Source organism: Populus trichocarpa, chromosome 6 (genome assembly GCF_000002775.5).
Source record: "Populus trichocarpa isolate Nisqually-1 chromosome 6, P.trichocarpa_v4.1, whole genome shotgun sequence".
Taxonomy (NCBI): Eukaryota; Viridiplantae; Streptophyta; class Magnoliopsida; order Malpighiales; family Salicaceae; genus Populus; species Populus trichocarpa.
Genome location: NC_037290.2, coordinates 10,154,490 through 10,226,578, shown reverse-complemented (window position 1 = coordinate 10,226,578; position 72,089 = coordinate 10,154,490). Strand labels below are relative to the sequence as shown.

Sequence of the window (72,089 nt, the reverse complement as noted above, 5' to 3'; positions counted from 1 at the left end):
CACCCTTAAAGGTGCAATGTTCTTATATTTTTTAATTAATTTATGCCAAAATTATTAAATTATTATTTTTATTAATTAATACTTGCTCTTATGATTATAATAAGATGTTGAAAAATGTTGATGGAAAATTGTAAAAATATAAATAAAGGATTGTGTTAATAAGATAAAAAGGATTTTATTTACAGACAGACCTTTTTTATCGTTGTTTCAAATCATCCATATGTTTTTTATATTTATTCTTATTTCTTTTGATTTTATTAGATAAAGAACGTTGAACAAAAAAGTTGTATTTTTTTTTTGTGGGAAATACATATTAAAAAGAAAAGGAGGAAATATATTATCAAATTATTTTGTTTCCATGAAATTTAACCTTTTAATATTCTTAACCATATGATTAAAAAACAAATTGGAGGGATCCTTGCTACATGAGATAATATATTTTAATTGAATCTATCTCTTAGCTTTTCAATTTAATTTTTAGTTACCCCGTAAGCATCGCAATTTTATTTTTTTTACAGCAGTAAGAGTTGCTTTAACTAACTTTTAAATATCAAGACTATACTCTCTTTTTTTAACTCAAGTTTAAACAAAATTATACTTAGTGTGTTTAAAAGAAATTATTTTTTACTATATTTCTTTTCTACAAATATAACTTTTATGTTCTTAAACCGAATGAGTTTTTCCTTTATAATATAGTAAACAACAAGATAGATAGCCTGTGGACTAGTCAAATTTTTCTTAACATAAAAAGATATTCAGATGATGATAACATTTTTAAAGGAACAAGAAAAATTTAAAAACAAAGTCATTGATTCAAATGGGCTTAATAAGCTTGATTATTTTAATAATATTGATTATAAAAAAAGATAATGATGCTAAAATAAGTAAAACAAAAAAAGACAATGACTAATTGAAAAAAATAAACATTTATCAATATTATGAAACGATACGCTTTAAATGCTCTAAATATTCTTAAAAGATCCCAATTAAATTATTTGATATCAAAACAAAAATTGAATGAGAACGAGATATTCTTATAAAGAGAAAAATAAAGAAAATTCAAAACTCAATTATCAACAAATCAAACGTTAAAAGATGTATTGAAAAAGCAAATAAAAAGGACAAAAACCCCCCAACTCATGTTAGCATGCTAAATTCATGGTCCAGTTGTGAGATAGGAATAACTCCATTCAAAAAAATTGAATAAAACAATGAAGGTCAACTCTACAACAAATTAAATAATGAAAGGTGAAACTAAAATATAATTAATTAAAAAAACAAAAAAACATGAGTCAACTCGAATTAACTCGATTAACCTGCGACCCGAGTTATGAGATTGGGATAACCCCGTAGAATAGATAGTAACAAAAATCACAAAGTTAAAGGTTCAATAACCTAATATCGAATGAAGAAATTAAAAAAAATAAAATAAAAATCAAGTCAAATCAAGCTAATCTTTAAAACTCGTGACCATATATGAGACCGGGTTACCCCATAAAAGGCAAACCCAAAAAATTCACCAAAGAAAAATTCTCAATCATCCAAAATTAAAAAAAAAATAGTAATTAAAAGTATAATGACCAAATCTGATATTAAAATCAAATGAAAATTTAAAAAATAAAATAAATTAAGAAAAAAAAATTAAAAATTAAAAAATAGCTGTCAAAAGAATGATGACCAATTAAATGAAATAAAATAACGAGGGATGAAGTTGAAAAATAAAATTAATTAGGAAATTGATAAAAAAAACAAAAACAAATAGTAATAAAAGGAATGAAAACCAAACATGATAGGTGAAAAAAATTAAAGGATGATGAAATTGAAAAATAATTTCAATTTTATAAATCATTTCAAATAAAATAAATAGTAAACAAAAGAACATAGATCAAAGTTGAAGGAAAAACAAATTGAAGAGGTTTCTTTGAAAAACTGGAGGGGCAGACGTGAAAATCGAGGGGAAGAAAGAAAAGAAAGAGGAAAAAAAAGTTTGCTGGCGCCAATCTTGAGGTTCAATGGCCACATGCGTTGTTTAAAGATGGAGGAGCCGCTAAGGTAATTCGAAAGACGCCTAAAAACCACTGTTCTTTTATTGAAAGACGTCGCATGCGCCCCCCAATCCACTAGTACGTGTGTTGCACACGCCAACCACTTTTATTTTAAAATAATATATATATATATATATATATATATATATATATATATATATATATATATATATATATCAAATTGCTCATCTTTAAACTTGATTATACAAAAACAACCCTGAACGCTAGCTTAATAATTTCTTATTATAAGGGTAATTATATCATTTTACAGTGCTTAAATAAATGAAAAGATGAAGAAGCTCCCGAGTGCGAGTTTAATATTACTTGCTTTTAAATGTAAATAAGTAATTATACTTTACTAAAAAACTATAAAAAGATCAATTTGTCCTAATTAATTTGGTATTAACTGAGGAGTCATGTAGAAAAGATGATATTACCACATCAGCAAGGCCATTGGTTTTTGTTGATAGAGGCAAAAATATAAATACATTATTCAAATCCGTAATATTTTGTGTATTGATATACACTGGCATCTTTTAGTTTTTTTAAAAAATTTAACCTTAATTTTTTTTTCTTTTTCTTTCTTGTTGTTGTTTGACATGAATCACAAAACATAGGATGGATAGATAGTAAAATATGAACCAAAGATTTTATTTTTAATGCACAATAAAAGAAGAAGGTATTTTTCCTTATACTAAGAGATTATTACTAAAAAAATATCATTTTGTCTCGAGAAATAATAAAAGTGATTCATGTTTAGAAACACACTAGATATGTTGCTCGTGTGTCCTCGCGGGTTGAATAATTTTTTTATATAAAAAAAGTGACAGGTTACAAAAAATTCAAGTCCCAAGTTATTGGTTAAAGTGACAATTTAAATAATATATAAAAAAACAACAACGAAAAACACGAACAAAAATAATAATAAAAAAAGCCACACCCTATCCTATTCGAATAATCAAACAATTAAATGCTAACCTAATTAAAGAAAAATCAGGAAAAAAGAGAGTAAAACTTCAAAAAAAAAAACATCATCTTAAAAAAACGGGGAAAATCCAAGCAAACCTAGACGAACCTTCTGAATTTAATCTAATCTAAAAAACTCACAACTTGTTAAATAATAAACCCGGGTTCAATCAAGAAATTTAAAAGTCATCCAAATTAATTTTGAATGATGGAATCGTTGAAAAAAATATTAATAAAAAAATTTGCAAAAGAAAAGGAACAGTAAAAATAAATAGGGCTAAAATCTGATAGGAAAAAACCCAATAAGGATGAAATCTAAAAATCAATTATCCAAAAACAAATTGCAATTAAAAGATTTAGGACCAAACTTGAAAGATTAAAAAAATCATAGGGGGTGAAATTGAAAATAATTTGTAATATGATATATTTTTTATAGATTAAAAATTGTTGAAAGCTAAACCAATAGAATCAAACTGAAAATAATAAGAAAACAAAAGTTCAAAAAAGAGAATTAAACTAAAGAAAATAACAAAACAAAATTTAAGGATAATGATAAAAAAAGAAGAAGAAAACATCAATTTAGAAAAAGGAAAAAAAAAAGGAGAAACTCGACAAATCTCTTAAACTTGGTGTAATCATCTTGTGAAAGTTTTTACCCAAATTCAATCAACAAACATAATTCTAAATCAATTTAATTTTGAAAGATGAAATCGGTATGAAAATATTAATAAAAAAACTGCAAAAGCTACAAAAAGAATGAGGAAACAATTTGATTGGAAAAAACCTAAGAAGGATGCTATTTAATAAAAAATAAAAAATAATTCAAAATAAAATAAATATCAATTAAAATAATAAGTACCAAATTTTAAAGATTAAAAAAATCATAGGGGGCGAAATTAAAAATATCTGTAAAAACCAAGCAAATCCGAACAAACATTATAAACATGGTCAAATCTTAAAAAGTTCGCAACTTATAAAACCCTATATCCGGGTCTTATCAAGAAATTTATTATAAACCAATTTAAAAATATAAATTTTTAAACTTGTCAAAATAAAAAGGGATAACAAAAAAAGCCTTAAGCGAACTTAACAACCAACCTGGGTCAACAAATCAAACACATGACAGATAATATGAAATTAGCATGACCCTATAAATAGGAAAACAAAAAAAAATATCAGCAAAAAAATATAAAAAAAATATTTTAAAAAAATATGAAAGTTGACTTGGGTTAATCCTTTAGGTCTATTACCCGGGTTATGAGATCAAGGTGACCCATTAAAAGAAAACCCGAAAAAAAGAAGAAGCAAGATTCTTAATCAAACAAATATTGATAGATGAAATTGAGAAAAAAATCAATTAAAAAAATACAAAACAAAAAAATAAAAATTAAAAGAACTAGTACTAAATTCAACATAAAAATCAAATAAAATTAAATTTTTAGGGATGGAATTGTAAAAAAATCCATTAAAAATGATTAAAAAATAGCAATTAAAGAATCAGGATCAAATTTGACATAAAAATTAAATGAAAATAAATGCATAGAGGTAAATTGAAAAAAAAAACAAATCAATTAAGAAAACGATTCAAAACAAAACAAATAACAATTAAAATAATAAGGACCAAATTTAAAATAAATTAAAAAAATCAAATGACTAGGGATGAAATCGAAATAAAATCCAATTAGAAATAATCAATGTAAATAAAACAATTGCAAATAAGAGAAGAGGGACTGAATCAAAAGAAAAAATAAATTGAAGGGCCAATATAATTTTTGTATGTCCAACACACAATCTAAGAAAGAAAAAGAATGAAAAGAAAAAAAGAAAAGAAAAGCAATTTTACGCCAAATTACGTCGAACCACCACACACACGTCATCTAGAGAGAAAGAGGATGCCAAGACGAATCAAATATGCGGTGGAATTACGATTACAACCATCGGAGCTAGCCATACGCGTCGCTAGAAGACAACAAAATGGTTGACGCACAATTTTTTTATTTGAACAAAATTGAAATGCTCATAGAACTAAATAATAATAACAAACAAATTATGATAAAATTACAACTAAGCTCCCAAAACTAAGATAAATTTTTTTGAATGATAAGGATAATATAGTAATTTTTTTAATCTATCAAATATAAAAATATCCTTATATAGAAAATATTTAATTATTTTATTTAAGGATTACATAAATAATTTTACCACATATTAAAAATAATTACTAAAATAATCCCGTATAATTTTCAAAAAATATTTATGTTACGAGAAAAAAACCATCTTATCTCTTAAGCAAATGCAAAAAGATAAAATGATTAAAGGTTAATATAGTAAATGCACTACAAGGGATATTAGTTTTTTTTTGGATAATACGTGTAAAGATGAAATGAAAGTACAAGTCTCTTTTATTTAACTCATAACCATCTCATCATCAATTAATTCAACAGATTATTCTCCATGTCCCTTCACTACACAAAGCATCTTCTCTTATCACCTTCTTAGGTTTGGGCCGTATTATATTAACGATATATATTTGGAAATATAGTAATAATTATTTTTTAAATTATATTTTACTTAAAATTATATTAAAATAATATTTTTTTTATATTTTAAAAATTAATTTTAACATTAGCACATTAAAATGATATAAAAATACAAAAATATATTAATTTTAAATAATAAAAAAATAAAAAATTATCAAACTTTTTATAAGTACTTTTAAAACGCAAAAATCAATCACTGAAATGTTAGAATTGTGGTTCAAAAAGGTTAGTTAATTGTTTTTTGTGTTATTTTAATGTATTATTATTAAAATAATTTTTAAAAATATTATTTAAATATATTTTTTAAATAAAAAATATTTTAAAATAAAATTATTACACTCTCAATACCTTCTAAAAATCCTACAACAGTAACTATGTATTAAAAAAAAGCAAAATATCAACAAAAATAAATTGTTTTTACTCTATCCAAACTCATCCTCTCTATCTCTGTCTCTTTGTAATTCACTCCATTTGTTTTTGATAGACTTAAAAAATTAAAAATTAATAAAAAAAGCCAATCCCAAACAGGTAAACAAACACCATTATATTTATTATATTATATAAAAACATATATCTTTTTTATCTCTTCACTTTCACTACCTGTATCTCTCTCTACAACTTTCCCGGAAAACTGAACTTTCTCTTTCTAGGAAAATAAAAAAATACCTTTGATAAGTTAATAACTGCGTGGCTTCTCTTGAAGACCCTCTTTTTTTCTTTTTTGAGATCTACTTGTGTACAGCTTCGGATAGAGATTGCAGAGAGAGAGAGAGAGAGAGAGGGGGAGGGGGAGGACAAGTAGAGATAGAAAGAAACTATCACTCCGAGAAAGAGAAAGGTAAAAAGAAAGAAGAAAAAGAGACAATCTTTTTTATTTATTTTCTCAAAAACCCAACTTGAAAAGATATAAACTTCGGTATCGTACGGATTTGTTCTTGTTGTTTTTGAGTTATTCACCTAGAAATCTGTACGAATGCTGGGTATTTTTTTTTTTCTGTGAATCGGATCTATGGAGGCGGGGGGTGGGGGTTGATTGAATAAGTTTTGTGGGTTCGTTTCATTTCTGGGTTTGAAGCTATAGGTGTTGAGTTTTTGGGTAACGGTGGATGTATGGTTATTTGTTGAATTGTTGTCATTTGAGCTGGTTTTGATACTGGTTTATGTTTTGGTGAGATCTGGGGTGGCTTTTTGCGTTTTAATAGTTACTAGGATTTGATTTTTGATGTTTTAGCTGTAGCTTTAACTGATCATGTTGATTGTTAAGAGTGAATGTTTTTGAAGTTAGTTTTGGAAATGGTGATTTTAGTATATTCTAAGGTAATGATACAAAACATATGCCTCTCTGATTTTGTGTATCTGTGCAATTGAGCTTGTTGCGGATGCTTTAATTAATGATTTTAGGAAGTTTTTCGTATTAGTGTGTCTTTGTTACTTTTGTGTTTTTTTTTGGTAATTTTTGAATCATTTGAAGACTGCATTTCTTAATACTAGGCAGACCTGATTGATGTCTACTATATCCCTATTGCCTGATGTCTATTTTTTATCCTGTGAAACTATTGGATTCTTCAAATCCTCCATTTAAATGATGATCTTGCAACTCCAGTGGCTTGCTTCATCCTGTTGCGCACCAAAGTCTTTTAAGTTATATAGTTTTTTGAGATTATTTTAGCCGTTGACTGATTTTGTTTATGGAATCAGGATTGAACATCAAAGGTGGGGATAAAACTCAAATAATTGCAGTAAGGTTTGCTTGAAACTGACTAGCTGCTAGTCATTGTCAGGAGATGAATAGCCTACTCAGTAGGCCATCACAGTCACTCCCGTGTAGCATGCAAGCTGATTTTGCAAGTGTTCGATTGGTATCCGACGATCACAGCTAGTATTGGTATTTCTGCTAGCGATCACCATGCAACTAACCTTTCCTCAAAGAGTTTCTATTGGGTATTGTCTGGTTAAGTGCATTTGATAGAGCCTTAAGTTGAATATTATCTTTGCTGTTGTTTGACACACTCTGTACTTTCTGTTGATTTGCTTCAAAAGGAAGTGTAATTGACTTTGGTTTTACTCATGCAAGCATTTTCAGGTGAAGAAGTAGTTAGTGTTCCTGTTGAGTGATTAGTGAAAAGAGGCATAAATTATAAGGAGGTGCAGCTTTAAGCAGCAATGTAATTTATTTATTTTGGCTTTCACTGGGAGGCTCCTCTGTTGCTTGGAAGTGATATTAAATATCATACTGATCAGTAACATGGAAACTGAGTTTGTAAATGCTAACCATCTACCGCATTTTCTTCGTCGGGCGCTTCCTGCTCTGGGACCTGGGCTTCTGATTGCAATTGGATATGTTGATCCTGGAAAGTGGGCAGCAACTGTCGAAGGAGGTGCACGTTTTGGGTTTGATCTGGTGCTGCCGATGCTTATTTTCAACTTTGTTGCCATTTTATGCCAGTATCTCTCTGCTCGAATTGGTGTGGTAACTGGAAAAGATCTTGCCCAGGTATCATCCTATTTCCTCAAGGATATTCTATGTTTCTTTCATTACTTTTCTCTACTTGTTAATACCATGATCACACATGTTCTATTCAAAGATGAAATAATTTTGTGTTGTTTTTGTGTTCCAACATGATTAGTTTCTCTTGAGCTCTTTCTCCCTCTTGCAAATGGGAGTAATGAAATATTAGAATTTGGAAATGGGAATTAGATTGGTTTAAGTCCACATGGTACTGCTCATGTCCCTTGCATTTTAATGGAACAGGTAGAGGTCTACTAAGGACCCTGCTATCTACCCTACTGAGAACCTGCTTTTGCATTATTTTTGTGTTCTGTGTCATGATCCTTGCATTTTAATGGTTGTGCTTTTCTTTAGCATGGCCTAGTTTTGCAATGAATGGAAAGATAATCTACTTTCATTAAGTGATTTATTAGATAATCGAAAACAGAGAATTTTGAATACTATTTGAAAGTCATAAGAACTCTGACTAGGAGTTGGGGGCTCTTATCTTTGTTTTACAAGTAGCTGTCGTAATAGCAATAGGAGTAGCAGGGGAAGCAGATGAGAACCTGCTTTTGTAGTATTTTTGTGTTCCGTGTCATGATCCTTGCATTCTAATGATTGTGCGTTTCTTTAGCATGACCTGAAGATAGCAGGGTTCTTCGTAGACCTCTACCTTTTCCATTAGATTAATGTCTGAGCAACACATCTGTTTCCATAAAGAAACTATTTATCCATTTGTATGTACATTCATACATGTATATGTGGAGATGTTTTTCCAGCTATTAATTGCATTTCGAAGAATATTGGCCATTTTCTGATTATTTGGTGTGTTCACTTTCTATTCTGCAGCCCACATGTCTAGTTATGATTTGAAGTCTAATTAATTCACCTCTTCTTTATGATGCCATTAGATTTGCAGTGATGAGTATGACAAGTGGACATGCATGTTTCTAGGAGTTCAAGCAGCACTTTCGGTGATTGCATTGGACCTCACTATGGTAGTTCCTCTCATTCTTAGTTATTTGGCATATCTGGTTGCCTTTTCCAAAGATATGGATTTAAGGCATCTGGTATGTGATGTGATTTATACTAGAGATCCCTTCTTGTGGTCCTAACTTGTGAATTGTTTTCAATAGATTCTCGGCATTGCACATGGTCTTAATCTTCTCTTTGGAATGGACTTATCCACCTGCGTTTTTTTAGCTGCTGTTGATGCTGTTTTATTTCCAGTTTTTGCTACCCTCCTGGTAAGTCCAGTTGCTCGCATTCTTTTATTTGCTCACCTTATAAATATCTATTGATTTTCTTACCTTTTTTTTTCTAGGAGAGATGCAAGGCAAGTTTCCTCAGCACATGCATTGCAGGCTTCTTATTACTTTTGTATTTCTTCGGAGTTCTCATCAGCCAACCAGAAATCCCTCTTCCCATGAACGGGATGCCAATAAAATTAAGTGAGGACAGTGCATTTGCTCTGATGAGTCTTCTTGGAGCAAGTATCATGCCTCACAATTTTTTCCTCCATTCTTCTATGGTGCTGGTAAGTTTCTTTCTCCTTTCATTTTTTTCTTCCAGCCCTTTTGTATGTCTCTGGCCTTGTGTGTTTTGGCAATACCATTCTGTATACTGTTCAGAGACTTTGCTGGCATGCCTTATTGGGCATGCTGTTAGTTTTATCTCAATATCTACCAGTTTTTTTTATTGCAGTTTGAGCTTTGAGGTGTCTATTTGACATTTGAGTTTTTAATTTTGGTGCAGAGAGGATTTATTTTGTATTTTCTGCTCTTCGCCACTTGAATGTTGGTGCTTATTTTATTTTACATGTCATTTTGTGTCAATTATGCCATGCATGGATGTTTGAGAGTTGAGTCCAAGTGTGCACTTTGCGATCTTTGTTGCCTTGCATGGTTTTCTTTTTCTAAAAGAATTTCTAAGTGTATGTTTGGTATTGTGGTGCAGGGTGCTTTTCGCTTGAAAATGCATCAAAATGATTTTTTTCCCCATTTTTGACATGAATACATTAAAATCATCGAAAAGCACTAAAAAGAAGCATCAATTTGATGCTTTTTTAAGTGAAATGCACTTTTGAAAAGCACCCAAAAGCATAAGCTACCTTACTCCCAAACACTCACGTAATGGCTCGTGACAATGATACTGGCAATTGGGTTAGTGAGGTATTTGATATGAGAAATCTGAGAATCTGTACCTGTCCTGGGCTGATGCTTTATGGTGTCGCTATCCCAACAACATCCAGCCTGCTTTTTTTTTTTTTTCGAGACAACTGAAAGGCCAAATAAGCGTATTCTGTTGATATAGCTTGGTGAATGGATATCAATTTTCCCCAATAATGCGATATTTCCCATGTCTGTATGTGTACATGTATCTTTTGCATTGTTAAGGATGTGGGTGTTTATAAAGCTAGTTAGGTGCGCGTAAATGTTTGGTGAAGGCTCCTATGGACAGGGTAAAAAAATAGACCCCATAGAGAGAATAGATTTCAAGACTCAGAGATACAACCAACAAGTTGTCCATGTTTTTGGCTAGTTGCTGAACACATCATTCATGGCATCACTAGTCTCCAGGTTGGGGAGAAAAGGCTTTTGGCCAGAGCGGTGTAACACACAACCTGTAGCAGAATCGTTATAACTTGGAATTTGATAAATAGGATTGTGGTACTGATTTCTTATAATTGTTGAATCTTTCAAAAAGTGCTTATTTTGATGTTTATATACTATACCTAAGAGGAGCCCTGGATTTTGATGACATTCAACTTTGGGGTTGCAATTATGATTGACATTGTTTTGAGATTGCCCATGGAGACCCTCCTTTGTTGGGAATACAGTATACCTTTGGTGGAAACAAGTTGCTGAAGTCCAAATTTAATTTTCGACCCAACTTTATTTCATTTGGGTGGTGGTAAAAGCCACAAACTATTTCAGAGGGAATTCTAGGCTGGTTTTCGCATCTCTTTCTTCTGCACTCAAACAATTTTTAAACAATTGCTGCTTTCATGCAAATGTGTCTGGATAATATGAGGCTTAAGCTAATCTTATCATTTTTTTGTTTGTGATGCATTGCATTTGAAAAATAATTCTCAACCTTTTCTTATTAATTTCTTGGTGTGCATTTGGAAGCCATGATCTCATTGTATATTTTTGTTTTGTTTTCAGAGACATTTGAGTTTGCTGGTTTCAATTGCTTAACAAGCATGAAAGCTTCTAACTCTTGCACATTGTTGGAAAATAGAAATGAATTTGACATGTGCACCTTGTTGATGCTTAATCACTGTTATTTAATTAAGCTCCACCAGTGTGTTCCAGTTATTTGGTTTCATATTCTTTTGAAATGAGTTTGATATTACTTGATAGCTTTTGTTGGATTACTTTCTGAAATCTGATATCTTTAATTTTCTTGCAGCAACATCAGGGGCCACCAAATATTTCCAAGGGTGCCTTGTGCCTTAACCATTTTTTTGCCATTTTATGCATCTTCAGTGGCATCTATCTGGTAAATTATGTGCTTATGAACTCCGCTGCAAATGTGTTCTACAGTACTGGCCTTGTTTTACTTACTTTTCCTGATGCGATGTCACTTATGGAGCCGGTACAATTCTTTTCTCATATTCATTAGTTGTGAAGATGTTTTTTTTGGCATGCAAGCATTATTCTGTATGAATTTGATGAATACTTATTACTTTGATTCCAAATAATGATTTTTTCAGGTGTTCAGAAGTCCAGTAGCACTCTGTGTCTTTTCACTCATTTTGTTTTTCGCGAATCACATCACTGCACTTACCTGGAATCTTGGTGGGCAAGTAGTGCTTCAGGGTTTTCTCAGACTGGATATTCCTAATTGGCTTCAACGTGCAACAATCAGAATTATTGCAGTAGTTCCAGCTCTTTATTGTGTGTGGACTTCAGGAGTTGAAGGAATATACCAGTTGCTTATATTTACACAGGTTATGGTAGCTTTACTACTTCCATCTTCAGTGATTCCCCTTTTCCGTATCGCTTCATCTAGACAAGTGATGGCTGCCTACAAAATTTCTGCATTCTTGGAGTTCTTAGCGCTGATTTCATTCATGGGGATGCTTGGCATAAAGATTATTTTTGTGGTGGAAATGGTTTTTGGGGATAGTGATTGGGCAGGCAATTTGAGATGGAGCACAAGTGGTGGTTCGTCAACCTCTTACACTGTTCTTCTCATTACTGCCTGTTCATCATTTTGTTTGATGCTCTGGCTAGCAGCCACCCCATTGAAATCTGCAACCCACTTAGATGCTCAGGTATGGAATTGGGATGTACAAAATACTGTATCTGAGCCATCCATGCAGATAGAGGAAGAAATTTTTAGTGAAACCAGATATACTGAAGAGGAATCCATAGGGGGTAAAGAACAATTATCAGGTCCAGGGAAATCTGCCGAGAGTTACTCGGATGTAACTGTTGCAAATGCTGATCCTGATTTGCCTGTGACAATTATGGAGTCGGATCAGGAACATCATTTGACTACTATAAAAGAAAATCATTCTGAAATTACATTCTCTAGTCCTGGAACATTCTATGAGGAGGAAACATCACCTATAATAGAGTCAGTATCTCTGTCAGCTGCTATGAATGTGGTCCCTGGCAGTGAATTGCTTGGTGCCAAGAAGATTGATATTGAATCAATGGACTCAGTTGAAAAGACTGTGGATATAGATGGTGATTTCCATGCTGAAAAGGAGGACGATGAAGGGGATAGCTGGGAGCCTGAAGAATCATCCAAAGGGGTTCCTGGAAGCACTTCATCTTTGACATCTGATGGTCCTGGATCATTTAGGAGTCTTAGTGGTAAAAGTGATGAGGGTGGGAATGGTGCTGGAAGTCTTTCAAGATTAGCAGGGTTGGGTCGTGCTGCAAGACGCCAATTAGCTTCAGTTCTTGATGAGTTTTGGGGACAATTGTATGATTTCCATGGGCAAACAACTCAAGAAGCAAAGACCAAGAAACTGGATGCCCTGGGGGTTGATTTGAAGCCTTCTTTGTTGAAAGTGGACACTGCTGGGAAAGAATTTAGCGGATATTTCTCATCTGTTGGTGGTAGAGCATCTGATTCTCAGATCCATTCAAGTTTGGGCGACTCTCCCAATCATTTGAGGGTTCCGAGCAATATCGACTCATCTTATGGAGGTCAGAGGGGACCATCCTCTTTGTGGTCCAACCACATGCAGTTGATGGATGCATATGCACAAGGTCCCAGCCGCAGTATAGCTGACTCAAGTGAGAGACGGTATTCTAGTGTACACACGCTACCATCTTCTGATGGCCGGTGTATTCAGCCAGCTACAGTGCATGGTTATCAGATTGCATCCATCATCAATCAAATTGCTAAGGAAAGAGGTTCCAGTAGCTTAAATGGTCAAATGGACTCACCAGCACCGATATCACCATCCTTGGGCCCTAGAAACTACAGGGACCCACTTACTGTTGCTATGGGGCAAAAATTGCAAAATGGACCAAGCTCTTCACAACCACCAGGATTTCAGAACCTTGCAGTATCTAGAAATAGCACGTTGCAATCTGAAAGACATTATCATGATGTTTACTCTTCTGGATCTGCTGATGATGCTGGCAAGTCAGCTAATACGAAGAAGTACCATAGTTTGCCTGACATCGCAGGGCTTGCTGGTCCTTACAGGGACCTATATATGTCTGAAAAGAATGCTCAGTGGGACAAGTCTGTAGGATTTGGTTCATCGGTTAGTAGAACAGGTTATGAACAATCTTATTATTCAAATACAAGATCAGGTGCAGGTGCAGGTGCAGGAGCAGGAGCCGGAGCAGGAGGCCCTTTGTCTTTTAATAGACTCCCAAAAGGACATGGGGATGCTTTCTCATTTCACATGACTCCAGACCCTGGATCCCTCTGGTCTAGGCAGCCATTTGAGCAGTTTGGTGTTGCTGACAAAAGTCGTGTTGTTGGGAGTGGATTAGGAAATCGGTCTAATTCTATCAATCGCGAAGTAATTTCTCCTGTGGATCCCGAGGCCCAACTTCTTCAGTCTTTCAGGCGTTGTATCGTGAAGCTTTTGAAATTGGAAGGATCTGACTGGTTGTTCAGGCAAAATGATGGAGCTGACGAGGATCTGATTGATCGCGTTGCTGCAAGGGAGAGATATTTGTATGAAGCTGAAACAAGAGAAATGAACTGTGTAGCTAACATGGGTGAATCTCCATATTTGTATTCTGATAGGAAGTCTGGTTCTGTTTTGAGGAATGATGATGCAGCTATCACCAACATTATGGTTTCCTCAGTTCCTAATTGTGGGGAGGGCTGTGTTTGGAGAGTGGATTTGATAATAAGCTTTGGGGTCTGGTGTATTCACCGCATTCTAGATTTGTCACTCATGGAAAGCCGGCCTGAGCTGTGGGGGAAATACACTTATGTGCTTAATCGTCTCCAGGTAAATTTCTCTGATCTTTTGCCATCTATTTATGCGATTTTGATCAAGGGATTTTGACCCCTGCATAAAATGCTCCTGCTTATAGATCGTCCAGGAAAAAAAAAACCTTGCTATGCTCTTGAATGGTTGGCAACGCATTAATTTCCTGCACATATTTGCATATTGTTGTTCATGTTGAGCCAAATAGTTGCTGGGCGTCTTGGTTTTTATTGTTGCAACTAAATCATCTGCAACATCCCTTAGGTAGCAATACATGTGCTTCATTTTTCTTGGCTCTTGAAATCCTATTCTGATGTGTTTTTTCAAGTAGTAGGTTTTGTTTTACCCGCCCTCTAAAACTGACAGCTATGCTTTCTGAATAACAGGGTATCATAGAATTGGCATTTTCAAAGCCCCGTAGTCCCATGTCCCCATGCTTCTGCCTTCAAATCCCTGCATCCCACCAGCACAGGTCAAGTCCACCTGTTTCGAATGGAATGTTGCCACCTGCTTCGAAACCAGGTAGGGGGAAATGCACAACTGCAGCAACGCTTCTGGACTTAATTAAGGATGTAGAGATTGCCATATCTTGCCGAAAGGGACGATCAGGAACTGCTGCTGGCGATGTTGCTTTCCCAAAGGGAAAAGAGAATCTGGCTTCTGTGCTTAAGCGCTACAAGCGCCGACTATCCAGCAAGGGAATTGCTAGTAAATGAGCAGTCTGGGTAGAGCAAGGTTCTGACATCAGCTCCTAAGAGCTCGTTGCTTTTGTTCCATCAGTTTGCCCAACTGGATGGTATCAAGCTGTTTAATTTTGAAACGCAGCTTACTAATTCAGGAATTCTTACTGCTCAGTTGTTGTGGGTCTCTCTCTCTCTCTCTCTCTCTCTCTCTCATTAAAAGGTCTGCTGCAAAAATTAATTTTCCTTGTATGTTATGTATACATAGGGATATAGATAACTGGATATGTAATTGCAGCAGAATTAAAGAAAAATGGGTAGAAAGGTGGAAAGTTTGAGTAATTGTATTTCTGGTTCTGTAACTAATAACCACCTTATTTATGTCAAAAGTCTCGTCAAGTTCTGTAGAGCAAAATTATCCATCTGTTCTTGTCTTAGTTCGAGAGTGAGAAACACAAAATAGGGCAGGAGTGTCAAGATTTGGCTACCTGATCCATGACCATGAGTGGCATTGAACTCTTTCACTCAAGGGAAGGTAATAAATACAGAAAAAGGATCTCGCATCTGGAAAAAATAAAAAAAAAAACTTTGTTATTGGTCCTGATGTTACATTGATTCATTCAGTCGAGGCTGACCGAAGTAGTTCAGTTGTTTGAATGTGAATTTTTGAGAAGTAGCTGATTTTTAAAATGTTTTATTTTTAAGAATTTATTTTTAATATTATGCCATCAAAACAAACAATCTAAAAATATTAAAATAAAATTAATTTAAAGTAAAAAAATTAAATTTAAATAAAAAAAAATATGTTAAAACTCATTCCGAAACATGCTATACTTGTATTTCTAAACGGTGACAAAAAACAAAACAAGGTGCCTGTAGTTTTGTTATGACCATTGTAAATTGAAATCACTTCAATCACCCTTCCTTCACAGGATGGAGTCGGTAAGAGTGTTGTTTTCTACCTCACGTAACCATAGTGATGATGACACGTGTGCCATGGAACACATTATCTATCGCCCAGCATCAGAAAACATGCCACCACGCACGCTTCTCCATTGTTATAAGAATTTTGCTTTTTCTTGCTTCGTATCATGCGACCGACGAGGATTTCTTGCTGAATCTCAATCGCAAACAATCCACAAAGAGGTAAGCCTCGCCTTTTCTGATCATATGAAAACTCCTACTACCATAATTCACTTAGATGAATTTTTTATGCACTAAAATGGAGCAGTTTGGAGTGTTAGTAATTTAGATGCATCTTAATTAATTGGGAATCCATACATGAATATGTAGTTAGAAATTGAAAGTGGAAAATGGGTTTGTGTCAGTCAAGTGATTTTGCATGTTAAACATGGCATATAATCACCTACTTAGGTTTAACCTGTTAACTGTTCCTTTTCATCTCCATCCACTAAAATTAACATCAATACTGATGTTGTTCTTTCTAAGCGATGATAAATGTTGTTACAAACGGGAGGCAACAGCCCTAAAAGGAGGGGAAAGAAGGAAGGGGGTAGAGCCCTCGAGCCTTTCTGTGGGGATTTTGGCAGTAGGGTGTCAATCTCCATGTGTGCTTTTTTAGTTGTTAATGTGGCACAAACTTCTCTCATCGGATCGGAGAGTAATTGTGACTGTGAGAATACATAAATCTCTGCTCTGCGTGTCCTGAGATTACCGTAGTTTTTTGTTTTTGACGTAGGGTGTCTGGTCCCCGTTCAAGAAAGAAAGAAAAAGGAAAAAAAGATCCGTTCGTCCTTAATGCTTGTTTTATATGGTTCTTGAGATGCTGCTTTGTCCAGATATTGAGGTTTACATTTGCACCCCAAATGTTCAAAGGGATTCAATGTAGAAATGCTTTGTTTCATGCTTCTATCTTTTCGTTGCCATGCCCAGTTTATGGTGTTGATTTGACTGGGTAATTCTCGGTTATACCATTTGGATTCCTGGCCTTAAAGAGAAAGGTGTAATCTTAGATATGTTTTAGTTAAGATGTCTATTGGAGAATTCTTGTTAAAACTTGGTTAATGAGCTTCTTTTTTTTTAGGTTAAATTAAAAATGGAGTTTATTTACTATTATTAAACTTTATTTGAATTTAATCTCCAATATAAACTTAAAATATTAATATAATTTAAACAAATTATGGGTGAATGAAAAATTGATCTTAAAGAATCCTTTATTGACATGTTTTTGAGAAACTTAAAATCCGCCAAAACTCTTATTTCTTTTAGAAAAGAAACAAGCATTGCTTGTTTATATAATGGGAAAGTTCGAAGTTAATATTAGGCTCAAAGAACACTTAATTTTTTAGAGAAAAGAGGATCCAAGCAAAGTAAGTTTTGGACTTAAATCCATGTGCATGGCCTGGCCCGACTCGGTTTGTGCTCAGGTTTTATTGTAAAATATTTTTTATACTATAAAAGATTATTTTTTGCCAATTTAATTTTAGGCTTGGGTCTGATCCATAAAGAATTATTGTTTTCAGGCCATTCTCTTATCCAGCCTAAGAATTAAGTCTGATAATTTTTTTCAGTTTTTCTTTTCTTTTTCAGAACTTACTCTTCATAACCTAGATAGTTTTTTAGATATATTTTTCTAGCTCTTTAAAACCAAATCAATCAGGTTTAATTATGATTTTATGATGGATAATTAAAGTTGATAATTGAATCAAAATTAATTCTTATCAGTTTTGATTCTAAAGTTCACTATAAAAAAGGGGTTGTAGGAAAAGTTTTTTGATTAGTTTTTTTTTTCTAGAATTTTCAGATTTTTCCTCACCTTATATTTTTGGTTTTTCTCATTTGTTTTGAAATTTTGGTTTTCCTCCTAATCTAGAGTTTATGCTCGGTTTTGTTGAGAGATACTTGAGTGTGTTCGTGGACTTAATTAGAAATGCATTTAAACAATATGAATGTGCTGTAATCTTGAAAGGTTTATTGCAAACAACTTTTTTCACCAAGCGAAAAACAATAAAGCTTTATGAATAAATGATTTATCATTGATAACAACAATTTTAAACATGATAAATCTTTAAGTGCTTCAACAAGCAAGTGATGTACACTAGTTTTGCTTAAGTATAAATAATATATGTTCCTAGTATGCATGCTTTGATTGTGTTAAATTTTTTTATGCAACATTAGATTTGTGCTTATGCAGCTAGAACCCATATTATACATAAAACTAAAACATGTGTTTTTACTGTTAAAAAAAAAAAATATTCTTCATCTCATATTTTAATGTGGATTACAATGGTGCAATTTTTTTAAAATTTTAATTTGGTTCTTGAACATGTTTTTGCACAATCAAGCCCTTTTGAGATCAAATTAGAGCCCAATTGTATGTTTTTTTTTTTTTTTATAAGGGAGGGTTGAATTGAAAGAAAGAGGATTGAAGTGAAAAAAGTCGATAACATAGGTGGTAGATTGAAAATTTCTGTCAAAAATTCATTCGAGTCCCTCATCTTTTTTATATATCGGGTTACCGCTCCTTAAACTTTTACAAAATTCAATTTTAATACCAAACTTTATTTTACTTATTTTTCAGTTTTTTTTGGTTGGAGGAGAGAGATGAGGTTGCCAGATTCCGACTTAGAGAAAATAAATGTCTGTTGGTGAGGAATTCGACCACCAAAACAGTTATTTTTTATGTTAAATGGTTTCATATGATGAGGGGAGTTAATATTAAATGTTTTTTTACCTCGAAAACACCTAAAAATCATATTTTAGTTCAGAAAGTTTTTTTTTTTGTTTTGAGTGGATTTTGGATTTTAGGGCGACTTTTTATGTTTTTATAGCTATGGATTGGTTTAACAAGGTCTTTGGGGTGTTGTTTCCTAGGAGTTTTGTGCCAAAAAAGGAGTTGAAAATGAGTTTTTGGGTAAAAAACAAGGACTTTGTTTTTCCGGTCATTATAGTGGTTGAATTATAGGGATGAACAGACAACGTGTCGTTTGCCTTGTTAAAATTAAATAAATATAGGCCTGCGCACGAGCCGTTGCTTGATTGGACCAGACACCAGGCCTAGCCTACCAGGCCCAGCAACGCCTGTCATGGTTTTTTTTTTGTTTTAGTTTTGATTTTTTTTAAAATAATGCATTAGTTGATATTTTTTTCAAATAAAATTTGGGTTTATGTTTTAATTAGTTTGTGATGATTTTTTAATGATATTAAGTGTGTTTAGTTTTTAAAGAGGTATGAATTATTCATCGGTTATTTTTTCTTAAATTTGTTTTTTATAAGATTTTTCATAAGTCCAACCTTGTATTTTTTTTATTCAATAAATTTTATGTGTGTGTCGGTTTTTATTATAATTTTGATGTGTTTTTCTATTATAAATTTATTTTGATAGAGAAATTCATTAAACACGACAAAGTAAATTACCCGTGTTGCGATGTTAGATATTTTGACCTTCATTTACCACTTAATTTTTTATAGCATCTCACTATTAGGTTGGTGTTTTATTTTGCGATCGTATTTTTTTTTTTTATCATGTAGTTGAATAAAAAATAATTTTGAAAAAAAAATTATAATCTTATTAAAGTCTATAACCCGGTTCACAAGTTTGGTGTGCTAGCCTGAATTACCCAGTTCATATGTTTGATGAGTTTATCGATCGGCTAGTTATGTTTTTTTGGGTTTTGGTCTGTCAATTGTTTTTAATAGTTTTTTTCTCCATTTTATCCTTTAATATTGGATTGGTTGGAAAATAAATTACATGATTTTTTGTTGTTGCTTTCTTTAGATTTATCATTGTCTCAAATAAAATTTTATTTTTAGGTTGGTGCTCAATTCTGTGACCATATATTTTTATCATATAATTAAAAAATATATATTTTATAACAAACAAATTATTAAACTCAATGGAGTCCATGACACAGTTTGTTCAGGGATTGTGATCGATCTAATTTATCATTGTCTCAATAGTTTTTATGAAAACAATTATCAACATGAAGTTTTATTAAAAGCTAAGATATGTTTTTACCAGTCATCAAGATTGTATTTTGATCCATGAAATCAATCAATTTAATTCGGGCTAACTCCCACGCGATTTAGTTTGAAACTTGAGTTAAGAAAAAAATTAGGTTGCGAGATTTCAAGATTGACCCATTAAATCAGGTTTAATAACATGGTCAAAAAATTATTCGTGTTTTTAACATTTTTTTTTATATATTTTAAAAAATTTAATCGACCTGCAGTAAAGTTGCGCGGTACAATATATTATGTGTGTTTGTGTGTGTAACTGTGTATATATATGATTGCATGTTTGTTTGTCATGATATAGAAAACTACATACATAGAAACACAATAGTGTAACAATTCCTGGATATCTTTTTTATTAGTATGCAATAAACTAAACAATCCATGGTCATTAATTAGTCTAATTTTTGGAAAACAATGTCATTAGATTCTTAACAGGAGACAAGATTTCAAACATTTAGGTTAAGATTAAATTAAAAAGGGTCCTGATAAGTAAGTTCTATATTTGTAGCTAGCCCTATTCGTCGATAAATATCCTTAATCTCAAGTGACAATGTGCAGGAGTAGCCGTCCTCCTGAGATCATCGATCAGATCCAAAAATGGGCTATGTGGTGATAGTGTCATTACCTGTGATACTATTCATCTTAATAGTAGCCCTTGCATTTTACCTTCTTGGCAGGGCTCGGGGTCGAAGTGAAGCAGCCAGAATTCCCCAGTATCATGGGCCTCCTGCCCCTCCTGCCCCTCCTTTCCAACCCCAGCCTCCGCCACAGGAGAAGCCATCGCCGTCTCATGTTTAGAATTCAGAGCTGGTGAAAATTAATAGTCTCTGTGTGTGCTTTTCCTATAAGCAATGGTTTGACTTAATATGGATGCCTGAGCAGTGAGCACAGAACTATTCTTTAATTTGTAAAAAAAAGAAAAAACTTTATTTTATGCTTTGTAGAATACTAAATATATAAACTAATATTGGTGTTTGTTACTATAAATTAAAGTTGATTTCTCATTGTGAAGCATAGGGATGATATATAATGAAGGTCTATAAAGATAGAGGATGTACCCTTCATCTTCCCCTTTACAGAGACCTAATCTTTATATTATTAAATAGAGTGAATAAGACATAAAATAAAATAAAACATTTTATATTCATCAAATGATTTTAGGGGAAAAACCCTGTACAAACTATTTTAGATGGATGTATATAAAAAATAATATAATTATAACATATTATTCTTATATTATATATATAAATTCGGGTATAAATTTGTATTAAATTCGAGCCCACTTTCATATCCAAATAAGTTATTTATTTTTTATTGCTTCGCTTCATTCGGACTAGTTATTTATTTATTTATTTTTATGATAATTCGGGTATAATTATCATCCCTAGTCAAGTGTCAACCTTATTAGATAAGTGGTAAGATGCGGAATTCAAAGGGCAGTCTTGATTTGAAAATTTAGAAATTCATGCTGAAAATAAAAATAAAAATAAAAATAAAAATAAATCATGACAATTGATAAACGTTGGCATTTATTTATACAAAAGCACAAGCACAGTGCTCACACCTCCCTTGGGAACTTCTCTTGTCATCATGGCCAAATCGAAGACTTCCTAAAAATTAAATTGTTATGTTTAGGTCATAAATGATCATGATTGTTACATAACATAGATAAAGTTTCTCAATCTTTAAGTTATACATTCTTAAATTGTAAAATTCTCAAGTCTATTTAATCTTTAAGTTATACATTCTTATCATATAACATGTATATTGAACTGACCCACATGAGAATTTCCTATGGAGAAATCACTTGTGTCCATGAAAAGAATCACGTGACGGTTGTGTAAGTGATCTTTAAATTTGAGATTACTAAGTTATTTTATATAGAAAATATTATGTTTTGATCCTACTACACAATGTCCTAATCAATGGTAACAAATGAGCAAATATTGGGTATAACATAAACTATATGAAGGTATTTGAGTAATCAAAAAAGGACTCATTGTCCTAGGTGAATTAAGGAAAATACTCTATATGTTCTCAAATTAAATTGACTGTAAATCTTTGAACAAGACAGAATGAGATTTGAAAAGAGTTTCAAATATTATTCAAAGAATCAATGAGTATGGTGTTGAGAACAAACATGATTTTTCATAGTAAACACACTCCATACTATAATATCTAAATCAGAACATTGTTGATGAATGAATAATATTACACTAAGAAACTGATCACTAAAAGGTTTAAGTCAAAGTGTCAAACCACTTATGACTTTCTTAATATTTGGAGGATCATAACAGGTTGCTAGATATTGTACTTGATCTTCAAATATAAATCAATCAATTATTGAATTGATAATAAATTAAGTTGTTTAGTTTATTTAATCATATTTTATTTAGGATTGTGATTTATATTTGGACCAACTTATTAAGAAACCTAATAGGTCACACATATAAGAACCATTAGTCAGAAATTAAAATAGGATGATTAATCAAGTGTGACTTAATTGTAAATAAGTATTAGAAATTGAGAATTAAAGTGTAATATATACAAGGAATTACAATTCTATACCTATAAAAATCAAGTACGGACTTGAATGAATAAATTTGAAAAAGTATCCTGAAATAATATATGTGATATTATTCAGGGGGCAAATTAATATTTTATTATTTATAGAGTTTTCAGGTTTTCTTATAAATATAATATTATGCTTCTTATTTTGTAAGTAGTACTAAATTGTACGGTATATAAACCTGAAAAAACACAAATGAAAATAACTAGTACTTAAAGACATAACAATTGTATTCTTCTAAAAGAGTTTAATATTTCTAATTGGTGGTTCGTGTGGATTACTGTTAGAGGCCGGAAACTTTAATAACTTGTGGTTTGTGACAACTCAGCCTTTAAACAATTATTCAAAGCCAAAAATAACATTTGATCTTAAGGCAGTCTTCATATAAACCCCAAAAAACTCTAGATTTGTCTAATAGGATCCTTGAGATTCTATAAAAATTTAAATTTTATTGTTTTTTTTATGTATATGTGTTTCGAGAAACCCAACAACTATCTCATTTGAGAATAACTCGTCCACAAGTTCATCATTAGAAATTGATATTTTCCTTTCTAAAGAAACAAAAACTTTGAATATAGCAATTTTTATTTCCATTCAAGTGCATGTTGAAGAATACCTAGAAGTTCTCTCATTATGTCATTGATATCTTATGCAGTTTATTTCACCTTTAAGTTTCTGATTGGGTCAATATTAGACTCTAGTCTCGCATATTTGTTCTCTAATGTTTGTTTCTGACTTTCCAGCTCATTGATATGTTCTTTATACAAGCATGTATATTCTATTGTTTTTGGTAAGGAATAATTTTATGGATTTATCAGTATTTTTGTTTTTTACACGTACTCTTTAATGTTTTGATTCGTGGTTTTAGTCCCACCATCATTTTCCATGGAGAGAAATGCATTTGATGGTGTCTAATTGTGCTCTTCTAACTTTGTTTTACAAGATTGTCTGATTTGAAGGACTCACATTTTCTTTAAATGATTCAAGACTATGAGAATTAGTACACGGTACTAATCTAGGAGATTTCTTAATTTTTCCTTCACTATTGGTAGATAAAACATCTATAAGTAGAGTAGTGACTACAACAATGTTACCTACAATCATGTTATTGTTGTTGTCATTGTTGTCATTGTTGTAATGTTGAAACCATATATTTTAGAAAGACGACACTTACTTTACTTTTTTTTTTCTCCTTACTATTTAAGGAGGTTAAACATAAGACAAATTATAATAACCTAATTGTTTGTTTATCCAATATAAAATCTTTTCATAATTATCTTGTACAAACTCCAAAATTAATGGTTGTCTCAAAGCTTGCTATGATGAAATTAGAGGCTTATTAGTACAAGTTCTATATTCTATAACTTCAAACCACCATTTTATAGCACTGCAAGCAAGTTTACATATGAAAAATCCTACTTTTCAATAACAAGGAACCTTATTCAAATAAAACTCCAACAACCAATTAATGAATCTTTTTTTTTTGAAAAATTCCCATTAAAAAGGAATTTCATTGAATTTAGGAACGCATCTACCTAAAATTTAACTTTGAGTTGAGTCTCTAATGCTTCACCTATCATAAACACCATTACATATAAACTTAATGTTTATATGGGTTTGTAAGAATAGATCTAAGAATTGGCTAACTTCGAGGTAAGCCTCTAAGCACATCCCTCTTCTTCCCACAATTCTAGTTTATCCCTCCCATTAGCCGAATTAGATGTTTCAAGCTATTTTATATTGATATCATTATTTGCTCCTAATGGTTTAGATTTTTCAATTAGATTCCTTCCATTGCTTCTTGAGCCTTCATAGTGCCCCAAATGACCTTCATCCTGCTTTGCGAGGTGGGTTGCTATCGTTTTCATCCATTAAAGAGATCAATCTACTATGATACAAATTGATGCAATGTACAATGTGAATAAGGTTCCTTAATCTCTAAGTTTTATAGTCATAAATTATAGAAAAAGAAACTAAGGTTGTTTAGTTTAAGGTTGCAACCCTTAACTATAGAGAAAACTCTGAAAACTCGGATATATTCTAAAAAGTCTTTTTTCTCATTATTTTAAAATGAATTTAGATTTTATGCTAGGAAATGTAGCCATTAAATTGATTTATAAAATAATGAAGTCGTAAAAACTTCAAATTGAATTTGGGTTTTACACGACTGCATCTTGGGTTGAAGTCTTTAGGTTGGTTATTTCATGCTCTCTTGTAAAAACAAGTCTCCTAGAGAACCCTCTAATACTTAAATAAATAAACTAAGGTTGTGTGGACTTGTGTTGTTTGTGTATACTTGGTGACCCAATGTTTTTATATACCTCATCCATGTGAAGTTATATCATGTAGTGTGTGGTTGTAGTATGAGAAATCATGGAGAATAATTACTTTACCATACAGGTAACCTGTAAAATGAATTGTTGTTTATTGCATCTCGTTGTTCCATTGGTGAAAAAGATAGGTGTTAATAAATGATTGGTGAGAAAAGTTGGTGCCTTATTGGCAAGCCGTACATGATGCTTACTGTTGATGGTAGTTATTAGAGAGAAAACTATGCGACACACTAGCATCTAGGTGTGGTGTATGCCAACACTGAGCTCCCTAGAAATTGCACGGGATTAAGAATCAATCTATGATTTGTTGTCGGATAAAAGACCAAAGATTTGTGGATTAAGAAGCCTACTTGAGTGAAAGGCCCATCAAAAGACAAAAACTATCCAAATAAACAACCATGTTGGTTGTTTGTTCCGCTATATTATTATTATTATTATTTTGGTAACTGTGAGTGTTTGGGTCAGTTTACGCGCACCTCGACTAATCCCTCGAGGCCTTGAAGTTAACGGGTAGGTAAGCCTCCAGTGACCCTGAGGTTTGTGACATTCAAACTGGTGAACTCTAAGGAGCAAACCCAGGGCCTGACCAGTTGAGCTATACCTCTCAGGATTATTATTACTATTATTAACGTCGGTGTTCGGGTTAGCTTGCGCGCACCTCGATTAATCTCATGGGCCCTGAAGTTAATGACTATATAAGTTTCCAATGACTCTGAGATGATTCGAACTCATGACTATTGAGGAGCAAACTCAAGACTTGACCAATTGAGCTACCCCTCAGAGTTTATTATTATTATTCTTATTATTGGTGATGGTATCATCACAAATTAAGTAGTTAAGATATGAAATGTCTCAAATAAGGGAGATTTATATATTTTTAAATCTGGCAATATACTAATTAATGTTGTATATCATTTTATGGAAACTACATCGACTAAGACTCGAAAATTTGTCATTCATTGTAAATAGTCAAAGTGTAAAAACTTTCTATATAAATTGCTGGGGGAGGTAAAGACTACATGAGTGGCTTCTAGTTATTCGGCCCCCAAATTATGTTGTGTTGTGAGGTAATTAAATAAAATACTATGTTGGGAGTAAAATTACTTAGTTGTTTGATAATTTATTATTATATTGTATGGACTAAGATTTTCAAAATTCTTATTAAAAAAGGAAATAAATTATTTGAAAACATGAGAAATACTTCGTTGAAATCATAAGTTATAAGTAATATCGAAGCATCATATAATATGTTTTTAATCACCATTATAATAACTATATATTAAGATAAAGTATGCAACAACGGTGTTTTTATGATTTAAAATTATTTAATTTAATTCTTATATTTTAAATAAAATAGGCAGCCTTCTGTCTTGAAAATCATTACCTCTCATGTTTTTTTGAACTGGAAACCATTATAAAGTCCCTAGCTTACAAAGATAATTTCAAATAGACTACCATTAACTCTCATGTCAATGTATTTATATTATTCTCTAACATCATACTCTCTTTAAGTAAAAGCCCTTTAGACTTGAAACTTGCACATGCTCACATTACCTTGTGCTTAACTTTTTATCAAATAAATAAGGATTGTGAGATTCAAACTCGTGATCGCTTGGTCATCAAGACTCTGATACCATGTCAAAGAACCATCTCAACCTAATAACTTAAGTTGTTAGGTGAGATTCTAAGATATGATTTATATTATTCTCTAACCTTATTCATACCGAGAAATCCAAGGACGAAAAGGAAAAGGGAAAAAAAAAGAAAAAAAAAGGGACAATTTATGTGTGCTGACTTGTTTGTCGGTTAATCTCTAAGAATGGCGTGTCAATAATTGGATGAGATTTTCATCATTATAACGTTATTTTTCCTATTATATGTCCTATTTTTTTCATGCTTCATCCCAAACCTATTTGGACGAGTTTTCGAGCATCAGAACTCCCTTGAACACCATATATACACTTCGTATGAGATTTTTACTTCACACGTAGGTCTATGTTGTTAGAAATACTTTTTAATTTGATTCTCACTAAAATTTTGTGAGGAGATTCTTAAGATTTTGTTTTTTATAGCAATTAAAGATCTCGAATACCTTCAAATTAAATAATATATGAAAGTTATTGTTTGATATTTACAATATTTTTCTAGTTGATTTGAGATTTTTTTTATTTAGTTCAAAATAATTTTATTATTTTTTTCAGTTTTATTTGAGATTTTTTTCTTAGTTTGTTTAGGATTTTTATTATTTTTCTTTTATTTTTGGATTTTTTTATTGGTTTATGTAAGTTTTTAGATTTATTTAAGGGATTCTAAACTCTTATAAAGATATACTATCTAAACATAAAGTATTTAATAATTAATTTTTGAATTAAATTTTTTATATAATCTCTATTTTTTATAATTTTGATTTCTTGTGCTTTCTAGCTTCCTTGTGTCATTTCTGTTTACGTTATTACTATACAGACCTTTTCATTCTTTCAAGAATTTTTTATAAAGATGAAGTAGATTTCATTCATTCTTTTCATTAACCGAACAAAATTTGCTAATTACACCTTTTCTAAGCCGTATACTTTAAAGAAATTCAATTCTATTTCAAGTTTTACAACTTGATGAAGTTGCGGAAACTTCAAAATTAGATTGAAATTTCCATGATTGTTTATTATCTAAAGTGTATAAGCTTGAATGTAGAATTTATTTTTGCGCTTAGTTTTTTCTATAAAACAAATTCTTTATTAAAATAAAAGATTCTCCGTACATAAGTTAATAAATTATTTGTTAATGTAGTGTGTTTTGCATTGTCAAATAAACTTGTATGAAACTCAACTTGAACTTGTATGAAACTCAACTTAAATGACTTAAATATTTATTTGTAACTTGAGATATTTATAAACCTCAATCACGTCCGTTTACTTTGCAGAGAATAGTGTTGTTGTATCTCGTTGTGAGTTGCTGGTTGTTTTACCATTAACAGAAAGGTTGGTGCTCGTTATTAGTTGTGGTATTGTGTTGTGTTATTATTGGAGTGATTGTTTTACCATTTAGGCTTAGCCTGGATAGCTCCGAGAGAAATTATTATTGTTGTTGTTTATATTTGGTGCATCATCACAAATAATATATGTAATTTTATGGTAATAAATACTGATAAAAAATTAACATGTGAAACCAAAGAAAGCTCCGAGAGAAAATTAGCAAAAGCTTAAAGGTGGGGACTGGTTTATAGCTACGCCAAAACAATTCCCAACATAATCACCAGTTTTGAAAAAAAATGATGCATCACTAATCGGATAAATAAAAACCACAGTAGGTATTTTTATTTGTGATGGAGATTATTTTTAAAGTGTTTTTTATTTGAATATATATTGAAATAATATATTTTTTAATTTTTTTAAAATATATTTTTGATATTAACATATCAAAACAATATAAAAATAAAAAAAATAATTTGAAGCAAAAACTAAAATTTAAATGTTTTTTAAAAAAATTTAAAACAAAAAAAAAATCATCCTCATTTAAAATTTGGCCCCGGATGGTATCCTCATCATAAATGTAGTCTATTCGAATAACAGTCCTCAATACGAACAAAGAAGTGATGTGAGACGGGCCCCGATATGCCATCGCTGCCTATAACGTGTATCACACAGCCATCTTTTTATTATTATTATTATTATTATTATTATTATTATTATTATTATTACTACTATTATTATTATTTTACTTTTTGATTAATCGTACACAGTTAGTTATCAATTTAAAGTATCAAATAGAAGTAAAGTGGCTTGGCTAGCTAGTTCAGCTGATCCCCGCCTCCCTAAACTTACCGCTCTCTGTTAGGCACCCAACCATGGCTTTTTTTTATAAAAAAAAATAAAAATAAAATTGGAAACTAAAAGCCCAATCTAGGTTTCAAGAAGAATGGTCCTTTTTTTTTTTTTTTTTTTTATCCGGAGGCAGTCTGGAATTTCAAATGATATTTCATTAAAATTTTAATTTTTTATAATATTTTAAAATTATTTTAATATGTTAATATTAAAAATATTTTTTTAAAAATAAAAAATATATATTATTTTAATATATTTCTTAACAAAAACTATTTTATTATTGGTAATGGTGTCTTTGGGTTATTTTTTTCATACAAAAACTATGACTTTTTTTCACTTGAATTTTGATCGGGGTTGGAATAATGATCTGATTACTGTAATTTTTTTTATTTTTTTTTCTTAGAAAAAGATAATTGCAATTTTATTTTTTTATCCTATTTTTTTTATTTTTTCATTTCAAAAATATTTTTGAAAAAATCTAATTTTTTTTATTCTTTACTTCAAATTAATTTTTTTTGATATTTTTAGATTGTTTTGATGTATTGATATAAAAATAATTTTTTAAAAATAAAAAAATATTATTTTAATCCATTTCATACTACAAATCAATTTAAAAAATAATTATTATTATAATCTAAATTATTATTTAGCCAGGGCCACAGCATTATTTTCCCAAGAGATAGACTAGCCTTGCTGGCCATGGACCACCTGACATGAGAGTTACTGACAGCGTGGAAGTTTTATTTCAAACAAAAAATTCGACTTCAAAGCAGAATGACCTTCGCAAGGACAAAAGGGGTTGGCATTAACAAGTCAACAACCACAATTTTATAATTATCCAGGACCACATCTACATTCTCCATCAAACGATTGTATATTGTTTTTTATAAAAGAAAGCTCACCTGTATAAAATAAAATGAATAATTCAAAAATTAAATACAAAAAATCATTTAAAAATTTTTATTAAAAAAGTCTGCAAAATTCACGGTCTCGGCCATAAGACCAAGATAAACAGATAAAAAAAATTTAAAAACAACCATAAAACCATAAAAGAAATTAAAAAAAAAAGAATCTTGAACCGCATGAATTTGCCCAACTTGTTACTCATGTCAATATAAGGAAAACATCACAAATGAAAAAGATCTGAAGATCATTCCCCATCAAGTCCATCAAGTCGAAGGCTGAATGACGAAGCAGGAGAAAAAAACAACATAAAAATTGTGATTAAAATAATGAGGAAGAAAATTAAAATAAAAATTAAATTAAAGGATATCAAGAAATTTTAAATCAAATGGTTAATTTAAAAACAATTAAACTTTAACAAAAGGGAAAATAAATCAAAATAATGAGGGATAAATTGAAAACAATAAAAATATAAACTTTGATTGAAAGATGAAATTAAAAACCAACAAAACTTTAACAAAATAGCCAAAGGAAAAAAATCAGAAATCAAAAGAGTAACGATTGAATTAGAAAAAATAATATATGACAAATTATAATTCAAAGACTAAATTGAAAATGACTAAAACTTTTATAATAGAACCAAGAGCGACAATAAACAATAACAAACAAAAGGACTGAATTGACAAATCTAAAAAAGAGAGGACAAATGTGCATTTTCTCTGGAAGAAAAAGAAAATAAGGCCCATCAAGAAATGACATGTGCGCTGGCTTTAAATTTTTTTTTTTTAAGTTAATGGGTTGGGTGACATGTTGTCCACCTTAATTTTTTTTCAAAAAAAATTAATGACATGTCGTTTAGATTTCCCTTATTCCAGCTAATATGGTGCCAAAAAAACAGGATTCATGTTTTTTTCACCCAAAAAGCTATTTTTTTACCTAAAAAACCTAGAAACACCACAAAAACCTTCTTAAATCAATCCATGAACTCCAAAAATACAAAAGAAAAAGGTCTCATAATTCAAAATCATTCCGAAACCAAAAATCATCTCGAGCTTAGATAAAAAAACACAAAAATCAAACTCATCTCGTCATATGAAATCATTTGACATAAAAATTAACCATTTTGATGGTCGGGATTGTCGCCAATGATAACTTTCTCTCTCTATTTCGGAATTCAGCAAGTAATTCTCTCTCTTCCCAAAAAAAGACTGAAAAAATAAAAAAAAATAAAGTTAGTATCAAAATTGAATATTTTAAAATTAAAAGAACCGCTCATGTAAGAGCTAAAAAGATGAGGAACTAAAATGAATTTTCTAGACAAATCTCAGAGTCACCACCTATTTTTTCCATTTTTTTCATTCTAGTTCTCTATCTTTAGATTCAACCCTCGCTCCCAAAAAAATATGCAATTGGATGCTAATTTGGGTTTAAAAAGACTAAATTATGCAAACTAAAAATTTAAGGATCAAATTGAATTTTTTAAAAAATCACTATTTCAATCTACAGTAATATTTGAGATGGACTATAAACATTCTTCTATTTCTTGTAAGAAGGCTAAATCACTATTGTGCAAACTAAAAGTTTTTAATTATTGATATTTATTCTAAAACTTCTCACCATGGACTATAAACATTCTTCTATTTCTTGTAAAAAGAATCCCTTATTATCAAAAGACATTGAAAAAGACTCCTCCTTGATTTTGCATTTTTTTTATGTGTATTTTCTTGTAATTAAAAACTGGTACTTTTTATGAAATAATTTATAATTTCCAACATAATAATACATAATTACAAGCAACACCACACAGTTCAATTTAGCAAGATAACTAAAAAAAAAAAAAAAAGACTACCAGTTAAAATTTACAGGATAAATTCTATACAGCAATGAGATAAATTCTTATTTTATTTTATGTCAATGCATAAAACCCACATCATTTAGTGTGCATTTGGTAATGCAATGTAGGGTGTTTTTGTAAAAAATATTTTTTTAAATTGAACATACATTAAAATATTTTTAAAATTTTTAATACTAATATATCAAAATTATATAAAAAAATCAATTAAATATATTTTCAAACAAAAAACACAAATACTTTGAAAAGTAGAGTGAAACACTAAAACAAACATTCACTTAGACTCCGTTTGTTTGCAGGAAAGTAGTTTTTTTTTTTAAATGAATTTTGAGGAAAGTGAATTTCAGGAAAGTGAATTCCGGGAAAGTATTTTCTGATATTTGGTAATGTAATGAAAAATAAACTGAAAAACACTTTCCAGTGTTTGGTTATGTTATGGAAAATAAACTGGAAAATAATTTATTAATGAATTTAATTTTTTTTTCAAATTTATATAATATAAAAAAATATTAAATATAAATATTTAATCACTTACAATAAAAGAATAAAATCTTAAAAGTATAATGATGAATTTTTTTATTATATCCTATATTCATATATAGCTTATTTTATAAATATGTTTGTTTTCATATGAAGAAAGCCAAATTAGCTTATGGTATTAAGTAAGAGTTAGATATTTGGGTTTTTTTATATGAAGATTTTTTTAAAAGATAAATAAATATAAAAATATTTTGATGGGTTTTTTGGATAAAGATTGTTTTTTTTTTACGGGTATAGGCAATTATCTCTATAATATCCCTTTAATATTCTAATATGATTTTTTAATATGTATTTGATAGGTGATTATTAGTCCCTTTTTTTTTTTTTAATAAGTATTGTGTAGAGGATAAAATATTACATTAGGTTAACAACTATTTTAATTTTAATTTTTTGTCACTGAGAACCAATTAAATTTAATTTAGAAACAAAAATGTCTTGTAATTAAAATAAAATAATTTATACAAGTCCTTATGTTTGGATGCTGGGCCACCCATCCCCCCTAAAAAAACAAAGAAATCATCAAAAGTGATAAACGTGCACATCTAATTCACTATTAAGCAAAAACAAAAGCAAAAAAGTGGACAAGACAAAAACCTTGTCAAAAAGAAAAGTTATATCCATCTGCTTGTTAGCAATATTCTGAAGAGCTAACACTTCCTTTCTACCCTCATTACATGAAATCACCACCGGAGTGTGAACCCTCAACTCATCCTCATTTAGTGGCCTACAAAAACATCATCCCTCAGCTGAAAATTAATCTAAAAAAGAACCCAATTTATAAAAAAAGAGCGACTGACCTGCAACGCACAATGACACCCTTTTCTTTATCATGTTTACTGCTGGAATTGAAATTGAAGTCCCCAGATCGCAGATCTCTTGCTGAGTTATCAGTTGATCACGGAGTATGTGTTGGTGATGGCGATGGCGAAACCATACCTCCTCCTCTTCTTCTCTGCTGTGATGAAGAAGAAGAATCCTTTTTTTTCCCAGTTCTGTTCGTCTTATCCACCAATTCCTCCAATCCCTATAATCACTTGATGACGGTACATGTTTTGTGAACAAAGGAAAGGAAAGTGTTTTTCTTAGAATAAGGAAAGGAAAACACTTTTCTGGCATAAAGTGTATTATTTTCCTTTAACTGGAATTTAGATTTCTTTGACTAATTTTTTTTATATTTGTCAAATATAAAAAAGTGAGGAAAATAATTTTCAGGAAAATGAATTCCTGAAAACAAACAAGACATTAATTTAATACGTCCAAAACAAGGAGAATTGAAATTTGTCGACAATAATTTTGCCTCTTTTACAAACAAATTTTGGTGGGACGTCTAAACCCTAAAAAAACCATTAATGTCCCTTCCAGTTCGATTCATGCCACGCCATTAATTACTGAAAAACTCGTAAGTTCTAATACGCTTCGAGTTCGTGGGATCTCTCGTACATTAATTACTGTATGCTTTGCCCAGCTTCGATCATGAGAAGAAATAAAATGGAGAAACGCACATGGAGACTGGACTTGTGGGCACAGCAGGAATGGAGCTCTCATGGACCCAGCAATTAGTACTGAACATCGTGTCCAGCAAAGAGGGAGGAAGGAGACGCAAATGACCATCTCATGCAGAAAGAAAGAAAAGACAAATGACCAGAAAAGAGAGAGCACATCATTCTTGACAGGAGATAAAAACTCTGGACCTACAGTCATGCCATGCCAGATGCTGACACGTTGATCAGTAAGCCCTGCCCTGTTTTCTATCAAGGATTTTATTGGCTCAATCACTGGTGATTGGCCACGATTGATTGAGCAGTTAAAATGCAGCCTGTAAGAATGAGGGATGCCCAGGAGCTCAAAGTTCTTTCTTTCATTTCTCATATTCATATCCATGAGAAGTAGAAAGGCAATTTAAAACTCTCGGGATTTCTTTTTTCCTTTTTTTTTTTAAAAATAATTTAAGCATGTGTTTAATATCAAGGTGTGATATGCATGTAAAAAATATTTTTTTGTTTGAAAATATATTATAATTATTGTTTATATCAACACATTAAAACCATCATAAAACATTTGAAAAATTAAATTGATATTTTTTAAAATTAAATACTCTTTTAAAACGCAACCAACCATGATTTTCCTTTTTCTTTAAATAAAAAACAATTTAAGCATACGAAATAACAAAAATCTAGCAATTGAAATTAACAACAGTGGTTAAATATTCGAAACACGAGTGTTTATATATATATATATATATATATATATATATATATAAATTTTAAAAATAATAAATATATTATTTTAATATAATTTTAAATAATAAATACCTTTATTACAGGACTAAACAGTAAACATACACGAAATAGCGTGGATGAAGCAATTGTTGAATTTATTTTTTCTAAGAAAGGATTTCAGTCAGTTGTCAGCCCATTAATTTAATTTGTAGTTTGGCAGAGTTTCAAAGGGGATGGGTAGAAGGAGAAGTTTTGATTACTTTTTGTCAATAATTAATTTGCATTTATTTTGACAATTTCGTCGTGAGTTAGGCCTTCCTCACACCTACTCTACAAGGAAGAATGGACGGAGGTTGTTGCCTACGAACTACGAAGACTCGTGTTTGCCCAACAACCATAGATGTCAACGCTTCTTTCTCTGTTCTCTTCTTCAAGTCTTCTGTTATTGCCTCTCTAATATTTATTTACATACCCACCGATCTTTAAAAGGATCCTATTATTATTATTATTATTATTGAAAACACTAATAAAAGTATGAGCTATTCACCGTGCATAAGTGTACTATTTCTCCTTTTATATATTTACTGTTAATTTATTGTTCTTTTTTTTTTATCTTCAAACTTTATTTTACATTACTTATTATTTTTTAGGCCAGATTAAAAAACAACTACTTTGTTAATTAAAAATAAAATTGAAAAGTAAAGGATCATAGAAGAAAAGACACGCGATGATATCAATATTTTCACAAAACATTCATTTTACTCCTCAAACTTTATATATATACATATTCGATCCCTCAATATTTTTGCAGTTTAATTTTATTACAGAAATTTATTTTTCTTGTTTCTTAATCTCTAGTTTGAAAGAAGAGAATGAGAGGTCACAATATTTATATTCGAGTTGATTTTAGGTGGTAAAGAGAGGAAACTTGCTTTCACACCAATTTCGACCACCAAAATAATCTATTTTGATGTTAAGGAGTTTTAATTGGTCAGGAAAGTTCCGCTTAGGTGTTTTTCACCTAGAAATTGCCTAAAAAATCAGATCTAATCTCGGTAAGGTTTTTGATTTTGTGTTTTTATGTTTTTTTAAGGCTATTTATGGTATTATTCAGGTGTTTAGGCTCTTTTATATGTGTTTCGGGTAAAAAAAAAGTTAAAAAAATGAGTTTAAATAAAAATAACATAACCTTGTTTTCCTTACCACCACAATAGCCAAAATCCAGGGAAAACTAGATAATGCATCGTCGTAAAATTTTTTTCTAAGAATATATCATCCACCCCAATTGAATTTATTTTTAAAATAGAGCCACTTTCAATATGGGTTAGACGCGCTGGCTTAACCTTCTTTTTTTTCTTTTATTTTTTAGTTTTTATAAAACAATCATGCCTTTTTATATGTTTTTTTTTAAATAATTTTTAAATTTAAATATAAAGTAATACCCATTCTATCTGATTTTTTTATATAGTTTTTTTTTCAAATAATGATTGTTTTTTAATTATTTTATAAGTATTTAATTTTTAAGGATATTATTTTAATTTATCTATATTATTTTTTATGTTTAATATTTTTTTAAAAAACATTATAATTCATCTATAATATTTATTTTTTTAAAAAAAGAGAAAATAAAATTTTCAGGCTTGATTTTCTTTGGTTTTTTTTTTTTAATTTCTTGTTTCTTTTCATGTAAGTGTTAGCTCAGCCACACAAACGTAACTAACAATGATACGCACTTGAAGAATCTAGTCCAGCTGTTTTTTTTCTCTCTTTCTGTGGTACAATCTAGTCCAGCTAAATGATGAGAACCTCTTTGATCTAACCATTTTTATTTTTTATTTTTAATGGGAATGTAGATCTGACTAGTATTTAATAATCGTGTCGGGTTAGAATTGTTTTTGGTCATTCTAAAATTAAATTACCAAATTCTGCTTGTTAGATCTCCAGATCCAATCAAACAATTTACAAATTTGTTTTTTTACAAATTTTCTCATCAAGGCAGCACATAAAATTGATAGGTTCAATGAATTGGTTGAAGCAGTAGAATTGTTGGCAGGTCAAACAAGTACAACGCCACCCACAAACATAATGGAATATTTTAGTCCCCACATCATGCCTATGAGATAAAATATCCTTAAATTTTTTTTTTTATTATTTTTAAATTATTTTGAATTGTTTACGTTTAAAAATAAATTTAGAAAAATAATAATAATAAAATATTATTTTAATATATTTTTAAATAAAAATTATTTTAAAAAATAAGAGCTATAACAACATCAATAATATGCTGTTAGAATAGTTTTTTTTATTTTTTTATTTTGTTTTAGTTTAACGTGGGTGTCCGGGTTAGCTTGCGCGCATCTTGACTAATCCCATGGGCCCTGAAGTATGATGTTAGAATAGTTGTTAGCATTCGTTATGGTCTTTGCATTAACTTCTTCTTAATATTAAATATAGCTAGAAAGAGCATCTTTCACAAATTTGAACCTTATAGTAAAACAAAAAAAGCAGATGGGCTTTAATCGTATTATTACTTGTCTACGAATATCCACTCATTCATGTCTATGTGGTCACATTATCCCAGCAACAATGTGAAAGCATTATTCATTTATTGTTTAAGATCTGATCAACGAGAAATTCAATTTTAATATGAAAAAATGGATAGAAAAGTGAATTTGTAATGTTGATGACGAGGGTAGATTTCTTACCTAAACTGTAATTAATTGCAGGGAGAAAGTAGAAATTAATCACATGACGGCGACAACAACCAAGCCCACTAAAGGGTGAGTTGGTGGTTGGTATGCCGGCATGAGGCCTACAGTACACCTCTTCAAATAATTACGGATAGACAAAATTCAACTATATATCAATTCTTAACTATCAACATCACGTCTTATATACTAAAAACTGTACACTCTTTTTTTTTTTCTTTTTTAATTTCAATTTAAAGACGACTAACATGTGAATGTGAGAAAAAAGAAGAGTTAAAAACAGATATTGAGACATAAAATTATTTAGATATACACTAGTCTATCTATAGACTAGCGGATAAGATCAAAGATTATTTCTTAATGCAAAAGGATATCTATAGATGCTTTTAATATTTTCTTAACATAGAAAAATATTGTAGTTGTGAAATAAAAATACCATGCCTGTTTATAATAAAATAAATTAATAATTAAAAAAATACACAAAAAAACTCTAGAGGCCAACAAACCCATTTGTGATCTTATTTTTTTTATAAAAAAAATCAGTTTCACAATGTAAAATTAACTTGAATAAAACAAAATTTCTTGAGACTCGATCTATTTTTTTAAGCAAGATTAAGGATGAAAAACATCTTAATAGATATCATCTCGTCGAAAAGAACCCGCTAACACCACGAATGATATTTTTCATGGGCAGAACAGGGCTACCTGATAATTTTCTCTATTCTTCGTCATTTTCCACTAGCTCTCCTTTTCTCCTCTCTCAAATTAGGGCCGAGTTGCAAATAAAGTAAAACCTTGGACTAAAATGTTTGATTTTCAAACTATAAGGACCAAAAAGAAAATTTAACAAAATTCCAAGCAAAAAAGCACACACCCTTTTATATATATATATATATATATATATATATATATATATAATGCTTTTATTTTTCTTGTTTTTCAATTCTAGTCCCTCAACTTTTAATCTCGTGCAAATGATGAATTCAAATTAGTTTTTATAAAATTGAGCACCAACACAATATTGAGATTTTTTTGGAGACCATGAAAGCTCCATAAAAAAACATTTACGACATCTAATTCAAAAAATAAATAAATGATGGAGAAATAGATTTTTTTTGTAGTTGTAGTTGTAATAATGGTAGTATGCGGGGTTGTATTAGAAAGTTGATTAATCCCCCCCTCTCTACACAAATACTAGCTATTTAACCCGCAAGCTATCATGGGCTGTAAATTGTTTTTTTTTTTTTAAAAAAAAAACTAGGTATGCAAGCTATTTTCTAAGAAAATTTGAAATATAAATAAAAAAGCTCATACAAGCATCTAATCAAATAAACCGATAACTATTTATATAAATAAAGAAAAATCATTAAAGATAACAAAAAAAACTAGAAATGAGATATTTTATGTAGGCCAGTATATTTGATCTTATAAATGAGATATTTTCTCGGTTATGTCTACTGAATTTATTTATTAATATCAATTAAAAATAATAAAAACAGAAACAAATGCGGAACTGAAAACATTATGTAAGGCCAAACATATAAGAAATATTATTTAAGAATAAATATTATTTAATATAAAATAAAGCTCACCTGTATAAAATAAAAGAATTATTCAAAAATTAAATTAAAAAAATCATTAATTTTTTTTAAATAAAGTCTGAAAAACCTACGACCTAGGAAATAAGATCAAGATAAACCAATAGAGAATAAATTAAAGATAACCACAAAACCATTTTTGTTTTTAAAAAAGTAATGTTGAATGTTAAATTAGTAAAAGAAATTGAGAAAAAAAGATCTCGAATCGCATGAACCTGTTAAAGTCGTTACCCATGTCAATAGATCAGAGAAGCCCATTCCTCATCACATCAAAGGCTAAAGGATGAAACATAATAAAAAAAACAAAACCACACAAAAATTGTGATTAAAAGAATGAGAGAGAAAATTGAAATAAAAAATAAATTAGAGGGTATCAATAAATTTTAAATTGGAGGGTTAATTTAAAAACAATTAAACTTCGACAAAATGGAAAATAAATCAAAAGAATGAGGGCTAAATTAAAAACAATAAAAAACTTAAACCTTGATTGAATGATGAAATTGAAAACCAACGAAACTTAACAAAAGAGCCAAGAAAAAAAAATCAGAAATCAAAAGAATAAGGACTGAATTAAAAAAAAATATGACAAATTGTAATTCAAGAACTAAATTGAAAATAACTAAAACTTTTATAATAGGACCAATGACGAAAATAAACAATTAAAAACAAAAGGATTGAAATTGACAAATCTAAATGAAAGAGGACAAAGATAGACTTTCTCTAGAAAAGAGAGAAAATAAGAAAGAAAAAAACAACCACCGTCAAGAAACCAACCATTATACATCAACACGCGTCATTTTATAAGAAAGAGGACACAATGACGCATCAAACGACAAAGTGGAAAGGCATGTTTGGCCACATGATGTATCGCACATGCCACCCAAACACCGCGGACGACACCTACTTGTCGGTGCGTGAACATGATGGACCAACACCTTTTTCGAATAAAATAATTGTTTCTCAACATAGAAATACCACAATGCTCTTCATGAACTTGAGAATCACAAAAAACCCATAGTTAAAGTACACAAATGTCTTTAGATGCATGCCTTGTTTTTTGTTTTTTTTAAGGGTATAATAGTATTTCTACTATATTTTAAAGTGCAAAAAACACTTGGTCACCAACTCAATTTTTCTTACTTCAGGGGTAAATAAGTATTTTAACAATTTCAATGTTTTAGGGAAGACTAAAACTCTTGGACAATAGCTCATGAAATTGTTAAATCTATGAATAAAACTGTATTTTTATTGTTAAAAAAATAGAAAATAAAAACACATCCCTAAACAACATTTTAATGACTAATAGACCAATTGTAAAGATCAAAACATCCTCAATACCATTACATTTGTTTTTCCTACTCAAGAGCATAAATATAATTTTAACAATCCATAATAAACTGTGTTTATTGTTATAGTGAAAAATCCACGTGACTTATAGTTTTTGTTAATATATCATTGGACTGGAAGAGAGGTTTGTTGAATCCTTGATGACATAACACCAAGATTAGCACTCATCTGCTCTGCACTCTTAATTTCTTTTGTCTTGAATAAGAGAGTAGTTTGAATCTAAATAATAAGAGAATAATACGACAACAACTTCACATTATTGAAGTAGCTAATTAACATAATATTTTTTCCAGCTCCAAATAAATATAATTAACAGGATATATTATACTTTCATGAGTTATAGCTAAATTAATATTAATATCACTTGTCTCTCTAAAAAGAATGGACTTCAATTTTTTTTTTGTATAAAAAAGATAGACAATTAATTGGAACTTTTAGCTACATGTAGAATTTTTTTAGTGTCTTTAAATTATTATGAAGTGCTGATGTTAACTAGAGTTTTAAAAAATAAAAAAATAATATTATTTTAATGTTTTTTCAAGAAAAAAACATTTTACAAAGCAACTGCTTTCACAATATTAAACAAACTTGTTATTCCGGTTCATTATTCATTGGTTTAGTATATAGTATAATGCTCCATTACATTTCTATATTTGGTAGTATATTTTTGAAAATTATAATATAATGGAATATTATAATTTTAATGACTCACTGCATTACAATTAGAAGTATAAGCTATGTAATGAATAATTTTCATGGTTAGAAGTAACCTGTTTCATGTTTTGAAGAATATATCATTATTAGATCTAATTGCAAAAAAATAAAAATAAAAATAATCTGTTGCTCTCTGCTATTTCAAGTTTTGAAGAATATATCATCATGACAATTTTATATAATATTATTAATTTAATATCATGTATAATAAAATAACGGTTTGTTAATCATGAAAAAAAATCCAAACAAAATAACAACAAAGTTGTGAGGAATAGATTCACAAGTGTAGAAATTGTATTGAATAATAACTAGCAACCACATGCCCCTTAAGTGGCTTAAATTATTGTTGTAGATAAACAAGGATGAAACAAAAAGATAAAAATCATCTATAAATTTGAAAATATCCAAAACATCCATAGAAATAAAGAAAATAATAAAACAAAATCTTATAATTAAGTATTAAGTATAACTTTAAAAGACATGGGTTTTTCATTGTGTAAAATTCCATTGTTCATCCTCTCACACATTGCTGTGGATGATTGTGCAATTTTTTTTTCTATTTTCAATTCGGTCCTCAAATTTTTTTTGGGTGATTTAGTCTTATTTGAAGACCAACTGATTTTCATTTCTTATGAAAGAGTGAGATTGAAAGAAGAGGAACCAAAATAAAAAAGACATCAAACATGAGATGTGTGCTGTAAGTTTCGTAAAAGATGCACATTGGTCTTTGAACTTTAAAAATTAAGTATAACTCTAAAAGGCGTGGGTTTTTCACAGTGCAAGGCTCCACTGTTCATTATCTCACATATTATCGTGGATGAGTTGTGCAAAATTTTTTGTTTTTTCAATTTGGTCCTCAAACGTTTTTCCAGCAATTTAATCCTAATTGAAGACCAATTGATTTTGATTTCTTATGGAAGAGTGAGATTGAAAGAAGAGAGACTGAAATGAAAAATGTACCAAACATGGATGTCGTGTTATAAGTTCGCAAAAGATGCACTTTTATCCTTAAACTTTAGAATGCATGCAAATTATATAATTTCAATACCTCAATGTTTCATACAGTATTTTATAGGTGTTTTGGGTAAAAAATATGTTGAAAAACAGTTTTTTCAGGTAAAAAAACTTCAGCTTGATTTTTCAACCACCATAGTGGTCGGAATTTGGGCAAATCAAACGATGTATTGTCTGATTTTTTTTTTCAAAAAACTTTGGGCTGGATCCATTTGCAAACAAAAAAATTAAGGGTCCAGTCGTGCGGGCCTTGACAAAATAGGTCAGCCAGCAGCGCGCCATTGCTTATTTTTTTTTCTAAATTTGTTATTCAATTTTTTTTTAAATTAATGATTTTTATGGTTTTTTTCTTTAAATTCTTTTAATTTATATTTAAATTAGTACCCCTTCTCTCTTTCATTTTGTTTGGAGAGCCTCTTTTAAATAACTATTATATTTTTAGTTATGCATTTAAATTTGAAGAATTTTTCTAATTCATCTATAATTTTTTTAATCTTTTGTATGGATGAAATTTATATTTGAAAATATAAAATTTATATTTTTAGATAATATTTGTAATATATGCTTCCTTACAAGGTTTTTTTCCTTTTTTTTTATTCAATCAATTTAATTTATGTTTCTATTTCTATTGTCGTTTGCTTGAATAAAAAAGTTATTTTAATAAATAAATTTAGCAAATACAACCAAGTAAATGTCCTGCTTTTCAAAACTAAATATCTTGATCTATACACGTCTCTCGATTTTTCAAGTTTTATTTTTTTGTATCATTAATGATTTTTTTATTTATTTACTCGTACATATAGTTTTCTATTTATTTGATTATATGTATATAAATATATTTTTTGATTTGAACTTAAATTTCTTTAAACTACAGAAATGCATTATATATATATATATAAAATAAAAATATCTTATTCACGATAAAGCATGATTTACATAGCTAATTTCTATCTAAACACTGGCAATCGGAGCCTAATATGCATGTGAAATAAAAATAAATCTAAAAGTAGATGTTCAAAGTGAATATGGACCTAAAAAAAGGATTTTAATGACTTCATGATCACTACTAGACTGTGAACCTCTTAATTATATATTTTTTTAATTGATAAAATTGCTGTTAACAAGCCATTCAAATAAAAAATTATGAGAATATTGAGTGTTTAGTGACAGCTTGCTATTATAATAATAGTGATTATTTTTTGAAATAATTTTTATATAGAAATATATTAAAATAATATTTTTTTAATTTTTTTTAATATTTACAAACTAAAACAATAAAAAAACATTAAATTAACACAAAAAAGTAAAATTTTTAAAAACACCATTTATACCGAAAAACAAACATGCACTAATTCTTTTAAGCTAACTTTTGTTCATAAACACATGAGCTGAACATCCCACGTCATAATTAATATATGATTTGAAACAATAAAAAGGCAATGTGACGCAATTTGTTTTTTATAGTTTAACCTGGATGTCCAGGTTAGCTTGCACGTACCTCAACTAATTTCACGGGCCTCCACAGATTATTTGTTTGAGCTTAACTCCATTACATGTAAGAATTCAGCAAACCAATTATATACAATAATTTAACTGTTATGATTTTGAGTTTATTTTTTAAAATTCTTTGAGTGTTTTTAAAATTATTAAAGATTTATATGATAATTAATTTTAATATCTGTAAAATTAATCAAAATATAAATAAATTCGCTTGAAAAATTCATAATAATAATAATAATAATAATAATAATAATATTAAAAAGCCATTTTGGGAAGGTAAAAGCATGATTATTAGGTGGATACATGTATATATATATATATATATATAGAAAAGAAGGGCAAGACGAAATTTCCCATTTATCACCAACCACAACCTCACCACCATGCATCACACTACCACGATAGTCAAATTTACCCTTCTACGCCAATCGCCAATATGGATCCACAAAAAGAGACCACGCTCCATAATATTGACCCTTGAGATTATTCAAGATCAATGGCCACAATTGAGTTTCAACAAACCCACTTTGTCCCCTCATGCTTACCTACCAACCTCCATGGCTCTATGCATATTGCACAGTATTCAAGACTCCCAACAATCTATTATTCTATTTAAACCCCCTCCCCTCCCTCTCTTCTCCTCAGGAAATCCCATCTTCCAAAACCAAAGATTTCCTCTACTGCTTCTGCTCTTCCTCTCACGGCAATCATTTTTCTAACCTCTTCTTCTCTCTCATTTACACTTTAATTTCTTCTAACAAAACGAATGGAGACAATCACCAAGAATGGCTACCAAAATGGTTCTTCGGAGAGTTTGTGTACCCAACGTGATCCACTCAGCTGGGGTGTTGCTGCTGAGGCAATGAAAGGAAGCCATTTGGACGAAGTGAAACGTATGGTAGCCGAGTATAGGAAGCCTGTTGTGAATCTTGCTGGTCAGACCTTGACCATTGCTCAGGTTGCATCCATTGCTGGCCATGATGCTAGTAATGTCAAGGTGGAACTTTCTGAGTCTGCAAGACCTCGTGTCAAGGCTAGCAGTGACTGGGTCATGGATAGCATGGACAAGGGAACTGATAGTTATGGTGTTACTACTGGTTTTGGTGCTACTTCCCATAGAAGAACCAAACAAGGTGGTGCTCTTCAGAAGGAACTCATTAGGTGAGTAGATTTAAAGACTCCCCATTTAAGCAAATGCTTGTTTATTTTTTCCCCCTAACGTGGTTGGTGTGAAAGTGAGAGAGTTCTTCAAGATATACTAGAAGGAGAGAGAGTTGGTAACTAGCTAGGTCGAGTTGACTCAATGATTTTTATATAATCTCTTCTATCAGGAGAGAGATAATTTAACATCGCTAATCCCTGAAATATTGATGATTGGTGGGTGGGATGGGATTGACTCGACCGAGTCGTGTGGGGTATGGTCGTCCATTCAATGGGTTGTCTAGTCCAGAAAAGGGTAGAGAGGAGTTTCCATTTAAAGTCTTTATGGCCAACTGGGCTCCCATGAAAAGTTCGACATATCAACTCTATACTTTGAAGCTTCATGAAAGTGAGGGAAAATATTCTTAAAAGACAATTCTTTAATGATTCTGAGAAATTTTAAGTGGAATCAAGATTTATGAAATTGTTAATACAAGCTGCCAAACTTTAAACAAGAGTAGGAAATTCCTTTTTTTTTTTTCTTTTTTTTACTGATGATGACTTCAAGTCCCACCAACACATCCTACAGGAATATTCAATGGGGAAGTTTAGGCGAAATTGATCACCAAAAGTGCATTGACATTTCCCTTTGAACTTTATTTTATTCTTCCAATATTTCTTGATTTCTTGACATTGTTAGGAAGCACTTGCACGTTTTGGTAAACCTTCTCTAGCTACCAGTTAGAATGGTCAAAGACATTGTTTAATTTACTGCTTAACTTCATATTTGATTGATTGACTGTTTGTGATCATACACACAAGTTCCATCTTTTGATTTTTTGCCTTGGAAGCATTAACTAAAAATATGTCAGTACTATTTTAAGTGAAGGCATCGATGTAACTAATTTGTCAACAGTGTTTAATTTTATTTTTCTCCCCCTCTTCAGATTCTTGAATGCTGGGATCTTTGGCAATGGAACAGAAACTTGCCACACACTGCCTCACTCAGCTACTAGAGCAGCTATGCTTGTCAGGATCAACACTCTCCTCCAAGGTTACTCTGGCATCAGATTTGAAATCTTGGAAGCAATTACCAAGCTACTTAATAACAACATCACTCCATGCTTGCCACTACGTGGTACAATCACTGCTTCAGGTGATTTAGTCCCATTATCCTACATTGCTGGATTACTGACTGGAAGGCCTAATTCCAAGGCCACTGGTCCCAACGGAGAAGTGCTGGATGCTGTGGAAGCCTTTAAAGCTGCTGGTATTGATTCTGGATTCTTTGAGTTGCAGCCTAAAGAAGGCCTCGCTCTTGTTAATGGAACTGCAGTTGGTTCTGGTTTGGCTTCCATGGTTCTTTTCGAGACCAACGTTCTTGCTGTCTTATCAGAACTCATATCTGCAATTTTCGCCGAGGTTATGAATGGTAAACCTGAATTCACTGACCATCTGACACACAAATTGAAGCACCATCCAGGTCAAATTGAGGCTGCTGCTATAATGGAGCACATTTTAGATGGCAGCGCTTACATGAAGGCAGCTAAGAAGTTGCATGAAATGGACCCCTTGCAGAAACCAAAGCAAGATCGCTATGCTCTGAGGACTTCACCCCAATGGCTTGGCCCCCAGATTGAAGTGATCCGATTCTCAACCAAGTCAATTGAAAGAGAGATTAATTCAGTGAATGACAACCCTCTAATTGATGTTTCAAGGAACAAGGCCTTACATGGTGGCAACTTCCAGGGAACTCCAATTGGAGTCTCAATGGACAATGTACGTTTGGCTATTGCATCTATAGGCAAGCTCCTATTCGCTCAGTTCAGTGAGCTCGTAAATGATTTCTACAACAATGGATTGCCATCAAATCTCACTGCTAGCAGAAATCCAAGTCTGGATTATGGTTTCAAAGGAGCTGAAATAGCAATGGCCTCCTACTGTTCTGAGCTTCAGTATCTCGCTAATCCAGTCACCAGCCATGTGCAAAGTGCCGAGCAGCACAATCAAGATGTTAACTCGTTGGGACTTATTTCTTCAAGAAAGACAGCAGAATCTGTCGATATCTTGAAACTCATGTCCACAACTTTCTTAGTGGCACTCTGCCAAGCAATTGACTTGAGGCATTTGGAGGAGAACTTGAGGAGCGCTGTCAAGAACACTGTTAGTCATGTATCCAAGAGGGTTTTAACTACAGGTGCTAATGGAGAACTTCACCCATCAAGGTTCTGTGAGAAGGAGTTGCTCAAGGTGGTTGATCGTGAAGATGTCTTTGCTTACGCCGATGACCCCTGCAGTGCTACCTATCCATTGATGCAAAAACTAAGGCAAGTTCTTGTTGACCATGCATTGGCAAATGGAGAGAATGAGAAGAACACAAGCACTTCAGTCTTCCAAAAGATTACAGCTTTCGAGGAAGAATTGAAGGCCCTTTTGCCTAAAGAGGTTGAGAGCGCAAGAGCAGCATATGATAGTGGGAATTCAGCAATTGAGAATAAGATTAAGGAATGCAGGTCTTATCCACTGTACAAGTTTGTGAGGGAGGAGTTGGGAACTGGATTGCTCACTGGTGAAAAGGTCCGATCGCCTGGTGAGGAGTTCGACAAGGTGTTTACAGCCATGTGCCAGGGGAAGATCATTGACCCAATGCTGGAATGCCTTGGTGAATGGAATGGTGCCCCTCTTCCAATCTGTTGAGTGTTTTCTATTACTAAATAAATTTGTTGTAATGTTTTTGAACATTGTTTCCAATCCCTTCTACGTTCTTAAAGTTTCATGGCTATGTACTACATAAGCTGCGATAAAAAAGTTTCCATTTCAGTACATCTTTCTTTCTTAAATTTTGCTGTGGAATTGAAAGGGTGAGTGGTGGTTGGGTGTCTATTTTTTTTACGATCAGCAATATAATTAAGTCTAAATCTCACACTGCTATTGATGCATGTAGAATGAATATACATGTATATTTGCGCCTGTGTTAGTTGTTGAAGCAAATTTTACAAGCAAAGCATCTCATTTGAGGATTCACTAGTGATGCTCCTAATTGTTTTTTATCATGGGATGAATAACAAGTTTTGTTTTGTTGCCGAACCCAAAAAAATATTAAAAGATACTTGTGCTTTCAATATGAATCTATTACCGTGTACCTAAACTTATTGTCTCTGTGAATTTAAATAGTAAAATTGTTGTAAAATTATATATCAAGAAACATACAATAATAAAACAATATAATTAATAAAAAATAAATAGAATATATAAGAACAATGAAAATTAAAGGATGAAGAAAAAACTTTTTTATTTCATATGAATTTACAGTTACATTTATGTATATTATTCTCTCAACAATGCTCTTATTTATAGGCACATAAATACTTGTGTTTTTCAAAGGTCATAAGAAGATGTAGCTTCAAATGAACTTAGAGAGATTCAAATGAACTTGATGATGATGAATGAATATAATAATGAAGGAGTGTAGAAAAGCATCTAGACGTCTATATACAATGTATGATTTTATAACACTTTCCCTTGGATGTTTATTGTACAACTTAACGCATTGAAAACTGCCTCATTAAAAACCTTGTCAAGAAAACCCAATGGGACAAAACCTAGGCCAAGAAAAAAAGAGTATATTGCGTATTAACCCCTGAATATATCATCTCGAGTTTTTAAGCTATCTTATTCCAATATTGCATCGCAATCCTTCAAACGTTGTAGTTGGTAATGCTTTAGTTAACAAATCTGCTAAATTATCTTTCAAGCGAATTTGTTGAAAATCTAGCAGATTTGTTGAACATCAATGTCGCCATACTTTTCAAGGTCATGTGTGAAGAAGAATTTTGATGAGATGTGTTTTGTCCTATCTCCTTTGATGTATCCCCCTTTAATTGAGCTATGTATGCAATATTATCTTCATACAATATGGTTAGAGTTCCTTTGCTAGAGGATAAACCACATATTCCACGAATATGTTGAGTCATTAATCTCAGCCACACACACTCATGATTGGCTTTATGGATTGCAAGTATTTCAGCATGTTTAGATGAAGTGGCAACTAATATTTTCTTTGTAGATCTCCATGATATAACAGTATTACCACACGTAAATAGATAACTTGTTAGAGACCGACCTTTATGTGGATCATATAAAAATCCTGCATCAGCATACCCAACTAATTTATGACTAGCATCATTTGAATAAAATAAGCCCATATTCATATTTCCTCGTAGATAATGAAAAATATGTTTAATTTCATTCCAATGTCTCCAGGTAGGAGAAAAATTATATTTTGCTAGCAAGTTCACAGATAATGTTATATCAGGTCGCGTATTATTAGCAAGATACATTAACGCGTCAATTGCATTGAGGTATGGTACTTCAGAACCAAGCAATTCTTCGTTATCCTCACGAGGTCTAAAAGGATCATTTTTCACATCAAGTGACTGAACAACCGTTGGTGTACTCAATGGATATGTTTATCCATATAAAATCTTTTAAGGTCATTCTATGTGTAAGTTGATTGATGAATGAGAATTCCATCTGCTAAATGCTCGATCTGCAGGCTGAGATAAAATTTTGTTTTTACCATATCTTTAATCTCAAACTCTTTCTTTAAATAATTTACTGTCTTTGGTATCTCTATATGAGTTTCAATAATATTTAAATCATTAACATACACATCAATAATAACAAAATCAGATTCTGACTTCTTTATAAAATCACATGGGCATATAGGATCATTATTATAACCTTTTCTCAATAAATATTCACTAAGATGATTATACCACATGCATCCTGATTGCGTTAACCCATATAATAACCTTTGTTACTTGATTGAGTAAACTTTTTGGGGATTTGAATTTTATGCTTGAGGCATTTTAAATCCTGCATGGATTTTCATATAAACATCATTATCAAGTGATCCATATTAGGTTATAACTACATCCATCAAATACATATCTAGCCTTTCATGAGTTATCAGGCTAATGAGATACTGAAATGTAATTGCATCTACTACAGAAGAATATGTTTCATCATAATTAATGTCAGGTCTTTATAAAAACCTTTGTGCCACAAGTCGTGCTTTATATCTTACAATTTCATTTTTTCATTTCATTTTCGCACAAATACCCATTTGTATCCAACTAGCTTTACACCTTTAGGTGTTTGGACTACATGTCTAAAAACTTCACGTTTTGCAAGTGAATTTAATTTTATCTAGATTTTTTTTTCTATTTTGATCAATCATTTCTGGATCGACATTCTGCAACAGATTTAGGCTTAAAATCCTCATTTTCATTAATGATATCAAACGATATATTAAATGAAAAAATATTGTCGATAATTATTTCATTTTGGTTCCATATTTTCTTTGTAGAGACATAACTTATCAAGATCTTCTCATTTTTATTGTTTTTAGGTACCTGAAACTTTTATGGGGTTTTATGATCAATTATGTCTATCTCCTCATGAATATTTTCTTTCTCAATAATGCCAATTTGATTATTTGCTCCTTTTCTTTTTCGAGGATTTTTGTCTTTTGAATTAGTTGGTCTTCCACGTTTCTAGCGTGTTATAGACTCATTTGCTATAATTTTAGTGGATTGTCATATTGGGACTTCAATCCGGGTTGGAGCATTTACAGCTGGTATATGAGATTTGGTTACTCCTTTTGAGTCAGTGAATGCATTTAATAACATATTTGTAATGTCTTGCAAATGAAGTATCTTTTGAACTTCTTATTCATATTGTTTTGTATGAGGATCAAAATTCAATAATGAAAATACATTTCATGTAATATCTTTATCCAACTATTTAATTTCTCTCCCTAATGCTGGAAACATAGTCTCATCAAAATGACAATCGGCAAATCGTGCTGTAAATGAATCACCTGTTAAGGGCTTAAGATATTTAATTATTAATGGGGACTCACACCCAATATATATTCCCAGTCTCTTTTGAGGACCCATCTTTGTACATTGTGATGGATAAATTGGAACATATATCGTACAACCAAATATTCTTAGATGAGAAATGTTTGGCTTATGACCAAAAACCAATTGTAATGGGGAGAATTTGTGATACGCTATTAGCCTAAAACGTATAAGTGTTGTTGCTTGTAAAACAACGTGCCCCCAAGTAAAGACATGAAGTTTTGTTCTCATGAGTAGTGGTCTTGCAATTGACTGGAGGCATTTAATAAGTGATTCAGCAAGACCATTCTGAGTATGAATATGGGCAACAAGATGTTCAACGTTTATCTCAAGTGACATGCAATAATCATTAAATGCATGTGATGTGAATTTACCAGCATTGTTAAGACGAACTGTCTTGATTATATAATCTGGAAATTTTGCTCATAATCTAATAATTTGAGCAAGTAATCTCGCAAAAGCCAGGTTGTGAGTTGATAATAAACAAACATATAACTATATTATAGATGCATCTATTAATACTATAAAATAGCTAAATGGTCCACATGGTAGGTGAATGGGCCCATAAATACCACCTTGAATACCTTTCAGAAATCTTGGGGATTCAGTCCCAACTTTAGCTGGTGATGGTCTAATGATCAATTTGCCTTGAGAACAAGCAGCACGCGAGAATTCCTTGAATTAAAAAATCTTCTGGTTCTTAAATGGATGATTATGTAAATTCTCGATAATTCTTCGTATCATTATTAATCTAGGATGACCTAACCGGTCATGCCAAATAATAAAATTAGTTGGTTTATTGAACTTCTGGTTCATTATTGCATTGACTTCGATTGTACCAAAACTTGTGTAGTACAAACCTAAAGATAAAACGAATAATTTTTCTAATATTTGTTTTCCAGTAGAGACATTTGATACGATGTAAAGATATTCTATATCATTGTCATTGACAGTCTCAATATGATACTTGTTAAGTCGTATGTCTTTGAAATTTAGTAGATTTCTCATTGATTTAGTAAAGAACAAAACATTATCAATAATAAATCTTGTTTCATTATGAAGCATTATATTAGCTTTTTTAGAGCCTTCAATCAAGTCTGTTGAACATGATATTGTATTTACTTTTGCTTTCATCATTTTTATATTTGAAAAATATGTTAGGTTTTGTTCCGGTGGCCTTTTTTTTTCATTCCTTCTTTTCTCTCACCTCCTCAATTCCAGATCCAACCCTTGCACATTTTTAAAGTAGCTATTCAATTTATTTTTCTTTTAGATTTGGTCATTGTTTTTTTTATTGCTATTTATTTTATTTTAAATTATCCATATAATTGGAATTTTCTTTCAATTTAATCCTCATTTGTTTTTTCACCTTTCAGATTTAGTCCTTATACCTTTTATTTTGATTTTTTTTTAATTATTCTCTTAATTAAATTATCTTTTCAATCGCATCCCTCAATATTTTATATCATTCTCTCAATTGATTTTTTTTTAATTGCATGCCTCATTATTTTAGTTTATTTGATTTTATGTCAGATTTGGTTATTATTCTCCTTTTTGCTATTTGTTTTATTTGTAATTCTTTTTTTGTTGGAAATTTATTTTTCGATTTCATCTCTTAATATTTCATTGATCAAGATTTTGTTAACCTTTTAGGTCACAGGTTTGAAAGATTAGGTTGAGTTGGCTTATATGTTTTTTTACAGGTGTTTTTTTATAGTTGATTTTTGTCGATACCATTCTTCTATAGGCTTATCATGGTCTCATGTGTCAGGCCACATGTTTTACATGTTAACTTAGCTTTGCCCAGAACAATATTATTTTTTTAAAATTTATTTGTTATTGTTGTTGCCTGATTTTTTTTTCATATTACCAAATTATTCAAGGTTTAACTAGATTATCAAATTTTTCTTATTTCTTTAAAAAGACAATCATTTCCTCAACATTTTTTTCGGATTGATAAAAATTTGGTATGGCTCGCGGCATTGCGCGAGCCACCAATCTAGTAAAAGACTAAAAGATGTTGGTTGCTGGCATTTTGTGACCAAATAAAAAAATAAAACTTTATAAAACTTGATCAAACGCACCAATATCTATTATAAGAATCTTGTTTTAGTAAATACTAGCCTTAGTGTTCGTGCTTTGCTGCGGGGTCAAACTATTTTTTTATACAAAAAATGATGTTCAAGTATTGAAATAGAGTAAAAAAGAACATTATAAACTGATCACGATAAATGTATAACAACACTAATTAGAGCTGAGCAATCATGGGACACTCCACCAAACATACAATTCATATTATATGAATCAAATAACCTGATAAAAAAAATGAGAATTATAAAGCCTTTTGAAAAAATATGTTAACTTTTTAAACCTGTGACCCGAGTCTTTAGACCCGAAACACTCAATCTAAAAAAACCATGTTGAGCAATTCCCAATAAATTAAATATTAAAGGATGAAATTGAAAAAAATTCAATCATACAAAATATTTTTTTTTAAATAACAATTCAAATAATAAGGATCAAAATCATTATTACTACTAATATTAATAAGTAATATCATTACTATTACCATTATCATTATTAACATTATTATTATTTCAATTATTATTAAAATCACAACTACTGCTACTACTACGACTATCATTATCACCATTATTATTATTATTTCAATCATTATTAAAAACACCACCACCACCACTATTAGTATCACCAAAATTATTACTATCATCAATATTATTATGGCAACTATTAATACTATCACTATTGTTATCACCATTATTATCACTATTAGTACTCCTACCATTACAACTACTATTATTCTTATTATCATTACTAAATTTTTTATTATTATTATTAGTACTCCTACCACAATTACCACCACTATTGCTACTACGACTGCTACTACTGCTACTACCACCACTACTGCTGCTATTGTTACTGCTACTGCTACTCATTAATAATATTATCATCATCATTATTATTATAATTACTAATTTGATTATTATTATTATTATTATTATTATTATTATTGTTATTGTTATTTCTATGATCATTATTATTATTATTATTATTTTGGTTATTTTGCTATTTATAAATATATTGAATCGGCCAAAATACCCTCAAACAAATCCATAATGCCTAAGACACCGTATGAAAAGACAAAAATATCATTGGTTTAAAGGCAAGTGAATCTTCATGTATACGAAAGATAAAAAAGTCACAACACTGTAATGATTAATAGAAAAATATGTGGGGCTACTTTGAATCATCATCCATTTTAGTATATTTGTTATTTTAATCCTTCTTTTGAACAAGTTTAGTTGAACTATATACTCGGTGGTGAATTATTCCATTAACAAATAATTTATCATCCTGAATTAATTAAGAAACATTGCGTCAAGTTAATTAATTATAATTGCTTAATATTGTGTGTGTGTGTATGTGTGTGTGTGTGTGTGAGAGAGAGAGAGAGAGAGAGAGAGAGAGAGAGAGAGAGCATTAAATCATGTATTGATTGCAACGATCATGAATGATTAAAGTCCTTTCATTTATTTTTTTTACACTAGAAGAAATCAATATCACTTGTTTTTTATTTTTAGATTTTTAGGAACCTAGCACATTTTTTTTTGTAAAATATTACAAGCTAAAAAATATTTAAAAATCTAGCACGCTTGATCGAATCGTAGATAGCATCCGCAACACACGTAGGTGTTATTTGCTATTCCACTTAGAGACACATCCTAAAACATTTTCTTCTACCATTAACTCTCTGCCCAAAAAAACCACAATTCACACAATCCAAATAACTGGTTTTCTAGCATCAAAACACAATTCACGTAAGCAGCACACGACATCTTCAATTATAAGTAACAAAATTAGATCGACGATTAACTTAATATAACATTTTATTAAAATTAAAATAATTATGCATCTAATCATAATTCTCATAACATATAATAAAATGTATATCTAATTATCACCTCAGCTCAATGAAGGGCTTAAAGCATTCAAGGAAGGGCTTGAAGCACTTGTGGACGGGTATAAAACATCAACCCCAACTAATCCAACTTAAGGACGAGTCTATAACATTTGTGTAGGTGTGAGGAGGACCAATATCACCCCAGCTTGTGGACGAACTTGGAACGCTCATGGATGGGTCTGGGATGCTTGTGGAGTGACCAACATCCCCAACACTCTTATGATAAGCAATCTCATCTTCCGCTAATGTCAATTTAAGACGCTCAATCTCCCAAACCTCTTAAAGTCCACAACGACATAAATCAAGTGAAGTGTTGGCTATAATACATTCCATCTTATCGACACCTTTACGAATAGTCGATCGATACCTTCACAGATAGATGTTGTTGCTTTTCGAGCCTTCTTGTACCAAGTAATGAATCTATATACATACATTAAAAACTAATAATTAGCCATCATCCATAATAACATTAACAATATTTAATAAATATTGTATGTAAAACATAATTTTCCAAAATATAGCCTGTAAGTATAAAATAGACCAACCTATTTTTAAAATATTTTTGTATTCACACTTAGAAAGCGGGGACCATGACAAGTGTTGCGTGCACATCAATTTTAAAAATAATTAGTTTTTGGTCACATGCTTTGCTTGTGAATTATCAAGTTTTGTTAAATATTATTATATTAGTGTTTTATATTCATTTATTATGTTAAAAAATATATAAAAATATAACATCTACAATTTAAAATATTTAAAGTTTTCTTTTTTTAAATTTTTTTTTTCTAATAGTTAAATACTATTATGAAATAATAAAAAGAACTTTTTCTTTAAAATTATAGAGGGATTGTAGAGCAAAACTGCAGTCTTGATTTTTCTTGTTTATTGAATCGGTTTTAAAATTAAAATAATCTATAAATTAAGAGAATAAGGAAAAAAAAAAGGCTTTTATATGGTATTTTGATGTACCTTAAAATCAAAGATTCTTCTATGGTGGAAGAACATCACATTACTGTAGTATTATCAATCTTGCATCCAAGCTATTATTTTTTAATCAATTTTACCATTAAACTATTTTTATTTCTCAATTAAGGACCTCCATTAGAATATTTAACAAAAAACGTTAAGTTTCTAACAAAATAATGCCATTTCTTAAAAAAGAAATTGTATAATTTGGATGAAAAGCCTTAAAATGGATGGAATTTCTTAATTAAAATTTGTTGACAGTTTAACATTAAAATGGAAAAAAAAACTTCTTTAGTGCTAACCTTGAGATTATCTTGGAAGGTGTTTTTAAGGTTTGTTTAAAAAAAAATATTTCAGGACTTGTAGAATTAGTTAATATATGTGCAAACTGACCCGAATATCTATACTAATAAAAAAAAATACATTAGACTCGTATTTTATAAATAAATAAATAAATATTCAGAGTGACAGCCTTGCTTGCATTGGCTTTTTTTTTTTTTTCTAATGTTTGAGAATATGAAAAAAAAAATTTAAATTTTTTTTATTTTAAAATAATTTTTTTATTTATAATATTAACAAATCATAATCATTTAAAAGTATTGAAAAAATAATTTTGTAAAAGTAATTATAAATTCAGAAGAAAAACAGGTTGTACCTGCGAAACGGCCACTCAAAATAAATACCATTCCAACTGGCCTTTCATTTTTATTTTTGTTAATAACAATCAAAGGCAGCAACACAGAATCGATCAATCAATCAATGGCTCTTACGCAGGTGTTGAGGCGCGTTCTTGGCTCCACCCCGATCTCTTCAGCGGCTAGGGCTTTCTCTTCTGCTCCGGCTCCCATCCCAGCAACTCTCTTTCCCGGTGACGGTATAGGCCCCGAGATCGCCGAGGCCGTCAAACAGGTCCCATTAAACACTGTTTTTTCTTTTTTTCTTTTTTCTCTTCTCTCTATTTCCATCTCTATGTATTGTTGCTTTGCTGCAATTCAATTGAAGTATTTTTTTTCTGTCAACGTTGATGGCAGTGAATTCTGTTTCCAATAAGTGATTTTTTTTTTTGTTTTTAAATAACTTGCTAAGGAGAAGCTTCTGTACCTCAATTAGGCAGGCTGCTGACACCGCTTTTTCGAAAATGTTTTATATATATTTTTAATTCTTTTTCGCTGTTTTCTGAACGGATGTCTTAGCCTCAATGATGTTTATAGAGAAAAGAAAGGGTTTTGTGTTGATCAGAATATAGGGCTAATAACAAAATCTTCATGTTTAGAAATTCTTAGTGGAGGATTAAGGGTTTAGGTATAAAACTCGATGTTTAAATGCTGTTTATAGAGTTTCAAATTCAAGATAAATGTTTCGGTTCTTGAAAATGCATGCGTGTTGTTATGTCTCTATTCCGCATTCTCCCTGCCCCGTATTTGTTCTGTTTATCAATTTTTTTTTTTTTTTTTTTTTTTTTTTTAGTATAGCTGTGAAAATTTATCTTCATTTCCACCACCACAGGTGTTTCAAGCAGCTGAGGTGCCAATTGAGTGGGAAGAGCACTATGTGGGCGATCAAATAGATCCAAGAACCCAGAGTTTTCTAACATGGGAGAGTTTGGAATCAGTAAGAAGAAACAAGGTGGGCTTGAAAGGGCCAATGGCCACGCCGATTGGAAAAGGCCATCGTTCCTTGAATCTTACCCTTAGGAAAGAGCTTAATCTGTATGCCAATGTTAGGCCTTGCTATAGTCTCCCTGGGTATAAAACTCGGTATGACAATGTTAATCTTATCACTATTCGTGAGAATACAGAAGGAGAATACAGTGGACTTGAACACCAAGTAAGTTTCTTTCAAGAATAGCTGATGTGTACTAACAAGTCTACAGGGTGTATAAAATTAATCAGATCGTTTTATTTAATTGTGGTGCTAGGTGGTTAGAGGTGTAGTTGAAAGTATCAAAATCATTACTCGTCAGGCAAGTTTGAGAGTGGCTGAATATGCTTTTCACTATGCAAAGATCCATGGACGAGAGAGAGTATCTGCTATACACAAAGCTAATATTATGCAGAAAACGGATGGTCTTTTTCTCAAGGTATTCCTGTTGTAACTTATGCTTACATCAGATGTTTCTTTATTGTTTTAGCCAAGAATCTTCATATTTAGTTGATTTAATTATCTGCAGTGCTGTCGTGAGGTTGCTGAGAAGTACCCTGAGATCACTTATGAGGAAGTTGTTATTGACAACTGCTGTATGATGGTATAATAAATTTCTTTCTTTGAGTATTTATAAATTGAGGGGGGTTTAAATTATGAAATCAATTTTTTCACCTATGTGCATTCCATGCTGTTAACACGTGGGTTCCTCTTCCTGCACTATCAATATTGTCAAGGATATGCTATTATCTTTCTGCTGAAGAATTTCCCTTGTTCAGCTTGTGAAGAATCCAGCACTTTTTGATGTGCTGGTGATGCCTAACCTCTATGGTGACATTATCAGTGACCTTTGTGCGGGGTTGATTGGTGGTTTGGGCTTAACACCAAGGTATTTAAATATCTTCATTCATCTCCAATATTATACATTCAGTTCTTCTGACAGGATTTGAATTCTTCTGCAGCTGCAATATTGGTGAGGGAGGAATCGCCCTGGCTGAAGCTGTGCATGGTTCTGCTCCTGACATTGCTGGGAAGGTTAGTGTTCATAGTTAATTTACATGTTTTCTTTGTTCTACCCAGAGTTTCACACTATACAGCCATGCAATGTGCTTTGATGCCTATCCATTTTATGTTGCACTACTTCAATTATTTGAATAGCTGGTCTCTCTAATTTGTTCTCTAATGCTCCTTTTTTTTTTCCCTCTGTTCTTGTCCCCTGACTTCTATATTTGTCACATACTAACCTCTTCTGTGGTTGAATGTACGCAGAATTTGGCAAATCCCACTGCTCTGCTGTTAAGTGCTGTCACAATGTTGCGCCATTTAGAGCTCTATGACAAGGCCGAGAGAATCCAGAATGCTATCCTTACCACAATTGCAGAGGGAAAATACCGAACTGCAGACCTCGGTGGTTCTTCATCGACTACTGATTTTACTAAGGCAATCTGCAGTCATCTTTAAGGATTCTTATGGCGGATTTTAGTCTTTCTTTGGTATCTCGAAATAGTTCTCTATGATGTCGCTTTTTGGGGCATTGTTTTTGTTCAGTGTTTTAAAAGGGATGAATAAGACCACATTATTTTGATGGGGTTGTATAGAAGCTCACGGAGTTGTTCTTCCAAACATCAAGGCCATATATAATTTCTCCTTTTTAGCAAATTTGTGTGTTCACTGCTCACCCCATGATGAACAAAATTATTAGAATGTCAAAACGCAAAAGGGCGCTATTATTCAACTGCTGCAAGTCTTTTGAGTTAATTGTCTTGTTATTATTCTTATTCTAAGAAAAAGAGATTATCACGATGAGCCCTTTTTTAACGTTTGTTTACGTTTGCATTCCATTTCCAAGACTTTCGAGCATGTCACTGTGACTAAGGTTGACAAATCACTCTGTTGGCTAATTTCTTCATAATGAGTTAATACAACTATTTTAATACCTCTCTAATTCTTGTCAAAATCGATTTTAGCCAAAGTCCCAACTCCAAAAGCATGCACAATCCATTTAATGGCATCTGATTAGCAAGAAATTCAGCCACCCATGTATTCATCGTCCTCAAAACATTCAGTCCAAGCATGAAACAGTCGAGTCGAATCCTATATATTCAGCAGATCTTGTGCAAAATGAGATGATTCAAAACGATACCGCTATGGGCATATGACAATCGAAAGCATCTTCCTTTTCCTTTTTTTGTTAAAAAAAAAACTGTTAATAACTATTTACATGCCCTTGATTTCTCCAATTTCTGTGCTGTGATTCAATTAGCGAGCGCCATACCCACTTTCCGACTGAAGAAAGTTATATGATAATGGCGTTCCATTGTAAGGAACAGGTAGGAATATGATCTAGAGGCTTGAAGGAGTGGAGCTGGGGTTCGGAACACACTTCCATTTTGAAAGCTTATTGGGAAACAGGTCATGGGACTGATACATGGTTTCGCATGACTAGCTGAGCGGTTCATCACCTTGACAGACAAAGCCACTAGCGGGCTGGTCATATATGGTCCAAGTCTTGAGGCAGGCATCTGAGAAGTTTGTGGGGTTTGTAGCTGGATAAACTTATTCGCATGAGATCCTGTAGCTGTAACAGAAACATGTCGAAAAAGCTGTCTAGAGTGGAAGATGTAACTTTTATTGAAAGGTTATGCCTGAAAAGAAGCAGCATGGCATAGATCCAAGCAGATGCCTAAGAATACATTCTGGGCACATATTTTGACATGTTCAAAAAAGAATAAGATTCCAGACATCCATGAACAACTTAACATCTCAAGATCAGTTTACATATTCCAGTGTATATGGCTGGTTAGCACAAACAAATACCATGAATCTCAACATCCAACCCCCATGAGATGCATTGAACGAAAAAATATAGAGAGAAGCACAATATCATTATCCATAACCCAAGAATTCCCTAGAAAATCACCTTGAGCTTCTTATGATAACGATAACAGGCAAGGGCACAGGGCACAATCATGTAAAATTACACTAAGAATGAATTGCCATGGAAGGCTCTAATATGGAACCAATACTTGCATGATTACTTCAAAGTATTCGGTAAAAATTACAAGAAATATTCCGAAAACATGATATCATCAATATTTTCCCCGAACTCAGCCTTGCATTCTGTCTAAATTTTCAATATTACCCTGTTGTCATCATTTTTTGTTGTTGCAAAATTTAGGAGAAAGTTTCAGAATTTGATACAATCCATAACCCCCCCCCCCCCCCCTCCCCCAAGATTATCCTTGCTTGCTTCTTTCTTTCTTTCTTTCTTTTTTTTTTTCCAATTTTTAGAAGACATGCGAACTACGCTGAGAGGGTGGGAATGGCGCTGAGAACAGGTAAATATCGGTAAAAAATGTGGTATGAAGCTAATGAAACATTTTTACACCTTTGCATCCCTCCCTCCTTTCATCCGTCCTATTAAACCTTGTCTAACTATATCAATCCTAGCATTGTAAAGTTATTCAAACAAAAAATGAATTACATTCAAACTTGCACTTGACATTAGTGTTTCATATATACAATCTCCAACTATCTAACTCAATAATCTAGTGAAATTAAAAACTATTTTAAGCACCTAACCACTTAAACTTTACAATTAAACTAGTTCTTTGATATTAGTGTCCGGTACAATATCCAATTATCTAATTCAATAATCTAATAAAATTAAAAATTTCAATCAAATATTAAATCCAAACAACACATTTCATAATTTAGTTGATGTTAGTGTTTATACCTTGTAGCCAATCAATTAGCTACATGTGACACTAACTTTATTCATGTAAAAACATGACATGTACACTGAGGTATAAGGGATGTTTGAAACTAATATGTAGGTGTTTGTCACATGACATGTACACTGAACTGGCCTGCATGAGGATTCCATAAGAAAAGATCACTCATATATATGAAAAGATTCACAAGATAGTTGTGTAAGTGATACTTAAAGATGAGATCATTAAGTTATTTTATATAAAAAATATTATGTTTTGATCCTGACTATATATTGTCCTAATTAAGGGTAATAAACAGACATATATTAGATTTAATATAAACTATATGAAGGTATCTGAATGATCAAGAGATGATTCATCACCCTAGGTTAATTATATAAAATGCTTCACATGCTCTAAAATAGTATTGATTGTGAAATCCTTGCGTAAGGTGGAATGAGATTTGAAAAGAGTTTCAAATTTTATTCAAAGAATTAATGACTATAGTGTTGAGAACAAACATGATTTGATAGAGCAGACACACTCCATGCTATAATATCTAAATCAAAATATTTTTTATGAAGAGATAATAATTATACTGTGAAACTACTTACTGCAAGATTCAGTTAAACAACTTATCACTTTTTAATATTTAGTGGATCATAACGTTGATAGACGATGCACTTGATCTTCAAATGTAGATCAATCAATTATTGAAGTGATAATAAATTAAATTTATTTAAGTTATTTAATCCTAGTTTGTTTAGGATTAAGATTTATATTTGTGTTAACTTATTAGGTATCTAATGGGTCACACACATTAACAACTATTGGTTAAGAACTAAATTGGGATAATTAATCAAGTGTGATTTGATTGTAAATATAATTTAGAAATTAAAAAGTAGAATGTAATTTATACAGAAAATTATAACTCTAGATCTAAAAAAATCCATCAAAAAACTCGATTGAATAAATTTATAAAAATTATGATTCATTTCCTTTTGCCTCAATCTCCGCCCCTTTGCCACCATACAAACCTAAGATGTTAGAATCGAGGATGTGTTGTCGGAGAAATCAAGGTATAATTTGAAGTGGTTGCATAAAGATCACGGGCTTGAGGAGTTTGAAGAAATGCCACTTTGATTTTATTGAAGTGAACTTCGTTTTATAAGCAAAGGAGATGTTTCACCATTGGCCCAGTCAACGTATACTTGTCATCTTTAAAAAAAAAAAAAAAAACTCTAATTTGAAAAACAATGCTTTATTTCTTCTTTTAAATCTTCTTTCATCAGGAATGTTTATTAAAATATGGTGATTGAGGTCAATGACGGGTTACAGAGAAAGACAAAAAGAGATGTTGATCTTGTTATCAATTCACTCATGAGAGCATCTACCTCACTCAAGTGTTAAAATTTACTCGGGTCTTGAATTTATTTTCTATTAGTTATGAATTCGAGTTCTTTCATGATTATTAAAGATTTATATAATTATTAATTTTAGAATTTATGGGATTAATCAAGATACATATAAGTTGGCTGAATATCTACATTAATATAAAAAAATTAGGGTTAAAAGGTACAATTGTGGAGAAATTGGATTTAGATTCAATTTAGAGCAATTTGTATATTTTGAATTGCTAGTTGGAGCTTGTTTACGAGACTAAAGTAATTGGAAGTCAAGACCTCATTACCAACAATGATAAGGATGATTTTGCTAAGCTGGACAGAAAGGGATTGCGATTTGAGGGTCGGGATCTTATAAAGTTAAAGTAGCATATAAAGTGTTTGTAGATATGCTATAATTACTGGATTACTATTTTTTATACAGTGATATTTTTATTATTTTATTTTTTAATTATTAAATAGAATATAATGATAATCTTATAAATAATTAAAATATTTTATTGATTTTTTTAATGTTTATATATTATAAATATATAAAGTTCAGTATATTTTATATAACTTTTAAAAATAACACTACTAGTAATGAAGAGAAAATAGCAAATAATAAAGAAAAAAACTTGGTAAGTGTAGCTCAACTGATCATGTTAGGGGTGAGTAAAAATATCGAAAAACCGATTAAACCGAGAAAACTGGAAAAAAAAAATAACCGAAAAACTGAACCGTGAAAAAAACTGATTAAAATTTTGAAAAAAATCGACCGGTTCAGTTTCGGTTTTATAAGCCTGAAACCGAAAAAACCGAACCGAACCGGAATCAAAAAAAAACCGAGCCAAACCGAGCAAAAACAGAGCCAAAACTGAAAAAACCGAGCTAAACCGCTTTGAACTGGTTTTTATCCTAAAAACCGAAACGAACAGAACCAAAACCGGTCGGTTTGAACCGGTTTCGGTTCGGTTTTGGTTTTTTTTTTTTAAAATTCGGTTTGATTATTTTTTTTTAATAAAAACCGAACACAACTGAAAATGATCACTTCTAGGTCAGGTTCTAGGTTTGCTCTCTAGAAGTTACTCGTTCTCACAAACCTTAGGAACACTATAGGTTTATATAGTTGTTAATTTCAGGGTACGTGAAATTAGTCGAAATGTACAGAAGTTGACCCGGACACCAACGTTAATAATAATAAAAAAACAGAAAATAGCAAGAAAAAAAGAAAAAAGAAGCAGCGTTTAGTCACCACTTCCATTTGCATCGCGTGAAAATGATGCCCTCCCTCCCCGTCTTTCTTAAACGAAAAAATATCTGAAAACCTAAAATCAAACCCAAAATTGCCACTATTTTCCAATCGAAATGACCGATCAGTCGTCTCGTCTGAGCATCACCAATCTCCGGACAGCTTCACAGCTAATCAAACAGACAGCCACAATCTTCTCATCCAATCTCTTCACCTTAATTTTCTTGTCTTTATTGCTCTTCTCTTTCCGTACATTCATCGAAAATGGGACCCACGTCCTCACTTCTTTCATCGACCGCGACCCTTCTCTCAAATCCCTCCTTTCCCGTCTCGACCTTGCCGGCCAACCCCACCCCTCCCACCCCCACCACCGCATTCACACTCGCCTCCCTCGCCGTCGCCGCCCATTCCTGCACCTCACCCGTGTTGGTACCCTAGATGATGATTTCTTTTCTGCTGATGACGAAGCTGATTCCTCCCTCTTCCCAAAGTTCCCTCCCAATGGCAGTTTCGTGATTCTCCACAACTTCGACCCCAAATTTGGTTTCTCCGATCTCGTCATCGATAATGGGATTAAAGTCCCAGAAATTGTCAGGTCCGGCATTCAGTTCAAGGCTGCGGAAGAAAATCATTCATTTCTTGATAGTAAAAACAATAATAACGAGATTGAAAGCAGCAGCGAGGATTTTAATAATAATGAGAGTGGAAAAGAAGGGGAGGATAAGATTTTGGATTTGCAATTTTTAGTGAAGGGATTGGAATTGGGGAGACGCGACACAGCTGCCTTGTTTTTTCTTGTAAGTTTTCTATCTGCTGCTTATGGTTGGGTTATTTTGGGATTTACAGCAATATATTCGTGGATTTTGGGGGTTGTTTTTATTGTTGTTGTTAATGATTTGTTAGGAAGGTATGGTTCCTTTATTGGTGTTGTTTGGAATGGGTCTAGATTAGGGAGTAAGAGATTAGCTGGGTTTATTTTGATGAGGTGGGCTGTGAGGGATGCTTTGACTCAGTTGGTGGGTTTGTGGTTTTTTGGTGAAATTGAAGATCAGTATTCGTTTTTTAAGCTTTTCGTGAGGTTGAAATTGATGCCCTTTTCTGTTATGTTTCCATGGATTAATGGGTTTGACAAGGAGATTTCGGGGTTTTTTGTTACTTGGATGTTGGTGGATGTGGTTGTGGGGTTTATATTTGCTGTGGATGCTTGGGTTACTGTTGTGGATACAAGGAGGACTGGGAGAGAGATTTTGAAAGAAGGTTGTTATTTGATATCCACTATGTTTCATCAGGCAGTACAGCTTAAATGTTATGAAGAAATACTTTGTGGGTCAGCTGCAAGATGGGTTTTTGCTCGGGTTTTTGGGAAGTTTTTCGCCATTCTTTTGCAGTCAGCTTTTGAGGTTTACTTTATGGTGGCTTGGCTGATTTTTTACTTTGTGGCGAGGTGTAAAGAAGCTGATTCTGATGGAAGGAGGTTTGGGAGGAGAGAATTGGAGGTGTTGATTGATGGCCTAAGATGATATGCAGTGGTGATGAAACTGCTGCTCTTCCACTTGCAGGCTGCTTCAACTACAATGCTGAAATAGCGGGTCTGGTAATCTGTCAGTGCGCTTTGTGTGTGCCTGTTTCTTGAATTCCTAGTGAGTCAGCACTGCCACTGGTTGCTGTAGCCATCAGCAATGTTGTATGTATTTTTATCATGAGGCAATATACTGCTTGTGTATAAATCCACGAGTGCGTCATGTGTATATTTGTTGCAACCATTTTTCTAAATGCCTATCAATTCTGTTGCTGCTGTTGATCATGAAATGAATGAAGGTATTTATTTACATCATCCTGAGTATTTTTTATACTACTTAACTTCTAAGCAAGGACAGTGGAGTTCAGTTTTGTCGTGCATTTCATGACTTTTTCTTGATGCACCTTACTGCTTCTTAGAAGAAACAATCTTGGCCATGTTATTTTGGAATAAATTATCTGAATCAGAAACAATTTGAAAGAAACTTTATCACTTACTATAAGGCCCTGTTTAGTAATACGGAAAAGGCTTTATGTGTTGCCGTCTCATACTCTTGTTAACATTTTGGTAGACCTAAAAACAACATTAGGTATTTCAAAAGGTTGTTATCTCTGGTAGTGTTTGGATGCTGTCCCATTTAACTCCTGTCCTTGGACACAATCTAAACTCCACCCTTAAGTCTACATATTCCTATGTTGCTGAGCTAATACGAAGAGTTCCTTGAGGGAAAATAGATTGCATCTAAAATATTTAAAATTTATCATGACATTTGTCATAAAGCTACGGTGAAATTACTTTGTTTCAGATTTGTTTTCATTCTGCTTTCTATATTGTTTCTCTGTATACATATAGTGTTCATACATGTGTTAGACAAGGTGCTTGTATGTACTTGATTTGATTTATCTTAGATTCTCAATTCTAAGAATTATTTTGCATAGATGCTACCAAGTCAAGTGTGTTTAGAAGTCAAAAAGTTATTGATAAAGGATACTTGATTACCCATGCTGGGGTAAGAGAACTGATGGAGATATTCTCTTAGTTTCCTTGTTTACTTTGTCACTTCTATACAAATGGAATCATTAGTTTTATGGACAGTGATTCTGGTTTGAGAAAGTCTGATGTATTTGGCTTGCAATTTTAGATATATGAGATTTTAGATGAAGTTGCTGTTTTCAGTTCTTCAGCTGCTTTCTCTGTTTTTAGTGGTGTATCTAGAGACATCGAGTTTATATCAGGGACAAATCCAGGGGCACCCCCTAAATTCGTCCTTGGCTAATACATGTGTTTGAATACGTAATATTACATGTTCAGTTTGGTTCTAGATTTTATATTTTAGTAATTATTTTAAAGAGATGCTTATATTTTGAGAGTGTTTAAGCTGAGAAGTGTAGTGATGGATTCTTAGATTACCTATTTACTTTATGACATATTTTAACAATGGTGAGGATATTAGAATGTGGACAGTGCTTCAGATTTGAGGCATTCATCTTCTGGTGAGGAAAAAAAAACACTCTTGGGGTTATTGCCAGTATAGACTCTCATTTCAACTTCTGGATTATATAAACTTATTTCTCACCCTTTTTCTCTGTGATTTATGAGTTTAGTTTTGCATTGAATGTGGGAGTTTCTTTGATGAATCTTGCTTTGTATTAGGACCAGCAATTTTGGTTGTCACCCGTGCAGTGGATTAATTATCTGAATGAGAAACAAATTACTTAAGTCATGCAGCAAGGCCTTGCTCGGTCACTGCATCAATCCCTTGTTAATTGTTTTGGTTTACGTTCAAGAAAAGGAGAGTTTTACCATTTTAAAAGGCTGTGCAATGCAGTCATTCCTTACCATTGAGTTCTTTAAAAAAAAAAAATATTGATTCCATGTTTGAATTAAACTTCATCAAGGAAATTCATGAAAGAGCTATAATCAAGGGGAGATTACGGTGAGGTTACTGTTTCTATTATTTATCAATCTGCTTTATTAGCATTTAGTGTGCATACAAAGTGAACGTTCTTCTATGTTATTACAAGAGGTGCAATTTTAGCTTTTCTGTTTAAGAGATATGATGCGGGAGAGAGATTTGAGAAGTGGAGAAAACAAAAGAAGAGAGAAAAGCCGGGGAAGAAGCTGAAGAAGAGAGAAAAAATCTGCAACTCTGAAACTTTTATTAATTCATCATCTTTTTATATTGTTAGAAAAGTAGATATAAATAGCAAAATCTTAATCACAACCATGTCCAAAAGAATAACATAAATTAAGTTCAATAATAAACCCAAATAAAATCCAATAACACAAAGTTTGGGCTATTCTTTGTCATTTTTAACTAGTCATTTTTAACTATACACGTGTTAATCATTTTCCAGGTTTATTGTCCCCGCAACTCTTTAGGGATTAGAAAAACTCGATCTTATTAAATATTATCATAACCTAATTTTGGGTTCCTTAAAATTCTTTTATAAAAAAATATATTTTCCTTTTCTATTTTATTATTATTTGAAAATCCAATTAAAAATTCAAAAAAATATTTTCAAATCATAAATAGATGAGCTTTTGAGTTACAAATAGGGCAAAACATTATATGAACATTCAGATGAAGATATTGTTAACAAATTAGACTGAAGAAGGACTTATTTGAAATGAAGTTTAAGGTTGAAATCCAACTTGACCAAAATTGAAAGAATTAATTAAGTTTAAAGGCTTAATTAAATTTCTAGTGAGTTTAATTAACTTAATTAAAGACTTAATTGAAGAAAAAATTAAGTTTGAAAGCCAATTTGGCCATAATTAAAAGAATTAATTATGTTCAAGGACTTAATTAAACTTCTAATGAATTTTGTTTATTCAATTAAGGACTCAATTGAAAAACAATTAAGTTTGAAGGTCTAATTCAGATTAATTCATAAAAATTGGAAGACTAGAGACGTAATTGAACTTTAAAAAAGCCTAAATTTGTGCAATCATGGGATTAATTGAAACAAATTTGATGTTTTGAAGGTTAATTAAAGGCCAAATTAAAGAATCCTAAAATCAAAGACCATGATGAAAAAGGCGCGAGAATTTAGGGATTAAAAGTGATCAAATCGGGGGGTCAATTTGAGACAAATTAAAAGTTTGATGATTAATAAGGGTTAAATTTCATAATCTAGAAACTAAGGACTAATTTGTAAAAGGCACGAAAATTAAAGGATTCTAATCAATGTTTCCAAGGATGCAATTGCAAGAATTAATAATTTTTTGGGCTAATTGAGGATGCATACACTGAAATTAAAAATTCAGGGACTAGATTGAAAAATCTCAAAACCCCCAATTAAAAACCCTAATTTTTAGGGTTTAGCATAGACGACATGTCACTTAGACTTTAATGAAAAGAAAGAGTGACACGTTGTTCGATCATTTTTCTTCTTCTTCATCAACCTAGATGGCTAATAGTGAGGTCACCTTTAGACAAATGAATGTAGCATCTCTAATCACCTCAAGAGCTCTAATCAGGACCAATAGATTGAGAAACACTTCATTTACAAAGATCAAACATTCTCATCAAACGTTTACACCTTAAGAGCTCTAATCGGCACCAATATATTGAGAAACACTTCATTTACAAAAATCAAACATTCTCATCAAACGTTTACACCTCATTTGGCTCAAAGAACTTGGCAACATCTTGTTTCCAGTTAGTCTCCCCTATATTGACAGATGCAAGCTGATTGGGAACCAATCTTCCAATCAATAAATGTAGAGCTACAGATCTTCAAATCAAGTGTAGTTTGATTCCAATGATATATTTACTCCCTACCTACATGATTCAGGTCTATGAATGATGTATTGACACCCAAAACTTCACAATGGTTCCTCCAAAGTGCCTTACCTAGTCAACTATGACTAAAACAGAGAATCACCCATAAATGAGCTAACTTCAAGGTTGCTTTCTCTTATTAGGATTCAACTCACAAAGTGACAAAATAATTCAGACCGCAACTTTAGGGGAAAGGTTATAGAAGAAAGAGAGAAGAAGAATCTTTTATAACCACCTACCTTTTGCAAAACCATCATGGTTTTGTAAGCTCCTGGTTTTTCTTTGCTTATAAAGGAGAGTGTTTCTGAGAAGGAAAGAAAGGTCCAGAAGAGAAACCACAAAGAAAATCGAGAGAGAAATTATTGAGTGGATTGAGAGAAAAAACCAAAAAAATAGTGTGCAAAGTTTGGAAGAGAAAAGATAAAAGAAGAAGGGCATATAAACCAGGGATTTGGAGCTAAAAAAGAGAGGAAATAGATAATAAAACTCGGAAACAAAAGGTTGCATTATTGTAGTAGGTATATCCTAACTTTAATAAGAGAGTGTAGCCTAATGGGCATACCCCTCTTTTAATCTTATTTAATCTTTTTTTTTATTGTTGGTTCTTTATATTGTTGGTTTTAGCTTATCAATCACATCATTATGTGACTCATAGATTAATTAGATGACAATTCTTTGTCTAAACATATCATATATATCTCGTCTAACTGCCTCTAATCTTATATATATGATTATAAGTAACCCATCCTTCATATAAATTAGTTAAGAAGGATCCAGTTTTATAGCATTAAACATATTTGATTAATGGTAATATTGAGTAGCTTAACAAGTTATCCATGAATAGAACTCTGGTTTTATGCATATAAATTGGAAGGAAACAAATCATGTTCTCAATATACACTTAATAAATTAATGAGAGGTTTATTGTTTTAATTAAGTCTCATTCCATGGTATTAATGATCATACATAACAATTATATATAAACATACACTCATATCATGTGATTCTAGTTGGATTATTATGGACATAACTAAACTAATTTTTTTAAGCCATTTAAGATGGTCAAAACGTAGGTAGTTGCTATAAATTTTCATAAGTCCTTTACAAGCACCATAATTATAGTCTTTTTCACCATTCTTTCTTTGTTTTGGATTAAAAAAATAATTTTTCCTATCTAAATTACTATAATTGAATAAACATTTACATAATTGAATAAAAAACATAGAGTTACATTTAAGGGGAATTAAATGAGAAAAGAATTTTACAACCACAGAAGAAAAATAGAAAAAAAACAGGACACGTAGGTCCTAATTAATATTACAACCATTTAACCATAAAAAAACACATCACATTGGTCTTTAAATGTCCATAATCATCAATCATGTATAATAACACATTAATATGCATAAATAAATATATTGCATGCATCAATTATAATTATTGACTATACGTGCAATTTTTAAAATTATATTTATAACATTTAGAAATATTAAATCAAATCCAATTTGATAATTTCCCCAACTTAATAAATTTTATTTGATATATTTTCTTGAAAAACAATTTTTCAAATTTTAATAAGAAAATTAACCATATAAATTTTTTATTAACATCCTAAACTATTTTAGGAACAATTAAATATAATTTTTTTGATTTAAAAACTCTCTTTATTTAGGAAAAACTATTTTTCTAAAATATTTTAATTAAAAAATTTAACTAAATCCTAATCTAATTAGAATAACACAAAAAAAAACAATGAATTAAACACTTTAATTCAATCCAAATCCAATTAAGAAAAATTAATTATTAGTTTAATTTGGGTTTCAATTTTAAGATATAAAATCAACATTTTATATGTGTGGAGGATAGAATCGTAATTCTGCCTAAATACATTAACTTATAATTACATATAAGATATAAGGGTAAAATGGTAATTTTAGACCCCAAAACCCTAGTGTAATTAGATATAAGGTATAGAGATAAAATTGTAATTACACTTAACGATGTTAGTGTCGTCGTTGATAATTATAGCAAGCCACCCAAAAGTTTTTGAAGAAAATCTCTGGCTAAATCTGTAGATTCAAAAAATCTAGCCAAATATGGCCAAAATAGGTGTCATTTAAAAAAAAAAAAAAACATGAGAGAAAAAAATAATTTTTGGGGAAAATAATTTTGCACATAAATTTAATGCGTAATTAACGTCAATGTTAATTAAAACATGCAATCAACAACTCTAATTGTTTAACGATGGCTTTGATACCACTTTTTAGGTTTTCTGAAGCATATATACATAGTGAAAATGATAAATTTAATTTTTCTCAGGAGTTTCAAGGATCTAGTTAGATAAATCTAAGGTTGTTTAGAGTTTATACAAAGATTACCTACAGATCAGATGTTCTTTTTGACTTTGAATAATTGCTTCAAAGTTGGGTTATCGCAAACCATAAGTCATCCAAATGTCCATCTTCTAACGATAATCCACACGAACCACTAGTGCAAAATCTCGTAAACCCTTTTAAGTGAGAAAGATTATTATATCTTTAAGTACTAACTCTTTTCTTTTGTGTTTTTCATGTGTTATGTAAATTACACTTGATTAATCATCCCATTTTAATTTTTGACCAATGGCTCTTATGTGTGTGACCCATTAAGTTTTCTAATAAGTTGGTTCAAATATAAATTGTAATCCTAAATAAAATAGGATTATATAAATTGATTTATTATCAATTCAATAATTGATTGATTTATATTGAAGATCAAGTACAATGTCTAGTAACCTGTCATGATTCCCCAAATACTAAGAAAGTCAAAAGTGGTTTGACTTAACTTTTCAGTGATTACTTTCTTAATATAATTATTATTCATTCATCAATAATATTATGGTTTAGACATTATAGCATAGAGTGTGTCTACTTTGTCAAACCATGTTTGTTCTCAATATCATAGTCATTGATTCTTTTGAAATCTCATTTCATCTTGCACAATGATTTACAATCAATATTATTTGAGAACATATAAAATATTTTCTCTAATTCACCTAAGGTCATGAATTCTCTTTTGATTACTCAAATACCTTCATATGGTTTATGTTATACTCAATATATGTTCATTTGCTACCCTTGATTAGGACAACATGTAGCAGAATTAAAGCATAAAATTATTTATATAAGTTAACTTAGTGATTTCAATTCTAACGATCAGTTACATAACTGTCAGGTGAGTCTTTCTATAGACACAGGTAACCTCTCCATATGGAATTCTCGTGTGGGTTAATTTAGTGTACATATCATTGGACAGGCACCTACATATTAGTTCCGGGTATCCCTCGTACCTTAGCTTATGAGAAAAATTGTTTTCTGTCATAAATGATAGAATATATTATGTATCAGTTTCAACAGCTCTAATTAATGTTCGGTCTTAATAGAGTATTGGCCAAGAATATTTAGGAACAATGCTTTGATGCAATAGGAATCTCATATCCCTCGTACCTTAGCTTATGAGAAAAATTGTTTTCTGTCATAAATGATAGAATATATTATGTATCAGTCTCA

The 72,089-nt window shown here is 31.2% G+C and overlaps 4 protein-coding genes and 1 long non-coding RNA gene across 7 annotated transcripts; all 5 read left to right on the top strand.

The window, feature by feature from the left end:
• Positions 1 to 6,135: 6,135 nt before the first annotated feature.
• Positions 6,136 to 15,558, top strand: LOC18100183 (ethylene-insensitive protein 2). 3 transcript variants are annotated; one of them, XM_024604324.2, is made up of 9 exons: positions 6,136 to 6,389; positions 7,250 to 7,492; positions 7,635 to 8,045; positions 8,954 to 9,040; positions 9,179 to 9,289; positions 9,367 to 9,579; positions 11,457 to 11,642; positions 11,761 to 14,484; positions 14,850 to 15,558. In XM_024604324.2, exons 3-9 carry the CDS (start codon positions 7,797 to 7,799, stop codon positions 15,177 to 15,179), a joined length of 3,900 nt encoding a protein of 1,299 aa, XP_024460092.2. In that variant the 5' UTR covers positions 6,136 to 6,389; positions 7,250 to 7,492; positions 7,635 to 7,796; the 3' UTR covers positions 15,180 to 15,558. The 3 variants fall into 3 exon arrangements, with proteins under 3 accessions (XP_024460092.2, XP_024460094.2, XP_024460093.2); XM_024604326.2 differs by having other exon boundaries at positions 7,626 to 8,045; XM_024604325.2 differs by having other exon boundaries at positions 7,250 to 7,502.
• Positions 15,559 to 16,003: 445 nt separating this feature from the next.
• LOC112327919 (uncharacterized) lies at positions 16,004 to 21,134 on the top strand. Its single transcript, XR_002982419.2, has 2 exons — positions 16,004 to 16,289; positions 20,679 to 21,134. It is a non-coding gene; the product is annotated as an uncharacterized LOC112327919 (long non-coding RNA).
• A 22,713-nt stretch (positions 21,135 to 43,847) lies between these two features.
• LOC18100180 (phenylalanine ammonia-lyase-like) lies at positions 43,848 to 47,198 on the top strand. The gene is made up of 2 exons (XM_006381379.3): positions 43,848 to 44,396; positions 45,323 to 47,198. The coding sequence occupies exons 1-2, from the start codon at positions 44,002 to 44,004 to the stop codon at positions 47,070 to 47,072; spliced, it is 2,145 nt and encodes a 714-aa protein (XP_006381441.1). The 5' UTR covers positions 43,848 to 44,001; the 3' UTR covers positions 47,073 to 47,198.
• An 8,724-nt stretch (positions 47,199 to 55,922) lies between these two features.
• LOC18100179 (isocitrate dehydrogenase [NAD] catalytic subunit 5, mitochondrial) lies at positions 55,923 to 58,623 on the top strand. Its single transcript, XM_006381378.3, has 7 exons — positions 55,923 to 56,156; positions 56,754 to 57,074; positions 57,166 to 57,327; positions 57,418 to 57,492; positions 57,668 to 57,777; positions 57,851 to 57,923; positions 58,158 to 58,623. The coding sequence occupies exons 1-7, from the start codon at positions 56,007 to 56,009 to the stop codon at positions 58,347 to 58,349; spliced, it is 1,083 nt and encodes a 360-aa protein (XP_006381440.2). The 5' UTR covers positions 55,923 to 56,006; the 3' UTR covers positions 58,350 to 58,623.
• Positions 58,624 to 63,237: 4,614 nt separating this feature from the next.
• LOC18100178 (uncharacterized) lies at positions 63,238 to 65,069 on the top strand. The gene has a single exon (XM_006381377.3). The coding sequence runs from the start codon at positions 63,352 to 63,354 to the stop codon at positions 64,753 to 64,755; it is 1,404 nt and encodes a 467-aa protein (XP_006381439.1). The 5' UTR covers positions 63,238 to 63,351; the 3' UTR covers positions 64,756 to 65,069.
• Positions 65,070 to 72,089: the final 7,020 nt, after the last annotated feature.

What these genes read in the sequence shown, in the direction of transcription:
- LOC18100183 (XM_024604324.2), top strand. Translation starts at nt 7,797, where the DNA reads ATGGAAACTGAGTTTGTAAATGCTAACCATCTACCGCATTTTCTTCGT. An exon ending in CAGTTTTTGCTACCCTCCTG is followed by an intron (nt 9,290 to 9,366) that starts GTAAGTCCAGTT and finishes TTTTTTTTCTAG; the next exon opens with GAGAGATGCAAGGCAAGTTT. An exon ending in CGATGTCACTTATGGAGCCG is followed by an intron (nt 11,643 to 11,760) that starts GTACAATTCTTT and finishes TGATTTTTTCAG; the next exon opens with GTGTTCAGAAGTCCAGTAGC.
- LOC18100180 (XM_006381379.3), top strand. Translation starts at nt 44,002, where the DNA reads ATGGAGACAATCACCAAGAATGGCTACCAAAATGGTTCTTCGGAGAGT. An exon ending in CTTCAGAAGGAACTCATTAG is followed by an intron (nt 44,397 to 45,322) that starts GTGAGTAGATTT and finishes CCCCCTCTTCAG; the next exon opens with ATTCTTGAATGCTGGGATCT.
- LOC18100179 (XM_006381378.3), top strand. Translation starts at nt 56,007, where the DNA reads ATGGCTCTTACGCAGGTGTTGAGGCGCGTTCTTGGCTCCACCCCGATC. An exon ending in TTGACAACTGCTGTATGATG is followed by an intron (nt 57,493 to 57,667) that starts GTATAATAAATT and finishes TCCCTTGTTCAG; the next exon opens with CTTGTGAAGAATCCAGCACT. An exon ending in GGTTTGGGCTTAACACCAAG is followed by an intron (nt 57,778 to 57,850) that starts GTATTTAAATAT and finishes ATTCTTCTGCAG; the next exon opens with CTGCAATATTGGTGAGGGAG.
- LOC18100178 (XM_006381377.3), top strand. Translation starts at nt 63,352, where the DNA reads ATGACCGATCAGTCGTCTCGTCTGAGCATCACCAATCTCCGGACAGCT.